At 49.2% G+C, this 64,628-nt stretch overlaps 1 protein-coding gene and 1 non-coding gene across 2 annotated transcripts; both read right to left on the reverse strand.

The window, feature by feature from the left end:
* Window positions 1-10,831: 10,831 nt before the first annotated feature.
* On the reverse strand, window positions 10,832-32,764 carry LOC102946884 (trypsin-3). The gene is made up of 5 exons (XM_037883212.2): window positions 32,717-32,764; window positions 29,667-29,826; window positions 12,603-12,856; window positions 11,286-11,422; window positions 10,832-11,049 (listed from the first exon to the last, which is right to left on the reverse strand). Exons 1-5 carry the CDS (start codon window positions 32,754-32,756, stop codon window positions 10,888-10,890), a joined length of 753 nt encoding a protein of 250 aa, XP_037739140.1. The 5' UTR covers window positions 32,757-32,764; the 3' UTR covers window positions 10,832-10,887.
* LOC114021417 lies at window positions 29,229-29,356 on the reverse strand. The gene has a single exon (XR_003565983.1). It is a non-coding gene; the product is annotated as a U6atac minor spliceosomal RNA (small nuclear RNA).
* Window positions 32,765-64,628: the final 31,864 nt, after the last annotated feature.

Consider the following 64,628-nt stretch of genomic DNA (forward strand, 5'->3'; position numbering starts at 1 on the left):
CAACAGCCCCAGGAATGGGGTGGATTCGCCGTCACTTGGAGCCTTCCCAGCTCTCTCTGAAAAGCTCTGCTCTAGCTCAGCCACAAGATATGGGCTTGAAATCTCTGAAGGGGTGGAGTGAAGGACACACATGCAAAGTGGCAGAGTTAAGGGCCCTCTAGTTCGGTGCTTTTCAACCTTTTTGATTTGCAGACCCCTAAAAACTTCCGAGTGGAGGTGCAGACCCCTTTGGAAATCATAGACGCAGTCTGTGGACCCCCAGGAGCCCATGGAGCACAGGCTGAACACCACTGCTCTAGCCCAACCCCCAAATCTGGGCTGGAGGCAGGAATCGCTGGGGGAGGTTCTCCGGCATGGGCTAGGCAGGAGGGCCAACTGGATAGGCAGAAGGGTCCCTTCTGGCCCTTGAAATCTGCAAATGCCAAATCCCAGCTCTGCAGTAGTGTTTGATCCCCTAGTGTTTACACCACCATGGAACAGCCAGAGTGGTGTTAATCAGGTTTTTTTCCCTATGCCGATCTCAAGCAAGGGGAGATGCTAGCTGCTGGGAGAAGGGGTTAAAGACATAGCAACAGAAAAAAGAGAAGTGGGGGTGTCAGACAGGCGATCCCTGCCTCCCCTGTATTCTACAGGTAGCTGTGCAGCACCGTGCCTCAGTTTCCCAGTTGAAACCCACAATGGCCCATGCTCTCCCCTGGTGTCAGGTGCACAGACCCCTACCGAGATCAGGTCCCCATTGTGCCGGGCGCTGCACAGACTCCAACTGAGATCAAGTCCCTGTTCTGCCAGACGCTGCACAGACACGTAGGGGAAGTGATGGTCCCTGCCCCGAAGCTCTTACAATCTAAGTAGACAAAAGAACCTTCCCATTTTACATACTGCACATTCATCTAATCATTGCCTCACCTCCTGACGGTTGGGAGGGGAAACTGAGGCAAAGAGCAGGGAAATGGCTTTGCTCAAGGTCACACAGCTAAGGCAGGAACACATCTAAGTCCCAGTCGTGGGCTCCTTCCATGGGGCACTGCTGCTGCTTGTTGAATCTGCAGGCCACAACATCCCTCAGTCAGTGCCTCAGTTTCCCCTTCTGAACAGCGGGGATAACAGCTCGGGCTCGTCTTGCAGCTACAAATAAACACCTTAAAGATTGTGAGGTGCTCAGATTGGATGCTAATGGGGGCCATGCAGGTACCTAAGGCAGAATCCATGTGGTTAGTTCCTCTAGACTGGGGCTCTCAAACTCAATTTACCTTAGGGCCAGTGCCAGTCCTCAAATCCTCCCAGTGGGCCAATTATGTCACTGAAAATGGTGTTCAGAAAAGAAAACGTTTATATTGTACTTTTTATTTCAAATTTCTTAGAAATAATAAAACTGTCATACAACTTTATACAATTCTTTGCCTGCCAGAGAGCTTTTAGTGTTTGCCAGACACCTGGCATCGCTGCAGTTTTGTCAGTTTGTTGACGTTTGGCCCCCGTGACTGAGCGGTTGAAACCTTCAGGATTGCAGCGAGGTGGGCGTCAGAGAGTTGTGTTCGGTATTTTGACTTGTTTATATTCATTATGGCAAAAAGTGACCCTGCCTCCATGGCTGACTCTGCCCGGCGACTAGTGACGGTATCGCTGTCCCTCTCCCCCAGCCAATGGGAGCTGGGGTGGCGGACATTGCCGGCAGCGTGTCTGCCTGCCTCTCTCCTCCGCGGGCCGCAGCGGGGAGGTTCTTGGTCCGCAAATGGCCCGTGGGCCGGGACTTTGAGACCCCTGCTCTAGAAACTGTGTCAGTTAAACAACAATGCCCTTTAGCCAGGGTAGTATTAAAATAATCATGATTCGGATCCTGGAAAATCAGGAGATTTTGCTTAAAAAGCATGAGCTTTTTTTAAAAAAAGAAATGTTTTGTTCCTTCATGATTCTGACCCTTTCTGGGCGGGGGGTCAGGTCTCATTTCCCCTGCTTTTCTCCTCAAACACCAGGTCAAAGAATGTTCTTGTGTCTTTTGTAGTAGCCGCCGAGTTAGTCTGTATTCACAAAAAGAAAAGGAGGACTTGTGGCATCTTAGAGACGAAAACATTTATTTGAGTTTAAGCTTTTGTGAGCTACAGCTCACTTCATCGGATGCATACAGTGGAAAATATATATTTTCCACTGTATATTTTCCACTGAATGCATCTGATGAAGTGAGCTGTAGCTCACAAAAGCTTATGCTCAAATAAATTGGTTAGTCTCTAAGGTGCCACAAGTCCTCCTTTTCTTTTTGTTTTACAATGAAAGCTGAGCATCCCTCCAAATCACCTGACTGCCCCCAACAGGGGCTCCTAGCAAGACACCTAAAATCAGGAGAGTGACAATAGAAGCATGAGAATTGGGCAGTGCTGGTCCCCCAGCAGGGCCCGTGTGTGATGAGCCACAGGGCCACTCTTGCACGGAGTTGCTTTCGTCTCGGGCAGAGTTTTGCTCCAGCTATCCCATGCCATTGAGGGGACACCTGCGTTTGCAAGGCTTTAAGGAGACAATCCAACCTGGTCTCCGAGCTGTCTGCTTGACTGAGAGACAAAGGAGGGCGGGGGAATATGTTTTATTGGCCCAACTTCTGTTGGTGAAAGAGGCAAGCTTTCGAGCCCCACAGAGCTCCTCTTCTCATTGCTCGATGCCATATGTGCCGGGCAGTGCTGTGAGTGGCACATGAAAAGCAGGAGCTGTGGAGCACCGTTGCCGGCTCACTGCCCCCACCCCCCCCAAATCATGAGATTGGCAGACTGTGACGAAACGGGACTGTTCTTAATGTTTCCTCTGAATAGTGTGGAGGTGCCTCAGTTTCCTCTATGCAGTTCTTAAGTCTCAAGGGGGTGGGATAAGGGTGTATGATCATTGCAGAGCCCTAGAGGGCAGGTGTGTGTAGGGGTCTGGACACAGAGAATGGCCGACACCCTGTTTCCTGGCAACTGATGGCCTGGCCCTTCCCCCCTGCAAGGTGAGAGCTAAAGGGTTGGAGAACAAAGGAATCCGGTGCCCTCCTGGCCCGGGAAAGGAACAAAGCCATCTGACTGCGGAGTTGTGGGGCAGGACCCTCTGGCTTCCCCAGGAGCCCCGCCTGAGCGGACTCGCTGTGGGAAGCACACGGAGGGGCAGAGGATGCTGAATGCTCCGAGGTCAGACCCAGGAAGGTGGAAGCTGTGTGAGCTTTGTGTCCTGAAGACAGTCTGCTCCCAGAGAGGAGACTTCCCCAGAGTCCTGCCTGGCTTCATGGGGAGCAGTTCCAGAGCATCGCCCATGGACTCCGTGACAACTGGTGGCAGCGGTGGGATGTACTGCACCCCATGGATGGCACTTCCTGCAGTAAGTGGTTGGGGAGCAGTAAAATGAAGGGGGATTGACGAGGACCAGGCGTGCTCAGAGAGGAGCGGTTTCGGGGGGCGGTTAATCCCTGGGAGTGTGTGACCACCGAGAAGGACTGTGCACTAATGGGGTCCCCCGGGGGACTGCGGTGAGCAGTCTCAGGGGCAGAGGAACCTGTGGCTTGGCCCTGGGAGAGAGAAGGACTTTTGCAGTAACAGGGTTCCCCTGGGGATTGCAGCGAGCAGTCCAAGGGGCGGAGGAGTCTGCCGCTCGACCCTGGCAAAGAGGTGGTGACCTCGAGAAGGGCTGGCACACTAGGGGTTCTCCCTGGAAACCGTGGGAAGCTGAGAGCACACAGGCCTGTGAGTCCACAACAACTTGGGAAGAGCAGAGTGATGGCCTGTCACCGTCTCCTGAAGAAGGACATTGTAACCCTGTGCAGAAAGAGAGGGTTGAGCATTGGAAAGTTCACCAAAGCACAGTTCATAGTGCAGCTGGAGGAGGATGACCACTCTAAGGACCCCAAATGGGGCTATAGCAGGATCTGGGAGCAGCTGGAGTGGTAGCCAGGCATCCCCAAGACTCCTGTCCCCGACCAGACGAGGGTCTTCACGACCGGGTTCCCCATCCGGGGATCGGAGACGGACGGGATTGGAGCTGAGTCCGAGAGAGCAAGAGGACTGTGAGAGACAGCGAGAGTCCGAGAAAGAGCTGCAGAAGCAGCGGCAGCATGAACTGGCGATGGTGGAGCAGAGAGGCCTAGGGGACCTCCCAGGGGTGAGTGGGGATAGACCCGGGGTGCCAGTTCCTCAGGGAACCTCGAGACTAAATTGCTGCCCCTGGTTAAAGGGAGGGGATGTGGATGCCACCTCACTGCCTTTGAGCAGGCTGGAGATTTGGACCAGGGGGACCCTGCGGAAAAGCCCCGGTGTCTAGCTCCCTTGCTGGGTCCCAAGGCCATAGACTCCGTCAGCCAGATGGGTGGGGAGGTGGACAGGCTCCCACTCCTGACCCCAACCTATATGTCTGTGTGGAGTTTCCTGGGGCCAGGCCCCTTGGACCCCCAGTGGGAGCGGAAGGTGATGGTCGATGGGGAGACATTCCTGGGGTGGCGAGATCCTGGGACAGAGAGAACTGTTGTCAGGCCCTGGGTGGTGCAGCCTCAGATGCTGAGGGGCTGTGTGAGCTGAGTGAGGGTCCCAGGGATGAAGCCCCTCGCCCTGCCTATGGCCCAGATCCCGGTACAGACCCAGGAGGGGTGGGGCTGGCTGGCCGTTGGGGTTCTCCAGGATACCAGCTGCGAGACCCTGTTGTGGGGTGACTGTGTCTCTTTGGGACAGGATCCAGGCCCTGCCCCTGTAACTGCCAAGGGTTTGAATTTGAATCCAGGGAACCAATCGGCGGAGAGGGAAATGGTCAGTGAAAATGCAGATGACCTGGCTGGCAACAGGGAGGAGCGGCTAGGCTCAGGCTACCTGCCTGCCTGTAACCAGACCCCTGGGGCTCCCCGCCCCCCTTGCACACCGGAGAGGGGGCTCACGCTGGCTCTGATGCTGTGAGGAAAGCAGCGAGCTCGCTGCCAACCCCACTGGGACAGCAAGGGCAGCGCTGAGCACAGTGGGAGCTGAGACCCCAGCTGAGTGCGGGGAGACACAGGCAGGGCAGGGGATCTGTTGGGAGTGGCAAGGTGCTTGGTAAGGAAAGTTTGGATGAGCCTAGACAGCCTTGTGTGCTGATGGCTGTGTCTAGTCAGCAGTTGGGGAGGGCCAGGAGAGTGGAAGACGAGTGTCCCTGGACCTTACCTGTTATCTGGGTGGAGAAGTGTGACAGTGAAGGAAATGTGCCTATGGAGGGAGCTACCCTGGTCTCCAAGCAGTTGTCTGTGACCAGCCTTGTGTGCTGGGACAAGGGGAAAGAGACCCCAAGCTGTGTGTCTGGTAAGGAGAAAGTGTGTCCGGCTCTTCTTTGTCTGTGGAGCAGACAGAAGGGGCCTTTCAGCCTGTGATGGTTGAGGGTCGTGCAGTTGTCTCAGAGTTTGTTCTGGATTCAGCTAAAGCCCAGGAAGGGAATGGTTCTAAGTTTGCATCTGCTCGGGAGAATGGCCCTGTAACTAGGTCGCATCCAGTTAGCGTCTATGTAAAATCCCAGAGACCAGACAATTCTGGTGCTTGTATTTTGCCTGTTGCTAGTGTGTTGCTGGGAAAGGGTGGAGCAACTCTGTCTAATCAGGGTGAGCTCCTAGCCAGGGCACAAGGAGAGCATGAAGGTGGTGTGATTGTGTTACCTACTGAGGGTGTGGAAACCTGTAGCAAGAAGGAAAAGATTCCTGAACTTGAGTGTGGCAAAGGGAAGGAGAAGGCTTCTAGCCTTTTATCTAGGAAGTCTGTAAGTTTGCCTGAAAGGGGATTGTGTAGGAATCTGCCGGATGGGCCAGAGGTAATTCTGGATGTAAGGGAGACCCAGAAAGAGTCTGTTGTTGCTCAGGAAAGTGTTCCTCTAGAGCAAGCCCTAGGTAAAGAGGGTAAGAGCAGAATTTCTGTGAGGGGTGAATTGTTGCATAGAAAAGCCCTAGGGAAAGGAATCCTCATGGAGTCTTTGCAAGCAGTTTACTGCAACTGAAGGGTGTGAGAGTGATTTAATCAAGAAAGTTTCAGTTCCTAACAGCCAGAAATGTTCTGTTATGAATGGATCCACTGACTTTCCTGTTGAAAGATCCAGTGTGGATAGCTTTGAGAAGGTCTCAGATGAAGTGAAAGCTGTTAAGAAAGTTAAACAGTCCTCTAACCAAGTGGCTGTGTTTGGCCAGCTTGTTGGGGAGAAGACCCAATCCCAGTTTGACCCCCTGGGGTTTTGGGGTGGCCAAAGGGCATGGGTCGCATAAATCTTCCCACATGCGGCCTGCGAGTGCTATCGACGACCCCCGACCTAAGGGAGGGCGTGAAACTGGAAGGGCCTGGTGTAACTCCTACCAAGGAATGGGAGAGATGCTGGGGCATCCATGGGAACGTTGGTGGCTTCAGTCTTCCCCAGAACTTCCCCAGGTCACCGGCTAAAGTGACCCCGCTCAGTTCGATCTCAGAGGGGGGAGAGATGTGATGAAGTGGGACTGTTCTTAATGTTTCCTCTGAATAGTGTGGGGGTGCCTCAGTTTCCTCTATGCAGTTCTTAAGTATCTACGTGGTGGGGTAAGGGTGTATGATCATTGCAGAGCCCTAGAGGGCAGGTGTGTGCAGGGGTCTGGACACAGAGAATGGCCGACACCCTGTTTCCTGGCAACTGATGGCCTGGGCCCTTCCCCCCTGCAAGTGAGAGCTAAAGGGTTGGAGAACAAAGGAATCCAGTGCCCTCCTGGCCCGGGAAAGGGACAAAGCCCAGAGGAGGAGGGGCTGGAGTGGGAGTCAGTTTGGGGCTGGCTGGGGACATGGAGTGAAGTGCAGATGGGGTTGTCTGGCTCACGGCCCCCCAAAATGGACCCAGCTGAGGGGTCCTGTTCTCTGCACCTACAAGCTCTGTGTTAGACCATGTTCCTGTCATCTAATAAACCTCTGTTTTACTGGCTGGCTGAGAGTCCCATCTGACTGCGAAGTTGGGGTGCAGGACCCTCTGGCTTCCCCAGGACCCTGCCTGGGCGGACTCGCTGTGGGAAGCGCACGGAGGGGCAGAGGAGGCTGAATGCTCCAAGGTCAGACCCAGGAAGGTGGAAGCCGGGTGAGCTGTGTGTCCTGAAGACAGTCTGCTCCCAGAGAGGAGACTTCCCCAGAGTCCTGCCTGGCTTCATGGGGAGCAGTTCCCGAGCATCGCCCAGGGACTCTGTGACACATACAAAGTCATGAGATTTTTTTCTTTTAAATGTTGGGCTCTTTTTATTTGCCTCTGGCTCCTGAACTGTCAGGGCAGTGGTCCCCAAACTTTTACATCTCACCCTCCCTTACCCCTCTCTGTGCCCCCCCTCAAACTGTGGTTGGAGGGGGTGTGTGGACAGAGGTAAGGGGGTTGAGGCTGGGGCCAGAGCTGTGGCTAGGCTGGAAGCCAGGAGCTGAGGCAGGGGCCACAGCTGATGGTGGGTCTGGAGCTGGGGGCAGAGCTGTGGCTGGGGGCGGGGCCACGGCTAGGTTGGGAGCCAGGGCCTGAGGGGCTGAGGCCAGGGCCGCAGCTGGGAGTCGGAGTTGCAGATGGGGGCAGAGTAGGACTGGGTGGCTCGACTTCCCCAACCCCTGTGTGGGCTGGCGTGGACCCCACTGTGCCCCCCCCGAACATCCCTTCCCCCGCCCAGGGGGCACACCCCACAGTTTGGGGTCCACTGCATCAGGGCCATCATTGGGTTCGCATTTCCATGACTCTGGTAGCTTGTGATTGAAGAAAAATATATTTTCAGGCTTTTATTTGCAGTTGTGAGGGCTAGAGTTGTATGGTTTTATTTATTTTTTCCTACAGAAAAGCTAAGAGCCTCATGCATTGTTATAATTAGCGCTAGCTGACATTTTTCAGATGAATAGATTATTTGCTGAAAAATGCATTCTCCGGGTCGACTATTTTGTGAATTACAGTCGAATTGGGCAAATAGTTTCAGCTGACCAAAATATAAGGTTTTTTTTCCTAAAAAGACAAAACATTTTGTTTAGATGTTTTCCAAATGAAACGCTTCAAACGTCTGTTTCAAAACAATGTTTCCTTTTGCAGTTTAGCTACATTTATTCAAAAACCACCCAAAAAAGAAACAAAACCCCACCTGAAAATGAAACAAAATGAAACAACACAATACCCCACCCCGCAATCATTCCGCATAATTTTTTTTGTTTTTTTTTTGTTTGTTTTTAATTTCAGTTGGAAAAAACAACTAAAATCCATTTTGGGTTGACCTGAAATGATATTTTTTTTTCCGATTTTTTTTTCATTTTGGCCACCGAGCTGAATAATTCATTATTAGCGCCGCTGTAATCATGACACCATCATGATTCAATCTTGCGCGTTGGCAACCCTGTGTGTGTTTGTAGTTTTTAGGTATAAAGTGCGCCATCTACTAGCATGGAGGTATAACAGCATCCTTATACTGCACATAAAAGGGGTTGGAAAACTTGAGTTTTTTCTCCCCATTCGAAATTAAAACGCCTGTCTTGCTTTGACTTAGAACGTTGTTTTGGTTATAAAAGCAAAAAACAAGATTTTAAGTTGAAACTTTTCATGTGTTTTTTCCCTTTGGATGGTTCACACGGGAAAATCAGATTTTCCCCCCACCTCAGAACTCCCATTTTGTCCCCTCGCAAAAAAATCTTGGCTACAACCATATTTTTCGCTGGCAAAACTTTCTCCAGGAAAAAATTTCCACTGGCATGACCTGTTGGTACATAAGAATGGCCACATGGGTCAGACCAATGGTCCATGTAGCCCAGTAATCTGTCTTCTGCTAGTGGCCGGTGCCAGGTGCTTGAGAGGGAACGAACAGCACAGGCAATCAATGAGTTATGCATCCTCTGTCATCTAGTCCGAGGCTTAGGGACACCCAGAGCATGGGGTTGCATCCCCAACCATCCTGGCTATTAGCCACTGGTGGACCTCTCCACCAGGAAAGTATCTAGTTCTTTTCTGAACCCTGTTATAATTTTGACCTCACAACATCCCCTGGCAAAGAGTTCCACAGGTTGACTGGGCAGTGAGTGAAGAAGTACTTCTTCTTGTTTGTTTTATACGTGCTGCCTATTAATGTCATTGGAGGACCTCTAATTCTTGTGCTCTGAGAAGGGGTAAATAACACTTCCTTATTTACTTTCTCTATCCCCGTCATAATTTATAGAGCTCTGCCATATCCCCCCGTAGGTGTCTCTTTTCCAAGTTGAACAATCCCAGTCTTTTAAATCTCTCCTCAGATGGAAGCTGTTCCATCCTCCTCATCATTTTTATTGCTCTTCTCTTCACCTTGTCCCATTCTAATATATCTGTTCTCAGATAGGGCAACCAGAACTACACGTAGTATTCAAGGTGTGGGCATACCATGGATTTATATAGAGGCATTATGATATTTTCTGTCTTATTATCTATTCCTTTCCTAATGGTTCATAGAATCATAGAATATCAGGGTTGGAAGGGACCCCAGGAGGTCATCTAGTCCAACCCCCTGCTCAAAGCAGGACCAATCCCCAATTAAATCATCCCAGCCATGGCTTTGTCAAGCCTGACCTTAAAAACTTCTAAGGAAGGAATCATAGAATCATAGAATCATAGAATATCAGGGTTGGAAGGGACCCCAGAAGGTCATCTAGTCCAACCCCCTGCTCAAAGCAGGACCAAGTCCCAGTTATATCATCCCAGCCAGGGCTTTGTCAAGCCTGACCTTAAAAACCTGTAAGGAAGGAGATTCTACCACCTCCCTAGGTAACGCATTCCAGTGTTTCACCACCCTCTTAGTGAAAAAGTTTTTCCTAATATCCAACCTAAACCTCCCCCACTGCAACTTGAGACCATTACTCCTTGTCCTGTCATCTGCTACCATTGAGAACAGTCTAGAGCCATCCTCTTTGGAACCACCTCTCAGGTAGTTGAAAGCAGCTATCAAATCCCCCCTCATTCTTCTCTTCTGCAGACTAAACAATCCCAGTGCCCTCAGCCTCTCCTCATAAGTCACGTGTTCCAGTCCCCTAATCATTTTTGTTGCCCTTCGCTGGACTCTCTCCAATTTTTCCACATCCTTCTTGTAGTGTGGGGCCCAAAACTGGACACAGTACTCCAGATGAGGCCTCACCAATGTCGAATAGAGGGGAACGATCACGTCCCTCGCATTCTATTAGATTTTTTTAACTGCTGCTGGACATTGAGTGGACGTTTTCAGAGAACTATCCACCATGACTCCAAGCTCCCTTTCTTGCATGGTAATGGCTAATTTAGACCCAATCATTTTATATGGATAGTTGGGATTATGTTTTCCAACACACACTACTTTGCCCTTATGAGTGTCGAATTTCATCTGCCATTTTGTTGCCCAGTCACCCCCAGTTTTGTGAGATCCCTTTGCCACTCTTCGCAGTCTGCTTTGGACTAGCTTGAGTCATTTTGGATCGTCTGCAAACTTTGCCACCTCGCTGTTTACCCGTTTTTCCAGATCATTTAGCTAAAGCCGTTGCCGCGGTTATGTATGGCACGCCCACTCGGTGTTTAAGCCACACCCACTCAGTGTGGTGCTCTGTCCCCCTCTTCTGGGGGCTGGGGATGCATCTAGAAGTTGATAAGCCTTCGAACAGAGCTGGTTCTTTTAGCTCAGGCGGCAGCGGCCCAGGATTTTAGATGCAGAGGTCATGGGTTCGAGCCCCACTGTCAACCTCCCACATGGGTGCATCGACAGCAAGGCTTCCTATGGGGAGGGGAAAGAGGGGCTATGTCTCAGATGGAGGAAGAGAGCAGATGCAGACAAGAAAGTGACAGAGGCTGGTAGATCCGGTCCTAGGTGCAAAGGAGACAATGAGCCACGGGTGTTTTTTCACACTGTTTATTACAGGAATCTCAGTTCCCTGGGGAAGAGGCAGTGGCAGCTGTGGCTTGCTTCTAGCAGGTGATGGAGGCTTAGTTGCTGGAGTTCTCCCTTATAGTGCCCCGGATCCAGCTGGTGAATCTGCAGACTTTGGTGTAGACGCCCGGCTTGCCTTTTGGTGCGCAAACCTGTGATCCCCACGAGACAATGCCCTGGAGTTTCCCATTGCAGACCAGCGGGCCACCAGAGTCACCCTGCATGGGGGAAGGGGGATGGGGAGGTGGGGAGAGACAGAGAAACCATCTCCATGGTAATGATAAGACCACTGAGCTCACCGCATCAGTAGAACTCACAGAACTTTACAAAGGAGATCGGGATCCATTAGTGATCCGGTTGAGATGCATTTCCAATTCCGATGGAAAGTTCCCCAAAGGTGACCTCGGGGGTTTGCTCTCATCTTCCCCTTCCCCACACTGCCCCCCACCCTTACCTGGCAGGAATCCACACCTCCTTCCTTCACACCAGCACATAGCATGTTTTCGGTGATGGCCCCGGGGTAAGATTTATCGCAGTCCGTGTTGTGCTGGATGTAGACTGTCCCACACTGCAGAATGTTGGGGTACTGCACTGGAACAAAAAGTCCCCAGAAGTTCACTGATGAGTTAAAGGGTGAGAGAAAATGCTTTCGCCCGTCTAGACGTAAAGCAGCATCTGTGTCTCAGTGACCACTCAGCACTTTCGTTCCAAGGGGAGCTCCATCTGAGAAAGAACTGGGGCTGTGTGATAAATTCTAACTTATGGGAGTGGAATCTTTCCCTGGGAATTTCAGAGTGGCCTAGGTGAGTTAGGTGCACAAAATCCCAGCCTTCATGGTTAGGGGTTGGTGGCAAAAGGGGAAGAAGGAGAGTGGGGATTGCAAATGTTGTTGTTTCCAAATGTTTTTTTTTCACAGTTGTGTCATTGAAAATAAAAAATGCATCAAACGTTTGAAATTTGGAAATCATGTCAAAATTTCAAAGTTTGGAAATCTCGCCAACTTTTTGAAGTCTGGGGAGCGCATCAACATTTGGAAATTTGGACTCTCGTTGCAATTTCAAAATTTGGAATCTTGTTGAGATTTTGAAACGTGAAATCTTGGTGAAATTTGGCAAGCATGTCAAAAGATCAAAACTGCCTTGCAAATCTCATTGAAATATTGAAATCTGCTAGTCACATTGAAAAACTGAAATTTGGAAATCTTGTCAAAATTTTGAAATTTGAAAATCTCATCAGAATTTCTAAACGTTCAAAATTTGACCAGTCAGTTGAAAAGTAGATGGGAAATGGTCACAAAAATTGTAGATACATGGCAGTGAATATTAGGTAGGGAGGACCCCAGACTGTGGTAAAATGTTGGCTTTGAAATAAAGGGACAAATACAGAAACATCTGATTTGTTACTGTCACAGAATTCAAAGTGCCCTCAGAAAGTATCTATATATCCATCCATCCTTATACACATTCACCTGTCTTTACGCATACCTATCATCCATCCATCTCTCTTCAGACACTTCCATCCATCCATCATGACACACATCTATCTATCTATCTATCTGTCTTGGCCAGGAACACCTATTTAATGGTGTGTCTACCCAGTGCACAGCTGCCATAGTATGTCGGAGGAGCTCCAGAGAGGTCTGAAAGGCCATCGCAAGGGTGTTCAAAGAACTCTCACTGCAGAACATCTGTGGTGCTCGCCCCTGCAGGACCCCATATTCCCTCCACCTCCCTTCCGCCCCCCAGCGCCCCATTGCAGATTGCTCCTGTACCTTTAAGGGTCCGGACCGTGCCCCATCCGGACACCAGGCATTCCGTGTTGGGTTCAGGGCATCTGTCAGGCAGGCGGATGGTTTTGACGTAGTTGTTGAGGTTGGCCGTGCTCTGCAGCTTCAGCAGCATGATGTCGGAGTCGTGCGTGGTGATGTTGTAGCTGGGGTGAGGGAAGGATTGGGTTGATTTGATGCACTGCTCTGTCCCCTCGCTGGTGCTCAGGCTGTACTCCCCCAGGCGAATGGAGATGGGTCTGTAGCAGGGACATGGCACAGGGAGCAAGATAAAAATAGCTGAGACCTCACCTGGGACCTCCCCTCTTCCCACCTTTCCTCCTTCTACAGCTGGGGACTCTCTCCTGGGTAGCAGTGACTCTGAAAAAGATTTGGGGGTCATGGTGGGTAATTGGCGGCACACGAGCCGCAACCCAAACAGCTAATGTGATCCTGGGAGACATAAACAGGGGAATCTTGAGTAGGAGCAGAGGGGTTATTTTACCTTTATATTTGACTCTGGTGTGACTATAGCTGGAATCCTGTGTCCTCAATTCAAGAAGGATTTTGATCAATTGGAGAAGGTTCAGAGAAGAGCCAGGAAAATGATTAAAGGATTAGAAAACCTGATTTATAGTGAGAGCTCAATCTAGTTAGTTTAACAAAGAGAAGGTTAAGGGGTGACTTGATCCCAGTGTATAAATACCTAGATATGGAATAAATATTTAATTACCGGCTCCCCAGTCTAGCAGAGGAAGGTCTAACATAATCCAGTGGCTGGAAGTTGAAGCTAAATAAATTCAGATGGGAAATAAAGCACAAAGTTTGAATGGTGCGAATGATTAACCAGTGGAACAATTTACCAAGGGGTCTGGTGGTTGATTCGTCATCATTGGGAATTTTAAAATCAAGACTGGATATTTTTCTAAAAACTTTGCTCTAGGAATTATTTTGGGGCAGTTCTCTGGTGTGTGGTACCGGGGTGGGGGGTGGGGGGGGGGTGGAAGGGGCGCAGGGAATCACTTTTCCCAAAAATGTTTTTGGTAAACATTTTAAAACCCATTTTTGGTGAAAAACAGTTGCAAAAACAATTAACAGGGTTTTTTAGTTTGTTCTGTTTTCAAATACCCTTTCGGTTAAAAAAAAATCATTTTTTTGAAAACTGTTTTTGATTAAAAAGCCTGTCTTTGAAAACCATTTTCTGTGCAAAAAAATCATTTTGTGAAAATCATTTTTGGTCCAAGTGTATGGTTTTCATTCAAAACCTGAGAAATTTAGCTGCAAATGAGAGTGCTTAAAAATTACATCTGATGAAAATTACCACCTAAAATTACCTTTCAACTGAAAAATGTTGGTTATAGCTACAACCTTCAAGCCACAAGAGCAAGCAATCCCATAACTCTTCACAATGGGAGACTAGTGAATAGCACATATTGAAGAACGCATTTCTGTGATGCTGTGTGTGAAATGCACAACAAAGGACTAACACAAACACCTCCATTTTAGTAATGAAGATGGCTAGCCTTGAGGTTATGGTGAGAGTATGCTGTCTGAGAGACCTAGGTTCTAGTCCCTCCTTGAGCAAGTCACTTAACTTCTTTGTGTCTCAGTTTCCCCATCTCTACACTGCCCTAGTTCAGAGGGCTGTTGTAAAGATAAATACGACTGTGATGCCACAGTGCTGGGGGCCAAGTAAGTACTTTAGAATGATCAACAAAGAGCTGTTTTTAATGCTTCAGTTCTTCCCAGCTCAGCGATTTTTTGCTATTCACCCAACTCTATTCATGATAATTACGCTTAATGGAGTACGGGAATATAATAATTATTATTATTATTATATAATTATAATATAGAGGGCATGTTCCAAACATCGCACATGCATGAACATAGCTCCCTGTGAGAAAGTGAAGCAAATGACATTAACCCCAGATGGGGAAACTGAAGCAGAGACTGATTACAGTCTGAAGTCATTTGCACATAGACTATCAAGGACTATAAGCTATGAAATTCATCTCAGCCCCATAAACCACGAGATTCTTCCAGGCTCCCAACAATATCTTTTCATCCTAGAAGAGCCAATCTAGTATACTGCTTTTGTGAATTTGTTCTGGAGTCCTTGGCTGGGTTTATACTACTGTTAGGGTGAGTTAAAATGTATGTTTTTTTGAGGGAATTTTGGCTCAGTGAAATATTTCACACAAATTTCCCACTGAAAATGCCAATTTTTGTCAAAAAACAAAATGCCCAAAAACTGTCAAAAATTTGGCCATATATAGATAGGTAGGTAGATAGATAGTCTTATTCTGAAATGGCACCGCTGCACCTTGTGAGAGTTATAGCATGGGAACCTTGTGTCCTCCCTGCCACCCTCCATTCTCCTCCACTTTCCAGGGTCTCCAGCTGGACTACATCTCCCATGATGCTCTGCAGATGTCCAACATTTAACCCTAAAAGCACATTGCATCATGGGAGATGCAGACCAATCAGGGAACCCAGCCTATAGAAGAGAATGGGAGCACACTGCAGCCCAACTACACCTCCTGTGATACACTGTGGCTGTGCGATATTAACACTTGTCAGTTGACCCAATGCTAGAGGAGACACTGTGGTGCATCATGGGAGATGTAGTCCGACCAGGAAATCCAGCCTATAGAGAAGAATACAAGCGGAGAGTGTGAGACACCCAGACTATATCTCCCATAAGGCACTGCGGTGACTTTCCATATGGAAATATTTCAGATCTTGGATATTTTGCCAAAAAGCCCTCAAAATTTCCTGTGGAAAATTTGCAAAAAGATGATTTTTTTCCCCCTCCGCTTTCAGTGGAGGAAAAAAACCAACCCATTTTCTCACCAGCCCCAGCTGTACACACCCTTCCAGAGGGAGGGGAAGGGCGGATGAGCGCGGCTCCCTTTGCAAGGTCTCCTAATCCTCTGCCTTTCTACGTCGGATGCTTTTAAGCAGAGACGCCAGCAGCTGGTTATGGCTGGGTGGTGATTCCAACCAGAGACAGACCGCAAAGCCGCCACGTGAGATTTATCATCCCAAGCAATCTGGTGACTAAGGTCTACTCTGCCTAAGAAAAGCTGCCCGATGTAAATAATTACTGAGCTGATTTGACTGAGGGTTAAACCAGTTTCCGTGTGTCCACATTGTGGGGAGCAGGGTGTCCCGCCATTTCATCTAGACCAGTGGTGCCCAAACTTTTCCTCTCACATCCCCCTTACCAGTAATTGGTGTCCATGCCCCCCAGGCTGGGAGCAGAGTCATGACCAGGCCAGGGGCTGTGGGCGGGAGCAGAGCCGGTGTGATAAATGAAGGGGGGAGACACCCAGCCAGCCAGTAGCTATACAATCCTTCTCAGTAGCTGTTCTCTAATTGCTCTACCTGTAAAGGGTTAAAAAGTCTCACTGCGATGCACAGGTAAAAGGAAGTGAGTGGGCACCTGGCCAAAAGAGCCAATGGGAAGGCTAGAACATTTTAAAATTGAAAAAAGACTCCCCTTTTGTCCATCTGTTGTTGTTCTCCCTGGGAGATGCAGACAGGGAAAGAGCGATGCTGTAAGAAGCTTGGGGCCAGGTATGAAAAATCCTCGGTATCATACCTAGAAATGAGTCATTTGAAACCCCAGATATGTAAGCAGACCAGGGGATCGGTGGCCAAGCAAAGGCTGAGAGTGGGGGCCAAGCTGCAGCCAGGAGCAGGGGCCAAGGGCTGAGCTGCAGCTGGAAGCAGGGCCACAGGGCTCAGAATGGAGCCAGGGCCACAGCTGCAGATGAGGGAGGGGCCGTGGGGGCTGGCATGGGCCTCGCTCTGCCCCCCTGGACGTTCCTCCACGCCCCATCCCACCGTTTGGGGACCACTGCTCTAGACGGACCTAAGAACAGTTGAGTTAAAACCAGGGCAGCGTTTCCAGAAGAGGCAAGATTCTAAAATTGAACCTCCCTGGCAAATCTGCTTGGGCCTGTCCTGTATCTTGCTGCACTGCATCTTTTCTATAATCCAATAAATTAGAGCCAGCTGAGATCTGCTTCAGGACATCTGGCAAAGGGGAAACATGGTGGAGTTCCTCAAATGCAATATGCCTAGACTTGGAAGGATATGATTTTTATTAATCAGTGTTGATTGCACTGCACACACACAGACCATGGGGAAAATGTTTCCATGGATGATGATCAAAATGTAGCAAAAGGCAAAGCAAGGAAAATGTGGCTCAAGCCCTTTGGATTTCAGGCTCTTTGTTTTGTCCGATTTGCCACGCGATGCTGGCAATTTGTGTTTCACCGGCTACAAAGCGTTAACTTTTTGACTCCCCACATCTACTGCCGTTAAATAATCGTGTGATCCCTCCCTGTTGTTTGCCCCCTGCGATGACGAAAATTTAAATAACTAAGAACAGGGGGGAAAAGATGCTGGAAATATATCATTTTGCACTACTGTGAAAATTTAAAATAATAAAAAAAAGTACAAAGAAGCGTCAATATTGCCCTTCAAAATGATCAAAAAATAAAAGCCAAATTCTGCCAAGCCCAAAGATGCAGGGGGGCAGGCTGGCTGGACCATGGATCTGATATGGGTTGAAGGCTGGGAGATACCTGGCTGGGTGGTCCCCTGTGTCTGAAATGGGGTGAGGAGATGGGGGACGCTGGGCTAACAAACAAACAACAAAACGCCGCCCACAATATATGTATTTTGATGTTATCATTTTCCTTACCTTATCCTCATGTGGCACCACAAGCTGGAATACAGGGGTGTGAACTGGCAAGCGCTCCAACGTGTCCCAGGTTGCGCCACTGGCATATTAAATCTTTGAACTGGCTGAACAAAAACCGGCCAGGACGGTTGAAAACCGGCCAGGTGGCAACCCTAGAAGTGGGGGGAGGGAATACACCGGGCTAGACGGGCCATGCATCTAAGCTAGATTCATAGAGACATAGATTCCAAGGCTGGAATGGTCCACTGTGATCATCTAGTTTCAGCCCCTGCAGAGCTCAGGCCAGAAACCTGCCCCAAAACTAATTCCCAAAGCAGTTCTTTTAGAGAAACAGCCAGTGTTGATTTAAAATCTTTCAGTGATTGAGAACCCACCATGACCCTTGGTAAATTGTTCTCATGTTAATTACGCCATATTTCCCATCTGAATTTGTCTAGCTTCAGCTTCCAGCCGCTGGGTGGTGTTAGACTTACCTCTGTGAGACTGACGAGCCCATTAGCAAATACTTGTTCCTCATGTAGGTGCTTATAGACGGGGGTCACATCACCCATGACCCTTGTCTTTGTTAAGCTTTGTTAAGGCAGATGAAATTCAATGTTGATAAATGCAAAGTAATGCACACTGGAAAACATAATCCCAACCATACATGTAAAATGATGGGATCTAAATTAGCTGTTACCACTCAAGAAAGAGATCTTGGAGTCATTGTGGATAGTTCTCTGAAATCATCCACTCAAAAGCAAACAGAATGTTGGGAATCATTAAGAAAGGGAGAGATAATAAGACAGAAAATCTCATATTGCCTCTATATAAATCCATGGTACGCCCACACATTGCATATCACATGCAGATGTGGTCACCTCATCTAAAAAAAGACCTATTGGAATTAGAAAAGGTCCAGAAAAAGGGCAACAAAAATGATTAGGGGTATGGAATGGCTTCCGTATGAGGAAAGATGAATAAGACTGGGACTTTTCAACTTGGAAAAGAGACGACTAAGGGGGGATATGATCGAGATCTATAAAATCATGACTGGTGTGGAGAAAGTAAATAAGGAAGTGTTATTTACTCCTTCTCAGAACACAAGAACTAGGGGTCACCAAATGAAATTAATAGGCAGCAGGTTTAAAACAAATAAAAGGAAATATTTCTTCACACAACGCATAGTCAACTTGTGGAACTTCTTGCTAGAGGATGTTGTGAAGGCCAAGACCATTAGAGAGTTCGAAAAAGAAATCAATAAGTTCCTGGAGGACAGGTCCATCAATGGCTACTAGTCTGGATGGGAAGGGATGGTTTCCCTAGCCTCTGAAGCTGGGAATGGATGACGGGATGGATCACTTGATGGCTCACCTGTTCTGTTCATTCCCTCTGTGGCACCTGGCATTGGCCACTGTCGGAAGATAGGATACTGGGCTAGATGGACCTTTGGTCTGACCCTGTGTGGCCGTTCTTCTGTTCTGATAGACGGAGCTCCTGGATTCTCTCACTCTAAGGCAGGTTTTCTAACCTTTAATCATTCTCATGGCTCTTCTCTCAACCATCTCTGTTTTATGAGCTCATGGATCTGTTCTGGGGTGGGGGACACCCAGTTCGATGAGCCTCTGTAGCTGATCTGGGATGGGGGACACTGAGCTAGACAGACCTGACATGGGAGGGGAGCCTGGGCCAGATGGGTGCATGGGTCTGATTCGGGGGGGGGGGGGTAGGGAAGGGTGGTGGATACCAGTCTGCATCCAGGGCAGCAAGGAGTGGGTGAGGATCCCGGCCTGGACTGGCCCATTGTTCCATCTCTAACGATTCCTGTGTTGCTCTTATATATTCCTCACGTACACCGTGTTGCCCTGATACCGTTGGCTGGCATTCACTGTCCTCAGGCGCTTCTGTCAGTAATGCTCATGCCAGTTGGCATAGACGTGCAGGTGTGAAAATCCAGCTGCGTACACAAGGTCTTTAATTGTTTCCCAGATGCCACCGGGAGCAGACTATGGAGATGGCATTCATTCAGAAGAAAAGGCCTAATTCCATGTTTAATGATGGCTGAGGTATAAAATCAGACTTTCAGATTTTGGGTTTCCTACGATTTTCTGCCACTTAAGGCGACAGGGTGAATGGGATCTAAGAGTTTTGTGGACCATTCCCTCTCCCCCTCACATACACATTTTTTTCCTTTTTCTTTGTTTCCTTTTTCCCTTTTCTCCATCAGGGCTGGTCCAAATTTTTCTGGGGAAACTGTTTTTCGATGGAGAATTGTTTTTTGGACAGTGCAAAATTTACTGTGAAAAATGTCTGCTCTCTGGAAGAATTTTAACATTACATCAAAAAGAGAACACCCCCAAACCAGCAAGTTGTATCTAAAAACAGCAAAACGTCAGTTTGGAAATACTGCCTCATGACTCATGGGAACTGCAGTTTAGTTGCCTCATGCCACTGTTTTCTTTTATGGGCTGGACTCCCCATCTGGACTACATCTCCCATGCTGCACTACAGCAACTCACAAGTCACGGTGCATCATGAGAGCTGTAGTATTTTTCAAGCACTGAAAACAAAAGGCACTTAACTCCCAGTCCCCTCGCCCCCACACATTCCGTCCAGCATAAGGATTGGTTATTAAATAGATCACATTGACACTGAAAGGTTTCAGAGTAGCAGCCGTGTTAGTCTGTATTCTCAAAAAGAAAAGGAGTACTTGTGGCACCTTAGAGACCAACCAATTTATTTGAGCATAAGCTTTTGCTCAAATAAATTGGTTAGTCTCTAAGGTGCCACAAGTACTCCTTTTCTTTTTATTGACACTGAAGTGACGCAATTAGATGGATAAAGGGCAAGGGGCGTTTGCTGACCTGATTGTGCTGGGCACTGCACAGACCCCAACCGAGATGAGGACATCACCACACGAGTTATACCCACAGTTATACTCTGCAGCCACGAGGGCTAGAAATTTACCTTTGTTTTTAATGAAAGTTATGAACCTGCAGAATCTGTAGATGTCGTGTTGGCTGCCGGCCAAACATAGTCCAGTGGCCACGTCTGACCTTCCTGCACCACATCAGGCTTTCCTTCCCCAGGGGCTCATGCTTCAAGATCTAAATTCCCCGTTACAAACAGGTTCCCCACTGCCAGTGATAATCTCGTGATTTTTCCTACCAATCGCAGAATTTTTGAATCAATCTTGTGGGTTTTTTTGATGCCTGTCTCAGGACCTGTTTTCTGCCAGTCTCATGGTGTGTTTTTTTTTTTTAAATCACAGTTTCATAATTGTAACCCCAGCTCATTGTAATCTCATGATTTTTAAATCAGTCTTGTGGTTTTCTGATGCCAATCTCATTTCTTGGCATAAAAAGCCAGTCTCAGGGCTTTTCATGCCAACCTGTTGCTTTTTCTCAGGGCTTTGAGGTGAGGACACTGCTGGCTTTGCAGTGAGGCAGACATCTGAAAGCAAGGGACAATCTTTTCCCTGCCTGCATTTGTGCCATTCCAACCCTCTTGATTTCCAGCCCTTCCCGCCCAAGGCTACAGAGATACACCTACACAGGGCGGTTCTGTCTGCATCTCACGCCCCCGCTCAGCATCACCTTTGTGCAATTCAGGGGAGTGAAGGCAGTTCTCAAATCGACAGCTGTGTGGGTAATGGCAGATCCAGGCCTTGAGCCACGGAGCAGAGATTTGTTGGGGAAGGAAGAGAGGTGCTGGGGGCCTGGCCCCATTCACTCCAATGGAGTTACGGTTGATTGTCACCAGCTCGGGATCTGGCCCCATTGACTCCAATGGAGCTACGGCCCATTGACACCAGCTGGGGATCTTGCCCCGTTGTGTTAATGGCCTAGAGGTTGGGGGAAATGTCAGGTGGACGTTGTCCTTGGAGGCTACTGTGCTAAACTCAATGGTGTTTAAAAGAGCCCTGAATCCAGGGAGCTGAGATCAAGGGAATTAGACAGCAGGGCAGAAGCAATCTGGGGGCAGGGCGGACAGCAAATTAGACACAGATTTGCAACTGATCGGACTGCAGCCAAAAATACACGCAAAGGCCATTGCTACTCTGGGCCGCATACTTATTGCAGATTATTCATGTTATTACTGCCTACAGGTGCTGCACAAAGACACACCGAGACGCTGCATGGCTGCGTTCTGCTCTGGGCAGCACATTCGGGGCTAGGTGCTGAGCCCCAGCTCCCTCAAGGTATTTCAGTGCTTAACTGCTGCCCAGCGAGGTACTGAGGCCGAGAGACGCAGGGTGTTCTAGCCAAGAGGCCGGGAAATGATCTAGAAGGCAGAGGGACTGATTTCGGAGGGAAAGGCAAAGGCTGGGCTGGGCTAAGGTAGTTATGGTGCGTCTACGCTGTGACCCGGGGTCATGGGGCTACAAAATTGCAGTGTAGAGGTGTGGGCTCGGGCTGGAGCCCAGGCTCCGAGACCCCAAGAAAGGGAGGGTCTCAGAACCCGGATCCAAACACCCACACTGCAGTTCTTAGCCCCACAGACCAAGTCACCTGAGCCGGCGACTCGGTGCTGTGGGTTTTGTATCACCTGTTTCGATGGGTATAAATTCCTGGGCACCCTTTGGAAAACCTGCCTCTTTAGCTGTGAGGACTATCCTCCCTGTCGCACAGATGGGGAAACCGAAGCATACGGAGGCTAAAGGACTTGCCCAAAGTCACCCAGGAAGTCTGTAGCAGAGCAAGGCCTTGAACACAGCTCTCCCCAAGATTGATCCTTGGAACAACTGCCCCAGGAGCGGGAGCGGGGCCAATTCTTTGTCATTCAGAAGCTTTCCGTCAAGATTGGGCGTCTTTCTCTCAAAGCTCTGCTCTAGCTCAGCCACCAGATATGGGCTTGAAATCTGGAAAGGGATGGTGTTAAGGACACACAAGCAAGAGGGAGCTTGGGCTGCGTGCAGGAATCCTTGGGGGAGGTTCTCTGGCCTGGGCTAGGCAGGAGATCAGGTTGGATGGGCAGAACGGTGACTGCTGGCTTTGGAAACTATGAATTATGATGTGAAACTTTGCAACAGGGCATTTCTCAGTTGGAAAATGCTGATTCCTCAAAAGCAGACGTATCAATTTTGATGAAATTTGGTTCTTTGGGAAGGAGCATTCTGATAGGTTCAAAACTGACGTTTTATAGCCGTTTACCCAGCCTCCCTTACACACCTTAGCCCAGTGGTTTGCGCACTCTTCTGCAGTGTGGGAAACCCATACTCAGATCCCTTCTTCCCATCCAGCAAAGGGGAATTGAACACAGGTGGTCCACATCCAAGTTGAGTGCCCTAACCCATGGGCTAAAGGTTATATCACGTCCACTGGCCATTTTGGGGATGGCACCTAAGACCCCCTAAAAAAAGTTTGGGCCAAATCTATTCACTGAATTTGTGTTCAATTCACAAGTAATTTAAGGGCAACCAAGACTCCATTTTCCCCCAAATCAATTATTCACTGTCCAAAAAATATTTCTCCAGAAAATTTTGTCTTTGTGATTCTTCTCCTGCTTTAGGCAAAGTTAGCATTGTGCTTCTGGTGAATTAGGCCTGTCCTGTGTGTGTATCCCACAACCGGGAGCTCTTTTGCGTTGGTAAATCACTAAATTAAAGTGAACTTTTGGAGGAATTAATTTGTAGATTCCAAGACCAGAAGGCATCATCTGGTCTCCCTCCTGTGTCACACAGACCAGAGAACTGCCCCAAAATAATTCCTGGAAACACATCCACTCTTGATTTAAAAGTTAGCAGTGATGGAGAATCCACCACGACCCATGGTAAATTGTCCCAGTGGTTAATTACCTTCACCGGTAAAAATGAATGCCTTATTAAGCTAGTCTCAGCAGAGCTGCATTAGAAATTTGGACCAGTTAAACTCTTTTTGGGGTGATTTACTTCAACCAGTGCAATTTCAGGCTGGGGTTTGGACTATGAGTAGACTTGGGATAATTCAGTTTGTCCCTGGGATTTGTCGGGTTTCATCTCCCAGCCATCAGATCTTGATCTGCCTGCCTTTGTCTGCTGGGTTACAGAAACCTCGACCCTCTGAAATCTCGTCCCATTGGAGGTGCTGATAGACCAGGATCAAGTCTTTGCCTTCTCTGGGAGAAACTCAATAGATCGAGCTTCAGTGCCTGGCTGTAAGGCAATTTTTTCATCCCTTAGATTGTTTCTGTAGCTCTTCTCTGACCCCACCCTGATCTCCTGACATCCCATAGGCACCATCTTTATGAGTTGCCGGGGGTTGCTCGACCCCTGCTCTGCCCCAAGCCCTGCCCCCACTCCACCCTTTCCCCCAAACCCCCACCCCGCCGCTTTCCACCCCAGCCCTGCCCTGTTCTGCCCCCTCCCCTGAGTGCACCCTGCCCTCGCTCCTCCCCCTCCACCCCAGTGCCTCCTGCATAGCGCTGAACAGCTGATTGCTGATGGGAGGCACTGGGAGGGAGGAGGAGGAGCTGATTGGTGGGGCTGCCAGCAGGCAGGAAGTGCTGCAGGGAGGGGGAAGGGGAGGAGCTGATTGTGGGGGGCCGCTGAGCACCCACTATTTTTTCCCGTGGATGCTCCAGCGCTGGAGCACTCACAGGGTCAGCACCTGTGTGACATCCTGTTTCATGAATTCCCCATCCCCACCCCCGAGCCAGGTGTAGTCTCCAGCCACGGTCTCCCTAATGTCTTGTCCAGAGAGGGCCCCACCTCCCGGCTCCTACTTGCCATTCCTCTGGTTCTCCCACCCAGGGTCACGCTCACTGTCAGCCACAGCATTGCCACAGCTCATGGGTGGTTGGTTCCACCAGGACGCCTGGGTCCTTCCCAGGGTCACTGTTTTCCAGGGTACAGCCCCCTGGCTTGGAATTGTGACCCAGATTCTTTGTTCATAGATGTGGGAGCTGGCATAGGCTGGATTAACATGTGTGTTCTAAGAAGGAAACTTTTCCAAGGGAAATCTCTGTGGTCAAAAAATCTCGCAAGAAAACTCTGATGCCAACATTTTTGATGTGATTTTCTTGTTTCATTTTGACAATCCTATGAAATGTTTGATTTTGAATTTACCATTTCAATGCATTTTGATTATATTATATTATATTATAAAAATCAAAATGAAATGAGTGGACATTATTGAAATCAAACATTTATTACCTTATTTCAACAAGGCAATTTGGCATTCTCAAAATGAAACAGTCTGACAGTTCCAAACCTAAATTCTTCAGAATTTTTGTTCTATGGAAGATTTAGAAATGTCACTTTTTTGATCCGGTTCAGGAAAAATAACTCTCAATTTCTGAATTTGCTGCAGAATCAAACTCTCTGTTTCTAACCAGCTCTACACAGGAGTTTGTATCCATTTAACTAAATTGATTTAAAAACACAACTGTAGTTAAACCAGTGCCTCTTGTAAAATGAACTGTGGAGCAAAGGGAGATACACACACGTGAGGGATTTGAAAATGAACTGAGAATGGAGAGAAAGGCATAAAAGGGACATTGCCTATGTAATATTTTTGTTTGACGTGACTCCTTTCTAGAGCTGAGCAAATCATTTGCAACACATAATTTTTCTGACATACATGGGTGGTGCGTATCATAGCCTGGGCAAAGCTGGGCCTCCCCAAACAGCCCTGCATGGCCCCGCCCATGCTCTGCCCAGAGGACACCCGCCCCTGCTTGCTGCTTCCCCCTTGGCCCCAGCCCAGGCAGGCTGCTCCTCTTCCGGGAAGAGCCCTGGGGCTGGGGCTAGGGCAGCCGGCCTGGAGCTGGGACTTGGAGTGGCTGGGGCTTTGCAGCGCTGGGGGGGCCCTGTGCGCTAGGGCCACGGCGCCGGGTGCTGCAGGGCTGGGGGTGCTGTGGCTGCTGGTGTTGTGGCTACCTGCCCTGTGCTGGGGAGGGTTGGGGGCATTGGGGCTGGGGCCCTGGCCCCCGGCTCTCCAGGGCTGGGGGTCCTGGGGGCCACGCTGCCCACCTGGCACTCCAGGGTGGGGGCTGCGTGCTGCCCACCTGCCTGGCGCTTGGGGGCTGGGGGCCACATGCTGCCCACCCGCCTGGTGCTTGGGGGCTGGGGGCCGCATGCTGCCCGCCTGCCTGGCACTCTGGGGCTGGAGGCATTCGAGCAGCCCGGAGCTGGGGGAGGGGGAAGGAGGGGCTCTGGACTTCAGCGGGGGCAGAGGGGTGGGCCTCGGGCAGAAGGGGTGGACTGAGCTGGGGGCTAGCCTCCCCAAGTCTGTGGTTCACCCACCACCCATGCTCACATATTGCATTTGTCTTTCTCCCTTGAGCGGAGTACAAACACTGCAAGTATACACAAGCTTCTCCACGAGGAGAAATTTCCCAGTCATCAGCCCGAAGTGTTCAAAAATCGCGAGTCAGGCCCCAAAATCATTAGATGAGCTGGGCAAAGAAAGGATCTGTCGTTCACTGGCAATTCTGAATAAGCGGAAAAAAAATTATTGAACCGAAAATGATTTTTTTCTAAATTTCCAGAGAATCCAAAAGCTAAAAAATTAATCACAGGCTAAACACAATGTTTCATTTGCCCTGAAACAAAATATTTCATTTCAATCCTTTCGTGACATTTTTAATTAAAAAAAAAATCCTGCAGGAAATTGCTGAACAAAGACGTCCTTTCGAATTGAAAAATTAAAACGTGTCATTTCAAAAATGTCAGAATGCAATATTTAGATTTTTTTTCCTGAATTTTTATCTTTTAGGATTTTTCCCCGTGAAGCAATTGGGTGAAATCAACATGAATTAATGAAATCTGCATTTTTAGCTGAAAAATATCTGCATTGTTCACCAAAATTAAAAAAAGGGTTTAGTCAAAAGAATTGCCCGAGTCTAGTCAAAATAGGACTAAAATAGGACGTGGGATTCAACTCTCATCCCCGATTTGTTATAGACAATAAATCATTCCACCAGAAGAGGATGCCACGTGGCCTACTGCAGGGGCGGGCAAACGTTTTGGCCTGAGAGCCACATCGGGTTTCCAAAATTGTATGGAGGACCGGTTAGGGGAGGCTGTGCCTCTCCAAACAGCCAGGCGTGGCCCAGGCCCTGACCCCTATCCGACCCCCCTGATTCTCACCCCCTGACAGCCCCCCCCGGGACTCCTACCCCATCCAACTCCCTCTGTTCCCTGTCCCCTGGTGGGCCCCTGGGACCCTTGCCCCATCCACCCCCCCCCCGCTCCCTGTCCCCTGACCGCCCCTGGACCCCCCCCCCCCGACTGCCCCCCGCCGCCCCATCCAACCCCTCCTCTCATTCCTGACTGCCCCCCCACAGGACCCCTGCCCCATCCAACCACCCCTTCTCCCTGTCCCCTGACTGCCCCCGGAACCCCTGCCCCTGACTGCCTCCCCCATCGCTCCATCCACCCCCCCTTCCTGACTGCCCCCCCAGGACCCCTGCCCCATCTAACCACCCCTTCTCCCTGTCCCCTGACTGCCCCCGGAACCCCAGCCCCTGACTGCCTCCCCCATCGCTCCATCCACCCCCCCTTCCTGACTGCCCCCCCAGGACCCCTGCCCCATCCAACCACCCCTTCTCCTTGTCCCCTGACTGCCCCCCCCGGAACCCCTGCCCCTGACTGGCCCCTGCCGCCCCATCCAACCCCTGCTCTCCTTCCTGACTGCCCCCCTGAGACCCCTGCCCCCATTCAACGCCCCTGTTCCCTGCCCTCTGACCGCCCTGCTCCCTATCCACACCCCTGCTCCCTGACCACCACCCCGAACTCCCCAGCCCTCTCTCCAACCCCCCCGCTCCCTGTCCCCTTACCGCGCTGCCTGGAGGACCGATGGCTGGCGGTGCTACAGCCATGCCGCCCGGCTGGAGCCAGCCACCCACCGCGCAGCACAGAGCCGGGTCAGGCTGCGGCTCTGCAGCCCCCGTGCCCAGAGCATTGCGCTGGCGGGGCAGTCAGCTGAGGCTGCCGGGGAGGGAGAACAGCAGGGAAGGGGCCGGAGGTGAGCCTCCCGGGCCAGGAGCTCAGGGGCCAGGCAGGAGGGTCACGCTGGCCGGATGTGGCCTGCGGGCCATAGTTTGCCCACCTCTGGCCTATTGTTTCTAGCCATAATGATGCAAACTACGAATGCTGGCTGATAACTTCAAAGCCATTTAAAGCATTGGGATGTCCAATTCCCAGACAAATAAATGGGAACTGGGCATCAAAATCCAGTGGCTGGCTTTCAAATCCCAGCCTAACTCCAGATCTTCATTATAGTGTTTTGCTGGTACAGTAAAGGGCTTAAATGTTGCGGAAATCAGGGTTGGTAATACGCTAGAAATGACATTTATCATGACTGGAGCTAGGCAATATTTTTCAGCCAGACCTTTTTTTCTGGTGAAAAATCCAAATTCGGCAACACTGACTATTTTACGAATTCGTATTGGTTTCCAAATTGTTCATTTAAAACCAAAATATGAGAAAATCCAAAATGTTTCTTGTCGACAGTTGGAAATTTTGATTCAAAATTTCCTTTCATTTGATTTTGAAAAAACATTAAAAAACGCTCCGTGTCAAAATGAAATCTTTCATTTCAGGTCAAACAAAACGTTCCATCCCGCCTGAAACAAAAAAGTGTTGTTATACTTTTCAATTTGCTGTACATTGTGAAAAATGTCAACCCCACATAATTTCCACCCGATTTTTCAGCATTGCCAGTGGACCGAAAAATCGATTCTTTGCTCAGCCGTATTTCAAGGCATCAAAACCGATATCGAGGGAGAAATTTCCCTTCTGCTTCCAGAACTGCCAACCCCACACATTCCAAAGTCGTGAGTCCAGCCCCCCAAAATCACGAGATTGGCTTAAAAATCAGGAAATTACTCGTAATTTTTTAAAACTACAGATCAAATACAGCAAGGAGCGCAGATTGTTATTATTTGTTTAAATTTACCATCTGGTTTCAGACTCTTTAGATTTCTCAAATTTTCCAGCTTTTCTCCCCAACTAGGAAGGTGGAAACTTACTTTTCTTATTATAATGGAAGCCGAGATACTCTCATAGTCCCTGGACTCCAGGGGCTGGGGCTTGGAGAAAAGCGCCACTAACTACTGGGGGACTAGTGATAAAATAGCAACACTGGGCCTGAACCCCAGCTGGTGTCAATTGGTTGTAACCCCACTAGAGCCAATTTATGCCATCTGAGGATCTAGTTCACATTTCCAAGTACCTTATACAGATCAGGGCCCCATTGTGCTGGGCATTGCACAGACACACAGTCAGGGACAGTCCCTGCCCCAGGTGGGATCAGGGCCCCGTTGTGCTGGGCGCTGCCCAGACACAGCCAGAGACAGGTCCTGCCTGGAAGCTCTTATACTCTACAAAACCAAGGCCCCAACAGAGAGCAGGAGAAGGATCATAGAATCATAGAATCTCAGGGCTGGAAGGGACCTCAGGAGGTCATCTAGTCCAACCCCCTGCTCAAAGCAGGACCAACACCAACTAAATCATCCCAGCCAGGGCTTTGTCAAGCCTGACCTTAAAAACCTCAAAGGAAGGAGATTCCACCACCTCCCTAGGGAATCGATTCCAGTGCTTCACCACCCTCCGAGTGAAAAAGTTTTTCCTAATATCCAACCTAAACCTCCCCCACTGCAACTTGAGACCATTACTCCTCGTTCTGTCATCTGCCACCACTGAGAACAGTCTAGATCCATCCTCTTTGGAACCCCCTTTCAGGTAGTTGAAAGCAGCTATCAAATCCCCCCTCATTCTTCTCTTCCGCAGACTAAACAATCCCAGTTCCCTCAGCCTCTCCTCATAAGTCATGTGCTCGCTGAACTCTTTCCAATTTTTCCACATCCTTCTTGTAGTGTGGGGCCCAAAACTGGACACAGGACTCCAGATGTGGCCACACCAATGTCGAATAGAGGGGAATGATCACGTCCCTCAATCTGCTGGCAATGCCCCTACTTATACAGTCCAATGAGCCTTCTTCACAACAAGGGCACACTGAAAAACTTGGTTAGATGCCACAAAGTACGTGGCAATGCCTTAACCATATGCATGTTGTAAAGGTCACTAGGACCTCTCCCATCCTTATCAAGGGGAGTGCGAACCTTCTCACCTTTCTTACTACACGTATGGCAAAACGTGTTCTGAATCTCCCACCTCACACATCCAGGACAACTAGCTAGGGTCCTTATACAGCTCCCATTTCCATAGCTTCTAGGCCTCTTTCCCCTCATCAGCCCCCCTGTGAAGCAGGGCAGGGCTGTTATCCCCATTGTCCAGATGGGGGAAACTGAGGCACAGGCCGGCTCAGTGATCTGCCCAAGGGAAGTCGGCGTCAAGCAGGGAATGGAAGCTGGGTGTCCTGAGCACCCGGCTCAAGCTCTAGCTGACGGGCCCCCACTCTCTGCGTCCCCCCTCCTGGTCCTGGGCTACTTACCGCGCAGTGTCGCAGTGGGCGGCCGTCAGCACCCAGCCGGGGTCGATCAACACCCCCCCACAGCGCACGATGTTGGCGGAGCCCATCAGGGCCACCTGGTAGCCTTGCTGTTGCCGGTCACAGGAATCTCCCCCAATGATCCGCTCGTCCTCAGCAGCCACTAAAGTGTGTGTGTGGGGGGGGAAATTTCCGTGTCCGAGCTAGGGTTGCCAACTGTCTAATTGCACCAACCCAAACACCCTTGCCCTGCCCCTGTCCCGCCCCTTCCCCAGGCCATGCACCTGCCCCGTCCTTTCTCCAAGGCCCTGCCCCCACTCATTCCAGCCCTGCCCCCACTCATTCCAGCCCCCCTCCTTCCGTCACTCGCTCTCCCCCATCCTCACTCACTTTCACCAGGCTGGGGCAGGGGATTGGGGTGCGGTAGGGGGTGCGGGCTCTGGGTTGGGGAGTGGGTCTGAGGGGTTCGGAGCACGGGAGGGGGCTCCGGGGTGATCCTGGGGCAAGGGGTTGGGGTGCAAAAGGGGGCTCCCGGCTGAGCCTGGGGCAGGGGATTGGGGTGTGGGAGGGGGCTCAGGGCGAAGACTCTGGCTGGAGGGCGCTTAACCATGGGTGGCTCCTGGAAGCGGTAGCATGTCTGGCAACGTCTCCTAGCTCAGGGGCGGCCAGGCGGCTTTGCACGCTGGTTCTGCCTGCAGGCACTGCCCCTGCAACTCCCATTGACTGCAGTTCCCCGTTCCAGGCCAATGGGAGCTGCAGAGTTGGCGCTCAGGGCGGGGGCAGAGTGTGGAGACCCCCCTGTCCGCGCCTTCTCCTAGGAGCCGCTGCTGAGCCAGGCAGGGGTCCCTGGGGCTGGGCCAGGACCTGGAATGCTGCAGGGGGAGAGGGCAGAGGGATGGGGGGAGCTGGGATCATGGGGGATGTATGGGGGAGTGTAGGGGTTCAGGGATTGGGGGACATTGTTTGAAGATGTACGGACATGTGCGGACCATTTTAAACGGTTGGTGGAGACTCCTGCTCATGGCAGCGTAGGCTCGAGGGCAGGGGATGTGGGGAGCACAGGGGGAGGCGCAGGGGAGTACATGGGGTGGGGAGCTCAGGGGGGTGGGGTGAGGGAATACGTGGGATGGGGGAGTACATGGGGTGAGGATCACAGTGATTGGGGTGGGGGAGTATGTGGGGTGGGGATCACAGGGGGTGGGGCAGGGGAATACATGGGGTGGGATCACAGGGGATGGGGTGGGGGAGTATGTGGGGTGGTGTGGTGTGGGGAATTACGTGGGGTGGGGAGCTCAGGGGGTGGGTGGGGCAGGGGAGTATGTGGGGTGGAGAGCTCAGGGGGTGGGTGGGGCAGGGGAGTACGCAGGGTGGGGAGCACAGGGGGTGAGGTGGGGCGGGGGAGTACGTTGGGGGTGCACAAACATTCTTCCTGAGCCATTAACCGTCCTTGCCCAGCCATCCCCTCGTGTCTGACCCCCCATGCTTCCCCCAGAGCCAGCCCCCGAGCTGTCCCTCCTAGCTCCGCTCTGCTACCACCCTGGGTCACCCACTGGGTGCTCGGCAATGGCGGGGCCTCCTGCCGCGTCTCACAGACAGACAGACACGCTGGCATACACAGACGCATGCACGCACACGCAGTAACACACGCACGGTAACACACACGCACATACAGTAACGCACACAGATAGACGCAGTAACGCACACACATACACAGGGACACACACATGCACACACACAGCAACACACACATGGTAACACACACATGCATATACCGTAACACACACACACAGTAACACACATACGCAGTAATGCACAAACACTTGCATGCACATACACAGTAACACACACACAGAGTTACACACACACACTGTAACACACGCGCACACAGTAGCCAACGCACACACATATACAGTAAAACATACGCACAGACCCAGTAACACACACATGCATGTGCACATGCCCCCCGCACTCATGTGTACACTTTTAACATGTACACACAGCCCTGTGGCTACACACACAGACACAGAAACACTCACAGAATCATAGAATCATAGAATATCAGGGTTGGAAGGGACCTCAGGAGGTCATCTAGTCCAACCCCCTGCTCAAAGCAGGACCGAACCCCGACTAAATCATCCCAGCCAGGGCTTTGTCAAGCCTGACCTTAAAAACTTCTAAGGAAGGAGATTCCACCACCTCCCTAGGTAACCCATTCCAGTGCTTCACCACCCTCCGAGTGAAAAAGTTTTTCCTAATATCCAACCTAAACCTCCCCCACTGCAACTTGAGACCATTACTCCTTGTCCTGTCATCTGCTATCACTGAGAATAGTCTAGATCCATCCTCTTTGGATCCCCCTTTCAGGTATTTAAAAGCAGCTATCAAATCCCCCCTCATTCTTCTTTTCCGCAGACTAAACAATCCCAGTTCCCTCAGCCTCTCCTCATAAGTCATGTGTTCCAGTCCCCTAATCATTTTTGTTGCCCTTCGCTGGACTCTCTCCAATTTTTCCACATCCTTCTTGTAGTGTGAGGCCCAAAACTGGACACAGTACTCCAGATGAGGCCTCACCAATGTCGAATAGAGGGGAACGATCACATCCCTCGATCTGCTGGCAATGCCCCTACTTATACAGCCCAAAATGCCATTGGCCTTCTTGGCAACAAGGGCACACTGTTGACTCCTATCCAGCTTCTCGTCCACCGTCACCCCTAGGTCCTTCTCTGCAGAACTGCTGCCGAGCCATTCGGTCCCTAGTCTGTAGCGGTGCATGGGATTCTTCCGTCCTCATGCACAAACATACACAATTACTTTACTCATGTATACGCACATGTGCACACACAGAGACACACACACATCCCTGCACACGCTGACACACGCACTCAGACACAGACACTTACACACTTGCCTGTGCCATCTACAGACGCTCACGCACACCCCCTCATGCACACGGACGCTCGCCCAGTCACCCACACTCACGCCCACACCCACAAAGGCACAGCCACTCCCCCGCACACACACAGACAAAGACTCGCCCTCCAGCCCCCTTTCACCTGAAGCCAGCAGCAGCATCGCCGTGGCCAGCAGCATCATGTCTCGGGTGGGCAGGCGGCTCGGTGCCCTGGCCTCCTGGCTGCTCGAGGCTGGGTGGCACAGCTTGGCGGGGAGCCGATGGTTTATTAGCAGAGAAATTCATCACCCTTAAATCCCTGCCGGCCCCGCCTTCCCTTGTCACCGGTCCAGGAAAAGCTGAAGCTTGTTTGGCGGGGAATACGCCCTACCGATGGGTGCCTTGCCCCAGAGGCAGCGCGGAAACTGACCTCGCTTGCCACGGCCTTCCTGGGACCCCCCGATCCGTGACTCAGAGGCCACTGGAGTGGGCACCACGAGGCTTGGACACAGGGCTGGCCTTACGGGTGGGAGATGTGGGCCACCGCCCAGGGTGCCATGGTTGGCGGGGTGGGCGCCGTCAGAGTGCCACAAGCTGGAGGGCCTGGGTGGAGTGCGGGCGAGCCGGGGGGGGCTGGATCCCCTGGCCAGCCAGACTGGGGGAGCCACCAGTCTGGCAGGGAGGCGCAGACAGAGGGGCCCTCCCCTTGCTAGGTGGTTGTGTGGGGGGGTATGGCTGGGAGAGCCCCCAGGCTCAGAAACTCCTCCCTGGGCAGCTTAGCTGGGCTTTGGGTCCAGGAGCTGCTCCTCACGCCCTGTGCCCCATGCTGTTGGTCTCAAACACAAAGAAAGGGAGCCAAAAAACAAGTTTGCCCAGGGCGCCATGTTCCCTCAGGCCGGCCCAGCTCGCACAGCAGTGGCTGTGTGGAACCAGCAGCCGGCAGGCCGGGCATTAGGGCCCTCATGCAGGGCTGCGTTTAATGCCCTCCTCTGCCCCTGAATCCTCGAGAAGGTCACTGAGTTGCTCCATGCCTCAGTTTCCCCAGCTGCCTCCCGGAATAATAGCCCTGCCTCCCACAAGTGGTGAGGGCTGATAAATGCATTAGAGATTGCAAGGGGCCCAGGTGATGGGGGGGAGGGCAGGGAAATATCTGAAGACGGGTAGGATCTAGGAAAAAAAAAAAGGGGGGTTGAAGCATGTCTGTACATATGCTATTTTGGTCATGGGTGTCACACATTGGTCTACAGATGTCTGTCCCCCGCCCTCCCCTCCCATCCTCACGCCTCAAAGAATCCCAGCACCTCACAAACATTAGTGGACTTTATCATTACAATGCCCCCCCACCCCACATGCTTGTTTTAGACATAGGGAAACTGAGGCACAATGACTTGCCCTCAGTAACTTGCCCCCACAGTCTGAGGTGGGAGTCAGGATTTGAACCAGGGTCCTAGATTGGTGTCTTAATGGCAAAAAAATGGCCTTTCCTTGTGCCAAAACCAAAGCTGCCCACCTGCAAACCACCCACAAAACTTTGCGGCCCACTCAAAATTACCCATGATCCTTCGCTGCCCACAGGCAAATCACTCACAATCCTTTACTGCTCGCCTGCAGCTCTGGCATGACGGGGCCCTGATCTCAGCTGGGGCAGGGCCTGTCACTGTGTGTCTGGGCAGCGTCTAGTTACTTAAAGCAGCCTGGATTTCTGACGATGGACATTCAACTGCTCTGAAACCTGGGCCCCTTTATGGTGTCCCAGAATCAGATCTTAGTTGTGGAAACCTTGGGTGTGTGGATTTTCTCCTTGACGATGGTCTAGCCTGGTTTCAATTAAACCTGGTTCTAATCAACTTAAGCTAGGTAAGTGCTTAGTGTAATCATTTTTATTATTAGCAATAATAAGGCAAACAAATACGGGCATTCACCCTGGCACTGGCGTTATTTTTAAGTAAAGCAGTGCTATTATCCCCATTGTACAGAGGGGAAACTGAGGCACAGAGCAGGGCAGGGATGGGGCCAAGGTCACAGAGAAAATCTGTGGCAGTGTGAAGTATCAAACATAGATCTGTGGAGGGCTAGTTTAGTACCTTTCCCACAAACCAATCCATGCTCTTACATACAACTTGCAAAATAGTAGGATTTGCAATTTCCCCTTCCCTTTAGGGTCCAGAGAAGTGGGCTGGAAGCCTTCATAACTGAACAATTAACCAAGACCACTCTCTTCCCAAGAGTTTAGATGGCATTTGAGTTAAATAGCTATCCCAAACGTTTGGAATCATCCAGCTTGAAAAAAAAAAAAGTTACTCCAGTCATGCTGGATTGGGTATAAAACCTTGCGTCTAGCTTTCCGGCCAGGGGAAAGGAAGACAAGCCCAGAGCTGACTGTGAAATGCATGAAGGCTGAAGGTTCAAATCCCACTGGCAGTGTGTGCAATAGGTTCCGAAAATAGCTCTGTATGTGTCATCCCAGGAGCTGCTTGGCTTTGTCCTACCCCCTGTTAGCTACTCACCCACAGTGGGAGTGTTGCTTTTCTGGCTGCCAGGTTCCCAGACAAGGCGACAGCCCATGCCAGAGATTAAACCAGCAGCATTTAGGGGGAGTTGATGCAAAGAGGAGGCAGTGAGGTCTAAAGGAGAGAGCACTGGCTTGGGAGCCAGTCTGCTGCTGGGCAAAACACGTCCCCTCCCTGTGCCTCTGTTTCCCCATCTTTAAAATGGGGCTAATGTAAAGTGCGTTGAGACCCTGGCTGAAAAGGGCGATGGAAGAACTAGGGATTAATATTTACTCAGTGTTTGGGAGAACGGCTGAGCTAGCAGGGGCGTGGATGTGGGCGGGGTGACCGACTCTCTCTATATCAGCGCCACATTTGGAGTTCCCCTCAAAGTGCCAGCTCCTGGAGTCCTGGGATAATAGGGAAAATCTCCCTTTTCAATTTCTAGCCCCGGTGGTTGGGTAGAAAAGCAGGACAATGCAATCCCCCAAGGCACAGAAAGCCAGAGGCAAATAATGCACTATTCCTCACTGTGTTCTTACTTTGCCTCCTTCCTGACTTCCCCATTCCCATATTAATTTGAGGTCAGTGACTGGTACCCAGCCGTGCCCCTGAACCGAGGGCTGACGTGGCCTCAGAGGCAGATCTAGTCATATCTTTCACCACCAACCGGTACGAAATTAGTTACTCCTGATTTATGCCACGGTGAGTGAACAGGGAATCGGGTTACGAGCAGCGTCTAGAAATAGCCTGGAGAGCTGTTGTACAGCAGGGAGCCAGGCGCGCTGGACTCCCACCTCCCAGAGACAGATCGGAACGGGCCGGAGCTGAATTATGCTTGGGCTGGGTGGGTCGAATGTGTCACGCTCAGCAGCTTGCAAGAGGGGTGCGGCAATCCGTCAGCACCCAGGCCTGGCCCTGGGCTGCTCTGAGAGCCGGTAATGACAGGGCAAGGCCCCTAATCACAGATCCCTGGATGCGGAGGGACTGATGCTAACGCCAGTCACACCCAGCAGTGTCAGGACGATTGCATGGATGTGCAGAAAGGCGCTCGGCTTGCACAGATTCCCAAGGCCTAGGGGAAGGGGAGTGGGTCACGCTTATAGCCAGCCTGGGGAGCAAAATAAAGCACATAAGAGCTTACTGTTTGCAGCCAGCCGGAGCCCATCGCTCTGAGAGGCGGGAGCCACTGGAAGTGTAACTGACTCTGCTTGGGTCTGCAGAGAGCCTGAGCCTGTTGCTGGAGAGGGAGCGGGGAGGGATAGCTCAGTGGTTTGAGCATTGGCCTGCTAAACCCAGGGTTGTGAGTTCAATCCTTGAGGGAGCCATTTAGGGATCGGGGCAAAAATTGTGGATTGGTCCTGCTTTGAGCAGGGGGTTGGACTAGATGACCTCCTGAGGTCCCTTCCAACCCTGATATTCTATGATTCTAAGGGAGCTGCTCTGAGCGTGACTGACCCAGCCATCCTGCCGGGGTCTGCTGAGAGCCTGAGCCTGTTGCTGGAGAGGAAGGGAGTTGCTCTGAGCGTGACTGACCCAGCGATCCTGCCGGGGTCTGCTGAGAGCCTGAGCTATCTTCTTTCCAAGGGGAAAATGGAGCAGATTCTATTCAGGGGAACAATTTAATCTGAATAGAAATTAGGTAGTGTGACGGGGGTCAGGCCAGACGGCTACAGGAGCGTTTTGGAAAGCAGCCCCAGGATAAGCAGGTCCCTTTTCCCTTGGTCATTGAACAGGGGCTACTCCAAGTTAATTAGGACACCTGGGGCCAATCAAGGGCCTGCCAGAACCTATTAAGAGCCTCCCCTCGAGCTAGATAGGGGCTCTGGGAGGAAGGCGAGCTACTGGAGAGCTGGGCGGTGCAGACGCTGACAAGCTCCAGGAGGGAAACACCGCAGGCCCAGGGGTGAAGGGTAGGGGAAATCCTGCCCAACAGGGTGAACAGCGCTTTTGGGCCCCGGAAGTCTGAGGGAAGAGACCCCACCAGAGGGGAGAAACTGAACTGGGTGTCTGGCCTGTCGCCACTACGCCCGGAGGGGCTACCAGAGACTAAGAGGCTCTCCTTCCCCTCCCCCCCGTCAAGGAGGCTGGGAGGAAGCCCTCTCAGGAAAGGTGCGGACAGCAAGCAAGAGGAATACCCCGGCCTGCCGCTGAATGGAAGTGAGGAACCCACGGAGGCAGAGAAGGAACTCTGTCACACAGTTATTTAAAAAACCTCTGGGCTAGATTGATCTAATATAAGAGGGGATATTTCTGGTTTCTAAGGCAGTTATCACTTATTTATTAATTATTTATCCTTGTATTATGGTGGAAGTGCCTCTGAGCCCCAGTCATGGAGCAGGACCCCCACTGCGCCAGGCGCTGTACAAAAAGATGGTCCTTGCCTCCAAAGAGGTTCCATTCTTAGTAAGTTACTTAGAAGGTGGTGGACTATAGCCTGGAGATTGGTGATGCTGGGAAGGACCCAGGAGACCTGATTGGGCCAAAGGCCCATGAGCTCCCTGGGAGATGCTCTGGCTAAGAGGCTGAGCACAACCCTGGGCTGCAGAAGCAGGGGAATAGCGAGTAGTAGCTGGGATCCCTCTCTGGATACAGAATTGAGGAGATCATGACTGGAGATTTCCCCCAATGCTGGGGGCCTGCACATCAAACAAGATGTCAGGAAATTGGGGAGGGTTCAGAGAAGAGTGACGGGAGAGATCCAAGGGCTGGAAAACCTGCCTGAGCGCCAGAGACTGAAGAAGCTCGATCTGTGGAGTTTTGCGCAGAGAAGGCAGAGTTTAAGCTAACGAGAGTGAGAAAAAGAAGAAAGTAAGGTCAGAATCAAAACATAACATTTTGAAATGATCGAAACGGAATGTTTCCATTGACCCAAAATGGAGACAAAACAATCCTATTTTCAGTTCATGAATATTTTCAGGATTTTGACTTTGTGTCCCAATTCGACACAGGAAAACATTTTGAACTTCCCCAAAATATTCATGGGAGAGGAACTGCCCCCTAATTCATAGATTCATAGACATTGTGATCATCTGGTCTGGCTGCCTGTATAACACAGGCCAGAGAACTGTCCCCAAATAATTCCTAGAGCCTAGCTTTTAGAAAACCATCCAGTCTGGATTTAAAAATGGTCAGTGATGGAGAATCCACCACAACCCTTGGTAACTGTTCCAATGGTTAAATTACTTTCACCATTAAAAATGTCTGCCTTATTTCCTGTCAGAATTTGTCTAGCTTCAACTTCCCTAGCCATTGTTAGACCTATCTCTGCTAGATGGAAGAGCCCATTATTAAATATTTGTTCCCCATCTAGACTGGGATCAAGTCCCTCCTGAACCTTCTCTTTGCTACACTATATAGATTGAGCTCTTTGGTTTATCACTATAAGGCAGGTTTTCAAATCCTTTAATCGTTCTCCTGGCTCTTCTCTGAACCTTCTTCAATTGATCAGCATCCTTCTTGAATTGTTAGCACTAGCACTGGACATGGGATTCCATCAGTGTTTGAACCAGGGCCAAATCCAGAGGGAAAATAACCTCTCTGGTCCTGCCTGAGATTCCCCTGTTCACGCATCCCAGGATCGCATTAGCTCTTTTGGACCCGGTGTCACATTAAGACTTCCTGATCAGCTGATTATTCATCACGCCTTCCAAATCTTTTTCAGAGTCGCTGCTTTCCAGGCTAGAGTCCCCTAGCCTGTAAGTCTGGCTGATGTTCTTCCTTCCTAGATGGATACTTTTACATTTAGCTGCATTAAAATGCATCTTGTTTGCTTGCGCCCACTTTACCAAGCGATCCAGATCACTCTGAATCAGTGACTTGGCCTCTTCGTTATTTACTTCATTAATTTCATTAGTTCAATGGCTCATAGTCTTAAGGCTTCTCTAAGCTGGAGGTGTGCTACACAGTGAGTTGTCACTCACTAGCTGGTGCACTGTAGAGAAGCCACAGTGATCGTGTACCCATGGCCAGCGGTGTCCCATTTCAATCCCTTTCCAGTCTGTATCGTTGTGTTTATATGACAAGGACTTTCTGCACAGTAAGCACAGGGCATTCTGGGCAGATATCCCCTGATCCTATGCCTTGCCTTTGCTGTTGGCCTTCATGCATTCTGGGATTTTTCTCACGGTGCATGATGGGAAGCCAGTGGACTTCTGGGAGTTGGGGGTCCAAAACTCCCATGGTTCCTCTCATTCCTGGCAGATGAGCGCCATCTGGAGAGAAAGAGCAATTTTCAAACTGCTGATCCGCCATCACAGAGGGTGAAACTGATGACCACTAAAGAGAAGGGCTCCTAAGATGATCCAAGGAATGGAAAACCTACCTTATGAGAGGAGATTCAAAGAGCTTGGCTTGTTTAGCCTAACCAAATGAAGGCCGGGGGAGATATGACTACTGTCTATAAATACATCAGAGGGATAAACACCAGGCAGGGAGAGGAATTATTTAAGTGCCAATGTGGCCACAAGAACAAATGGCTATAAACTGGCCATCAGCAAGTTTAGGCTTGAAATTAGCTGAAGGTTTCTAACCCTCAGAGGAGTGAAATTTTGGAACAGCCTACCAAGGGGAGCAGTGAGGGCAAAAAACTGAACTTGTTTCAAGACTGAACTGGATAAGTTTATGGAGGGGGTGGTATGATGGGGCTGCTGACAATGGCATGTAGCCGATCTGTGACTGGTAGCAGCAAAAAGAAAAGGAGTACTTTTGGCACCTTAGAGACTAACCAATTTATTTGAGCATGAGCTTTCGTGACACACACACACAAACTCACTCTCCTGCTGGTAATAGCTTATCCAAAGTGACCACTCTCCCTACAATGTGCATGATAATCAAGGTGGGCCATTTCCAGCACAAATCCAGGTTTTCTCATCCCCCCACCCCCATACACACACAAACTCACTCTCCTGCTGGTAATAGCTTATCCAAAGTGACCACTCTCCCTACAATGTGCATGATAATCAAGGTGGGCCATTTCCAGCACAAATCCAGGTTTTCTCATCCCCCCACCCCCATACACACACAAACTCACTCTCCTGCTGGTAATAGCTTATCCAAAGTGACCACTCTTCCTACAATGTGCATGATAATCAAGGTGGGCCATTTCCAGCACAAATCCAGGTTTTCTCATCCCCCCACCCCCATACACACACAAACTCACTCTCCTGCTGGTTATAGCTCATCCAAAGTAACCACTCTCCCTATAATGTGCATGATAATCAAGGTGGGCCATTTCCAGCACAAATCCAGGTTTTCTCACCCCCCGCCCCCAAAACCACACAGAAACTCACTCTCCTGCTGGCAATAGCTCATCCAAACTGACCACTCTCCTTACAATGTGTATGACAATCAAGGTGGGCCATTTCCAGCATAAATCCAAGTTTAACCAGAACGTCTGGGGGGGGGGGGGGGGGGGGGTAGGAAAAAACAAGGGGAAATAGGCTACCTTGCATAATGACTTAGCCACTCCCAGTCTCTATTTAAGCCTAAATTAATAGTATCCAATTTGCAAATGAATTCGAATTCAGCAGTTTCTCGCTGGAGTCTGGATTTGAAGTTTTTTTGTTGTAAGATAGCGACCTTCATGTCTGTGATTGCATGAGCAGAGAGATTGAAGTGTTCTCCGACTGGTTTATGAATGTTATGATGCTTGACATCTGATTTGTGTCCATTTATTCTTTTACGTAGAGACTGTCCAGTTTGACCAATGTACATGGCAGAGGGGCATTGCTGGCACATGATGGCATATATCACATTGGTGGATGTGCAGGTGAACAAGCCTCTGATAGTGTGGCTGATGTTATTAGGCCCTGTGATGGTGTCCCCTGAATAGATATGTGGGCACAGTTGGCAACGGGCTTTGTTGCAAGGATAGGTTCCTGGGTTAGTGGTTCTGTTGTGTGGTATGTGGTTGTTGGTGAGTATTTGCTTCAGGTTGGGGGGCTGTCTGTAGGCAAGGACTGGCCTGTCTCCCAAGATTTGTGAGAGTGTTGGGTCATCCTTCAGGATAGGTTGTAGATCCTTAATAATGCGTTGGAGGGGTTTTAGTTGGGGGCTGAAGGTGACGGCTAGTGGCGTTCTGTTATTTTCTTTGTTAGGCCTGTCCTGTAGTAGGTGACTTCTGGGAACTCTTCTGGCTCTATCAATCTGTTTCTTCACTTCCGCAGGTGGGTATTGTAGTTGTAAGAATGCTTGATAGAGATCTTGTAGGTGTTTGTCTCTGTCTGAGGGGTTGGAGCAAATGCGGTTGTATCGCAGAGCTTGGCTGTAGACGATGGATCGTGTGGTGTGGTCAGGGTGAAAGCTGGAGGCATGTAGGTAGGAATAGCGGTCAGTAGGTTTCCGGTATAGGGTGGTGTTTATGTGACCATCGTTATCTCTAACAGCCAGTGATGGGACACTAGGTGGGGAGGGCTCTGAGTTATGACAGCAAATTCTTTCCCAAGTATCTGCCTGATGGTTCTTGCCCATATGCTCAGGGTCTAACTAATCACCATGTCTGGAGTTGGGAAGGAATTTCCCCCCAAGTCAGTTTGGCAGAGACCTTGGGGTTTTTTTTCGCCTTCCTCTGCAGCATGGGGCGTAGGTCACTAGTGTAATGGTGGATTCTCTGTAACTTGAAGTCTTTACATCATGATTTGAGGACATCAATAACTCAGACAGAGGTTAGGAGTCGGTTAGACGAGTGGGTGGGCAAGATTCTGTGGTCTGCAATGTGTGGGAGGTCAGACTAGATGATCATGATGGTCCCTTCTGGCTGAAAAGTCTATAAGTCTATGAGGACTGCCAGGGGGGATGCAACAAGAGGGTCTGGATTTGGGATTTTGGAACTAGCTCAGCTCAACATAGACCATCGCTAAGCAGCTCCGATCTCTGCTCCTTATTACCGTCAGCCATTGTGACACGATTACCCCCTTCTCCAAACGATTTAGATGTGAACTTTGCCTCAGCATCCCTTTTCTCTGCCTCGGTGCCGCCCTGCATGTGGGAAGGGGAAAATCTACACTGCAGACTCACTCTGTGGGCAAAGGGGTTGGGAAAAAGAGTCAGTTTAGGGGACCGCAGGGGCTGACGAGGGGCGGGGAATGAGAACAGTACCAGGGCCCCAAGTTCAAGGGGGTCCCCAAAATGCTTCGAATGGCGGGAGGAGAAAGGTGGCTGAAATGGGAGGGTGTGGGGCCAGCGAACATGATGTAGCAGGGGTCCAAATGTCTCCAGGGGGGCCTAGGGGACAGGCATGGTAAGGCCTGTCTGGAAAACAAAGGAATTCCACTTTAGGAACAATTCTGATGCATCCACATTTGTTTTCAGTCCAGAATGAAACTGAAGACTGTTGACATTTTCAGGAAAAGCAGAGCAAGCCACCCAGGCCTACCCCGCAGCCCAGTGGTGATGGCCCTGCCCTGCCCCAGCGACGATCTGATTCCTTAGACAAAGGGGATGAGCACCAACAGCTCGCTGACCAGACGCGGCTTCGGGTCGATGTGTTTTAAGCTTGGTTGGGTTTTTTAACCCAGTGGCGGCCTGGGGGGTTTGTTTGCTGAACTCTGCTGGGCACTTCCGCTTCTTCAGGGGGTGTTTTCTTTTCTTTGGCCCTGCCCTCTCCCCAGCACGCCTGTGATGAATGACACCCCCCGCTGCTCTCTGACCCCACCACCACACTGCTCTCTGCCCCTGCCCCCACACGGCTCTCTGACCCCGCCCCCATACTCCTGTCTGACCCCTCCCCTGCATGGCTCTCTGCCCCTGCCCCTGCACTGCTGTCTGACTCCACCCCTGCACTGCTCTCTGACCCCGCCCCCTCACCGCCGCTGCTCTCTGACCCCGCCCCCATGCAGTCCTCTAACCCCGGCTCCTCACCTCGACTGCTCTCTGATCCCGCTTCCTCACCCCTCTGACATTGCACCCCCATAATGCTTTATAGAATTATGCTTATGAGTGTAAATATGACATAACTGGAGTATGTTCTATGCTAGATATGCCATGTAACATATCTCTGCAAAAGTTATGATCTACTGAATATATTCATCCTATTTGTATGCATGTATCATTTTTTTTATTCAAAGTTACAAATATTGGCTATGTACTTGTTTGATTTTAAGTAGTCTCAGTAAAGCATTTGGTCAGCTTCTTGAGAAAAGACTATTCTCAGTAAGTGTCCAATCAAGAAACACTTAAGCTGACAATGGACTTTGAGAGACGCCACTCCACATCTGAGCTTTCCTGGGAACATTCAAACTAGCGTCAGCCTGTAAAGAACTGTGTCATGCATGGACATGTGACTTGCCCATGTGACTCCAAAACTCCATCTTGTAGCTGTGATTCTGCATAGGAAAGCATAAGGGGTTTCCACCCACAAGAGAGATTATATAAGGCCCTGAGAAACCCCTCCATTTTGTCTTCAGCTGGCTCAAGAGATAGTCTCTCCACCCCAAAGAGATGCCTGAAAGAAACTGGAACAAAGGACAGTAACTACAGGGGTGTGAGTGACTGCTGGACCCAGACTAGGAGGAAATCTAGTCTGTAAAAGAAGCTTATTGGAACATCGCTGAGGGTGAGATTTACTGCATTTAGTTTCTTACTGTATTAGGCTTAGACTTGCCTGTTTTTGTTTTATTTTGCTTGGTAATTCATTTTGTTCTGTCTGTTATTACTTGAAACCACTTAAATCCTACTTTTTGTATTTAATAGAATCACTGTTTACTTATTAATTAACCCAGAACAAGTATTAATACCTGGGGGAGCAAACAGCTGTGTTATAGAGGGCGAACAATTTATGAGTTTACCCTATATGAGCTTTATACAGAGTAAAATGGATTTATTTGGGATTTGGATCCCATTGGGAACTGGGTATCTGGATGTTGGAGACAGGAGCACTTCTTAGGCTGTATTCAGTTAAGCCTGCAGATTTTGGGGATGTGGTTCAGACCTGGGTCTGTGTTTGTAACAGGCTAGTGTGTCTGGCACCGCCAGGAAAGGTGCTGAAGTCCCAAGCTGCCAGGGAAAATGGGCTCAGAAGTAGTCCCAGCACATCAGGTGGCAGTTCCCAAGGGAGTTTCTGTGACCTAACCCATCACAACCCCGACTTAGGGTTGCCAGGTGTCTGGTTTTCGACTGGAATGCCTGGTCGAAAAGGGACCCTAGCAGCTCCGGCCAGCACAGCTGACCAGGTTGTTAAAAGTCCTGTTGGCAAAGCAGTGGGACTAAGGCAGGCTCCCTGCCTGCCATGGCTCCGTGTGGCTCCCAGAAGCAGTGGCATGTCCTCCCTCTGGCTTCTATGTGTAGGGGCAATCAGGGGGCTTTGCACGCTGCCCGTGCCCCAAGTGCTGGCTACTCAGCTCCCAAGGGCCGGGAACTGGGCCAATGGGAGATGTGGGGGCGGTGTCTGCAGATGGAGCAGTGCAGAGAGCCATCTGACCTAGCCTAGGTGCCGACTACATGGGTGCTCCTGGGCTGGAGCACCCACAGGGAAAAATTGGCAGCTCCCCCCCTGCCCTCCCACCCCCGCTCACCTCTGCTTCTGCTCCGCTTCCACCTCCTCCCCTGAGCGTGCCACGGCTCCACTTCTCCCCCTAGCTCCCAGCACTTGCTGCCATGAAAGAGATGTTTCCTGGCGGCAAGTACTGGGAGGGAGTGGAGGGGAGGGGGAATGCAGCGAGACTGGGAATGAGGGATTTGGGGTGCAGAAGTTTCGGTTTTGTGGAATCAGCATTTTCCCAGTGGAAAAAAAAAATAAAACAACACTCCACTAGCTCTACAGGCCAATGTCTCCCATGAGCCCTGTTCAAACATACATGATACATGCAGCATTTGAGGTGTCCCCCATGCACATCAGCAGCTAAGGCAGGGCGTGCCTGAACTTTGGTTCCTCAAAGTGTCATGGTTCCACCCTGATTTACAGCCCAGCTGCTCCCTGAAAATTAGTGGGTGGGTTGTTTTGCCCGTCATTATCTGCGGGGGTGCAATTTCTGGTCACTTAACAATTTAACGAGCTGATAAGCGGATGCATTCAGGTATGTGAGTGGCTTTTATGTGCAGCCACAATTAATGGCATCTGAAAAAAAATCTCGCCCTGTATGTTTTGTTTCAAACAGCTCCACCCAGGAAAGAGCTCTGGTTTTGACCCTTGAACCCCGGTGTTTCTCTCTGCTCCAGGAAGGAGATGTACTCTGAGCTCGTCACATGCATCCGTCTCCCAGAACCAAGGAAGGCTCCCAACACATCTGCCTGGGACACTGTCAGAACCTGAATGTCTGGAGTCGACCTGCAATCACGTAAGGGTGTGTCTGAAACCCACTGGGACAGAGGACAAGCCCGAGCATGTGGCGTGGGGTGTTTGTAAATGTACTGACACCACACGCACAGGGGTTTCAAAGAAGGCTCATGGCGGAATGCAAGCGAGCGAGAGCTCCTGGAGCGATGCTGTGTCTTACGTCTTGTCTACACAATGATATGGAGCGGGGCAAGCTGGGGCCAGGGGTGTGAGATCCTGAGCTCCAGCCTGACCTTGCAATATCCCTGCTGCCTAGGGTGACCAGACAGCAAGTGTATATAGGCTCCCATTACCCCGGGGGTGGGGGGTAATAGGAGCCTATATAAGAAAAAGCCCCGAATATTGGGATTGTCCCTATAAAATTGGGACATCTGGTCACCCTACCACTGCCAGAGATGCCCAGCTGCAGTGTAGACATACCCAAAGACAAGCCAGTAGGGTCATCATTGGTGGTTTTAAGAACAGGTTGGACAAGTGCCTGTCAGGGATGATCTAGGTTTCCTTGGTCCTGGGTCATTGGAGGGGGCTGGACTTGATGCCCTCTCAAGGTCCCTTCCAGCCCGACATTTTGAAGATTCTACATGGGGAAATTGTCCAGATCTGCTGTCCATGTGGATACACTTATTCCAGGATAAAAGTGCCTTTTCCAGATTTAGCTTCATCATCTTGGAAATAGAGCTGGGCAAAAAACTCCATATCTGATCTCTCCATCCTTGTCGTCAAAGGAAACCTGCACACCACCTTCAAAAGATGAGCCGGGGAGCTTCAATTCATAACTTTGCTAGAACCTACAGCTCATGGGCTCAGCCCTGGTCTACACTACAGAGTTAGGTCAGCTCACGTCGACCTAACTCTGCAAGTGTATTCGCTCAAATTTCGCTCCGGCCGATGTAACTGCCCTGCTACGCTGACTTAATAACTCCGCCTCCATGAGTGGCATAGAGTCATAGTCCACATAGTTAGGTCGACACAGTGCCACTGTAGGCATTGCATCACTTATGTCGACAGTTACTGGCTTTCAGAATCCATCCCACAATGCCCCACTCTCACAGTTCAGTCAGTTTTCTTCTTCGGACAGCTGATATAAATATAGAGCAACCACTAGATGTTTACATGTACCTATTGGGTTCCGGGAAGTGGGCGGGCAGAAGCTCCTGCCTAAGGGGAGGATCTACAGGACCTGGAAACTAAATGATTCTGCGGGACAACTAATGAAATAACAGGGACAGGAGTGCAGTCAAAGGGTCAAAAGAAGGGAGCCTGATGGGGATACTGAGCAGAGAACCCCGGACAGCGCCCACTGCTCCTCGAAGGTGTCAAGGGAGCCAGTGGACGCCACCCAGAAGAACTCTGCCCAGATACATGAACGGACAGAGGATTGGAAACAGGCCCCACAGTCACAGGAGTCTCCATCGGCCAACCTCCTCTCCCTGGTTTTATAGATGGCTGGTTTAGCCAGGGCCAGGAGGAGGCTGACCAGGAGGTCCCGTGACTTTCTGGGGCCATGGATAGGGAGTGCGTAGAGAAGGAGGTGAGGGGAAAAGTGCAGCCAGGAACGTAACAGAATATTCGTGAGGAGCCGGTATAGGGGCTGCAACCTGGCGCACTCCAAGTAAACATGCGCCAGAGTCTCTCTCACGCCGCAGAAGGGACAGGTGTCCAGGACAGGGGTAAACCACACCAAATACACACCGGTGCTCATGGCCCCATGAAGGAGCAGCCAGCTGATGTCCCAAGCAGGCCTCGGGACCAGGGTGGAATATAGGCTGGCCCACCGGGGCTTCTCACCCTCTAGAGATGGTTAAGCCAAATGGAACATGTAGATGGTTAAGCCAAATAATCACATCTGGAGTAGCAGACTGAGGAGGCGTACCACCAACACAAGGAGGAAAGTGTGGATCCACATAAGCGATGTAATTACTGTTGCGGCTGTCTGCCAATGTAAGTTAGGTTGACTCAATTGTGTTTCGACATGGCCTCAGTAAAGACACTGGATGTCTGGCTCATTACAACAATCTGTAACCCACTGACCCGCCTTTCTCCTATGACTGCAAAGGGCTTAGCTGTCTACTTCACCTTAAATGGTCTCTTGCAATGTGTGTTAACTGCTTAGGCTAAACAATCTGGTCCATCTCGTATTTAGCAGTGACTTTCTGAGGGGCCTTTCCCAGCTCTCAAGAAGGAAGGCTCTGTGTAAGCTCGAACACTTGTCTCTTTCATCAACAGAGGTTGGTCAAATAAAAGATATAACCTCAGCCACCTCGTCTCTGTAGTTGTTATCACTATAATCAGCAGAAATGGTAAAACTTCCCATGTTTCCTTTGAACACAGCTATCCAGTTGGGGGAGGCAGAGAGGACTGTGTTTAGGTTAGGGCACCTTTTCCAGCCTGATGTTAGCAGCTTGAGCCCAGGTCCTCAGGGGTCTCTGGTGCTAGCAGATTCCAACTTGCCACCAAGGGACCTGCTAAGAACGCTCAGATTAGGAGCTGAAGTTACAGGGTTCCAATCCTGGGAGCTGATTGGCAAAACATTGGGGAGCCCTGATTGGTTCACGGCCCCTATTTAAACCCAGCACAGGAACAGGAAGATGTCCATGCAGCTGGGATCCATCCTGCTCTGGAGTGTGTGCCTTCCTCTAGCTCATCCTCTTCCTCTTCCTTGTCCTCACCCTCTTCCTGTTCTTGGTATCCTGACCCAGCCTGACTCTGCATGTTGATCCCTGGTTCTGCTCTCAAGTTTGGCTCCTACCTCTGATCTCCTGGTAACTAGACCCTGCCTCCCAACACTCCACTCTGGGTTTGCCCTCGGGCCTGCATCAGACTCTGACCTCCTGGTACATGGGCTTGCCTGATTTCCCAACTCCTGCTTTGAGCACTAGGTCAGATTGCTCATGTCCTGCTCGTGACCCGCCCTCCCCATGCAGGGGAGCGAGTGGGCCCTAAAAGGGATGCTCAGTCACAGTTCCAGCTGCCAAGTTGCATGCTGCCTCTGTCCAAATGCAAAAATGGCCCTCTGACAGCCGCCACCTGCATTCTGGTCAGTGACTAGGAGTTTCCAGTCATCGCTGTCCCGCTCCCTTCACCAATCACCTCAGGACTTGGATGTGAATATGGAAGACACTTGTGAGTGATTTCTTTTAACATGGAGATTCCGTTGCACATCAATGTCCACACGGTGCTTGGCAGGATGAGGGTCTTCATCCAAGCACCCGGAAACCGAGGTGATTGGAGATCGCCAACCTGCTGCAGCCTTCATCCGTCTCTACAGACATCGAGAGAAATTGTCTCTTTGTCCACCTGCTCTGCCATTGAGGAGTTAGGGAAACCCAAGCCCTCCACACACTGAAATGGAGAAGGACCTTTTGGGAAGGATCCCAGCGTTACGATACCCAATGAAGAAAACAGGAAATGGAGAAATGGGAAAGGAGGAAAGAACACCATGCAGCCCGACTCAATAATCCAGATCCGACCCTTCCACTGGGAGCCATCTGCCCCACCGTGATAAGATCTGTGGATCCGATATTGGTATTGTTATGGGATAAGAGGGAAGGTTCTCTCATGGATTGGTAACTGGTTAAAAGATAGGAAACAAAGGGTAGGAATAAGCGGTCAGTTTTCAGGGGTCTGTACTGGGACCAGTCCTGTTCAACATATTGATAAACAATCTGGAAAAAGGGGTAAACAGTGAGTTGGCAAAATTTGCAGATGATACAAAACTACTCAAGATAGTTAAGATCCAAGCAGACTGCGAAGAGCGACAAAAGGATCTCACAAAACCGGGTGACTGGGCAACAAAATGGCAGATGAAATTCAGTGTTGATATATGCAAAGTAATGCACACTGGAAAACATAATCCCAACTACACATATAAAACGATGGGATATAAATTAGCTGTTACCAATCAAGAAAGAGATCTTGGAGTCATGGTGGATAGTTCTCTGAAAACATCTACTCAATGTGCAGCGGCAGTCAAGAAAGCAAACAGAATGTTGGGAATCATTAAGAAAGGGATAAATAATAAGACAGAAAATATCATGTTGCCTCTATATAAATCCATGGTACGCCCACATCTTGAATACTGCATGCAGATGTGGTCACCTCATCTCAAAAAAGATATATTGGAATTAGAAAAGGTCCAGAAAAGAGCAACACAAATTATTAGGGGGTATGGAACGGCTGCCGTATGAGGAGAGATTAATAAGACTGGGACTTTTCAACTTGGAAAAGAGACGACTAAGGGGGGATATGATCGAGATCTATAAAATCCTGATGGGTGTGGAGAGAATAAATCAGGAAATGTTATGTACTCCTTCTCATAACACAACAGCAAATGAAATTAATAGGCAGCAGGTTTAAAACAAACACAATGCACAGTCAACATATGGAACTTCTTGCTAGAGGATGTTGTGAAGGCCAAGACTATGAACTAGATAAGTTCCTGGAGGACAGGTCCATCAATGGCTATTAGATAGGATGGGTAAGGATGGTGTCCTTAGCCTTTGATTGTCAGAAGCTGGGAATGGGTGACAGGGGATGAATCGCTTGATGATCACCTGTTCTGTTCATTCCCTCTGCGGCACGTGGTACTGGCCACTGTCAGAAGACAGGATACTGGGCTCGATGAACCTTTGGGTCTGACCCAGTATGGCCATTCTTGTATTCTTATTAGCCACCTGCGGATCCACCAGCAGTAACTGGCCATCATTTCATGCAGGACTATAGAAATGACATGCTTTTATGATAGAAACGTAATATTTCAACATGAGCAAAACATTTTGGGGGCATTTTTTCCACATTGGGCATTAAGAAATTTCAGCTTTGCCATCCCTGCACAACGGATTCTTCCCATGACCTTGAAATGTCTGAATTCCCCTTGGAATGGGAGTCCCAGCCATGGTTTATGAATCATAGAATAGAATCATAGAATATCAGGGTTGGAAGGGACCTCAGGAGGTCATCTAGTCCAACCCCCTGCTCAAAGCAGGGCCGATCCCCAATTAAATCATCCCAGCCAGGGCTTTGTCAAGCCTGACCTTAAAAACTTCTAAGGAAGGAGATTCCACCACCTCTCTAGGTAATGCATTCCAGTGTTTCACCACCCTCCTAGTGAAAAAGTTTTTCCTAATATCCAACCTAAACCTCCCCCACTGCAACTTGAGACCATTAGTCCTTGTTCTGTCATCTGCTACCACTGAGAACAGTCTAGATCCATCCTCTTTGGAACACCCTTTCAGGTAGTTGAAAGCAGCTATCAAATCCCCCCTCATTCTTCTCTTCCGTAGAATAAACATCCCCAGTTCCCTCAGCCTCTCCTCATAACTCATGTGTTCCAGTCCCCTAATCATTTTTCTTGCCCTCCGCTGGACTCTTTCCAATTTTTCCACATCCTTCTTGTAATGTGGGGCCCAAAACTGGACACAGTACTCCAGAGGAGGCCTCACCAGTGTCGAATAGAGCGGAACGATCACGTCCCTCGATCTGCTGGCAATGCCCCTACTTATACATCCCAAAATACCATTGGCCTTCTTGGCAACAAGGGCACACTGTTGACTCATATTCAGCTTCTCGTCCACTGTAACCACTAGGTCCTTTTCTGCAGAACTGCTGCAGAGCCATTCGGTCCCTAGTCTGTAGCGGTGCGTGGGATTCTTCCGTCCCAAGTGCAGGACTCTGCACTTGTCCTTGTTGAACCTCATCAGATTTCTTTTGGCCCAATCCTCCAACTTGTCTAGGTCCCTCTGTATCCTATCCCTACCCTCCAGGGTATCCACCTCTCCTCCCAGTTTAGTGTCATCTGCAAACTTGCTGAGGGTGCAGTCCACACCATCCTCCAGATCATTTATGAAGATATTGAACAAAACCGGCCCCAGGACCGACGCCTGGGACACTCCACTTGATACCAGCTGCCAACTAGACGTGGAGCCATTGATCACTACCCATTGAGCCCGACAATCTAGCCAGCTTTCTATCCACCTTATAGTCCATTCATCCAGCCCATACTTCTTTAACTTGCTGGCAAGAATACTGTGGGAGACCATGTCAAAAGCTTTGCTAAAGTCAAGGAACAACACGTCCACTGCTTTCCCTTCATCCACAGAACCAGTTATCTCGTCATAGAAGGCAATTAGATTACTCAGGCATGACTTGCCCTTGGTGAATCCATGCTAACTGTTTCTGATCACTTTCCTCTCCTCTAAGTGCTTCAGAATTGATTCCTTGAGGACCTGCTCCATGATTTTTCCAGGGACTGAGGGGAAGCTGACTGGCCTGTAGTTCCCCGGATCCTCCGTGTTCCCTTTTTGAAAGATGGGCACTACATTAGCCTTTTTCCAGTCATCTGGGACTTCCCCCGATCGCCATGAGTTTTCAAAGATAATGGCCAATGGCTCTGCAATCACATCCGCCAACTCCTTTAGCACTCTTGGATGCAACGCATCCGGCCCCATAGACTTGTGGTCGTCCAGCTTTTCTAAATAGTCCCGAACCACTTCTTTCTCCACAGAGGGCTGGTCACCTCCTCCCCATGCTGTGCTGCCCAGTGCAGTAGTCTGGGAGCTGACCTTGTTTGTGAAGACAGAGGCAAAAAAAGCATTGAGTACATTAGCTTTTTCCACATCCTCTGTCACTAGGTTGCCTCCCTCATTCATTAAGGGGCCCACACTTTCCTTCACTTTCTTCTTGTTGCTAACATACCTGAAGAAACCCTTCTTGTTACTCTTAACATCTCTTGCTAGCTGCAACTCCAGGTGTGATTTGGCCTTCCTGATTTCACTCCTGCATGCCCGAGCAATATTTTTATACTCATCCCTGGTCATTTGTCCAATTTCCACTTCTTGTAAGCTTCTTTTATGCAAGGATTTCACTGTTAAGCCAAGCTGGTCGCCTGCCATATTTACTATTCTTTCTACACATCGGGATGGTTTGTCCCTATAACCTCAATAAGGATTCTTTAAAATACAGCCAGCTCTCCTGGACTCCTTTCCCCCTCATGTTATTCTCCCAGGGGATCTTGCCCATCAGTTCCCTGAGGGAGTCAAAGTCTGCTTTTCTGAAGTTCAGGGTCCGTATTCTGCTGCTTTCCTTTCCTCCTTGTCCCAGGATCCTGAACTCGACCATCTCCTGGTCACTGCCTCCCAGGTTCCCATCCACTTTAGCTTCCCCTACTAATTCTTCCCGGTTTGTGAGCAGCAGGTCAAGAAAAGCTCTGCCCCTAGGTGGTTCCTCCAGCACTTGCAACAGGAAATTGTCCCCTACACTTTCCAAAAACTTCCTGGATTGTCTGTGCACCGCTGTATTGCTCTCCCAGCAGATATCAGGGTGATTGACGTCTCCCATGAGAACCAAGGCCTGCGATCTAGTAACTTCTGCGAGTTGCCGGAAGAAAGCCTCGTCCACCTCATCCCCCTGGTCTGGTGGTCTATAGTAGACTCCCACCACGACATCACCCTTGTTGCTCACACTTCTAAACTTAATCCAGAGACTCTCAGAGACTCTCAGGTTTTCCTGCAGGTTTTTCTGCATACCGGAGCTCTGAGCAGTCATACTGCTCTCTTACATACAGTGCAACTCCCCCACCTTTTCTGCCCTGCCTGTCCTTCCTGAACAGCTTATATCCATCCATGACAGTACTCCAGTCATGTGAGTTATCCCACCAAGTCTCTTATTCCAAACACATCATAATTCCTTGACTTTGCCAGGACTTCCAGTTCTCCCTGCTTGTTTCCCGGGCTTTGTGCATTTGTGTATAGGCACTTGAGATAACCCGCTGATTGCCCCTCTTTCTCAGTATGAGGCAGGAGCCCTCCCCTCTCACGCGCTCCTGCTCGTGCTTCCTCCCGGTATCCCAGTTCCCCACTTACCTCAGGGCTTTGGTCTTCTTCTCCCGTTGAACCTAGTTTAAAGCCCTCCTCACTAGGTTAGCCAGCCTGCTTCTGAAGATGCTCTTCCCTCTCTTTGTTAGGTGGAGCCTGTCTCTGCCTAGCACTCCTCCTTCTTGGAACACCATCCCATGGTCAAAGAATCCAGAGCCTTCTCTCCTACACCACCTGCGTAGCCATTCGTTGACTTCCACGATTCGACGGTTTCTACCCAGGCCTTTTCCTTCCACGGGGAGGATGGACGAGAAGACCACTTGCGCCTCAAACTCCTTTATCCTTCTTCCCAGAGCCACGTAGTCTGCAGTGATCTGCTCAAGGTCATTCTTGGCAGTATCATTGGTGCCCACGTGGAGAAGCAGGAAGGGGTAGCAATCCGAGGGCTTGATGAGTCTCGGCAGTCTCTCCGTTACATCACGAATCTTAGCTCCTGGAAAGCAGCAGACTTCTCAGTTTTTCCGGTCGGGGCGGCAAATAGATGACTCAGTCCCCCTGAGGAGAGAGTCCCCGACCACCACCACCTGCCTCCTTCTCTTGGGAGCGGTGGTCGTGGAACCCCCATCCCTAGGACAGTGCATCTCATGCCTTCAATCGGCGGAGTCTCCTGCTCCCTTCCCTCAGACGTATCATCTGGTCCACTCTCCGCATTAGTACCTGTGGAGAGAACATGAAAACGGTTACTTACCTGTATCTGAGTTGCTGGTACATGGATGTTCCCCTTTTTTCTTCTGGAGGTCACATGATGCCAAATTTTGTCACCATCCTCCTGTCCCTGCAGTGCAGCCTGCTCTGAATCTTCAGAACATTGTGCCCGTAGAAGCATATCCTGACGTCTGTCCAGGAAATCTTCAGTTTCTCTTATGCAATGCAGGGTCGATACCTGTTGCTCCAGACCTTGAACCTTCTCTTCCAATATGGCGACCAGCTTGCACTTTGTACAGACAAAGTCGCTTCTGTCCTGTGGAAGAAAGACAAACATGGCACATCCAGTGCAGGTCACAACAGCTGAACACCCCCCATCCATACTACCTTCCTTCTACGACCTTCCTCAGGAGTTGTAGTAATTACTCAGAGACTTCGGCAAGATGTAAGCCTCAGTGGGCTCTCCCCAGGCGAACTCTTTCTGTTAGCTGCTGTGCTGTTTGCTGCTCAGCTGGTTCACAGCTGACTGGCTTTTTATAGTCAGGCCCACTTAAGGCTCACCCGGAACAAAGCACTCCCAGTTCCTGCCCTTTTCAAACAACCAATCAAGCACACGGTCAAATTGCTTCAGCTAGTTGTGATTGCTTCAGCTAGTTTGTGATTGCTTCAGCTAGTTCCTTAAGGACCCCAGGACAAATTACATCAGGCCCTGCTGACTTGAATACATCTAACTTAGCTAAATATTCTTTAACCCGTTCTTTTCTTGTTTTGGTTTGAGTTCCTTCCCCCTGGTTGTTAATATTAATTGTTTTGACTATCTGGACACCATTAACCTTTTTAGTGAAGACTGAAGGAAAATAGGCATTAAACAGCTCATCCTTCTTGATGTCATTGGTTATTAGCTCTCTTTCCCTCCCAAATAAAGGGCCTCCACTTTCCTTGGTCTTTCTCCTGCTCCTAATGTATTTAAAGAACATCTTCTTATTGCTTTTTATATCCCTTGCTAACTCATTTTGTGCCTTAGATCCCTTCATGCTTGTGGCTATTTTTTTGTTTTCCTTCTTAGCAATTTGTCCAGATTTCCACTTTTTGTAGAACTCCTTTCTGATTTTCAGGTCCTTAAATTGCTCCTGATGGAGTCCTATTGGCCTCTTGTTATTCTTCCTATCATTCCTTCTCATCCAGATAATTTGCTGCTGTGTTTTCAATATTGTCCCCTTGGGAAACTCCCAGCACTCCTGAACTCCTTCTTCCCTTAGATTTTCTTCCCATGGGATTTTCCCATGCCTATGTGTCCTTCATGAATAAACTTTAAGATCCTGTTTTTCCCCCTTGAGGATAAATGGAAGCTTAACACACTTCCCTTTGAAGAGAACATTATCCATCACTGCAGGATTCTACAGCATAGTGTTTAGGCATGAAATGCATTTCCCATCCAGGATGTAGAGCATGTATTATTGACTCCAGTGTCTCTTCCTCTGCGGTTGCATCTGCCCATATGTCCTGCATGCAAGACAACACACCATCTGAGTAGGTTGATATGGAGGTCAACCTTGTAACTGGTTTCTGAAGCCTGGCTTTGATGGATCTCGTTTCAGATCTCGGAGAAAGCATCATTATCCCACAATTATTTGACTTCCTGAAGCGAATTCAATGGTGGCATCATAATTCTGAAGTGTGAGTGCTGGGATCTGAGATGGCACACAGCTTTGAAATAGGTTATTTTGATCACAAATGGTCCATAGACACAGTGGGAGAAGCTTGGAGACCAAGAAAAACTTCCCAGCCTTTCCTTCTCAAGCGGTGTGCGTTTGTAGTCTGCATTTGTGAAGACTCTGGGTGCTAATGCTACAGCTCCCCTGCTGCAGTCTTTGCCCCCTAGCCCATCTTGCAAATTTTTTCACAGAAAAGCAGAATATTTACTCGTGGGGGAATCCTCGCCACTGGGAACAAGCAGAATTCATGTGTGCACACATAATTTTTTTCTGCAGAAAATATCTTCTGCCAGAAAGTTGCTGCAGTTCTGCCTTTTGCCCACCAAGGACTGCTGTGGCACTAGAGCAAAGCAGCTGCTCCTGAGCAAGCCCCAGCTGGGACAAGGAAGGAAAGAGGTTGCTTTCTTCACAGCACTGGTGGGACCAGGTCAGGAGAGAGGAGATATGGGGGGAAAGACTGGGTGGACACATGGGGCTGCTGGGGGAGGGGAGTCAGAGACTGGAGTTCATAAGGGGTATTGGGGGAGGACAGACTGGGGCAGGAGCTGAATGGGATTGGAGGTGCAGAGCCACATGGGGATTGGGGGAGGGGGTGCAGGACCACATGGGGGAGGGGGTGGCTGAGTGGGGGCACAGGGACACATGGGGAAGGGGGAAGGGGCTGTCTGAGGGGGTTCTGGGACAGATGGGGACAGGGGGCACAGGGAAACATGGGCATGGGAGAGGGAGTGCAGGGACATATGGGGGTGGCTGAGTGGGATGCAGGGCCACCTGGGGATGGGGGATAGGATGTCTGAGGGGGGATGGAGGGACACATGAGGACAGGGTCAGATGTGCCTGACTGAATGGGAGAGGCTAGGGGTCAGTCAGGGTCTGTATGGGGGTGGCTCCCTAACAATCCCTCCTTGTCGCCCCAAAAAACTTGTTCCATATTTCTCCCACCCACACCCAGAAACCCTACAGCAGTGTTTCCCAAACTTTTTAGGCCACGGAACACCTGGTATATATTTACGGAACACTTCTAATATTATTTTGTAGTCATTTGGTTTTCAAATAAACAATTGCGTTATTTATGCTCAAATATATTTTATTTTACAAAACAAAGCAAAAACAGAAATTTAAAATAACTTGAACTAGCAATTTCTAACTGGAAAGTGCATATAAAGTAGTACAAAAATCAAGTGTAAGACCCTTTTTTTTAATTACGATTCTTTCACGGAACCCCTATTCACATCATGCGGAACACAATTTGGGAAACACTGCCTTATAGGTTCACTTGCAGGCTTCTTCCCTCTCCTTCAGTACCTCCATTATCCCTGACTCCCCCAAGCCTTTGCACTGCTTCTGAGTGGGTAGGGGGGGCAGGAAATATGGTTCTATATTGTAGTTTAAATGAATTACTCAAAGATCTGTATTTATATGGCTTGGAAGGAATCTATTTGACAAAAAAACATTTCCTGAATCTTTTTTTGTTGTCTGTTTTGTTACAGACATACTTGCTGACAGGTATTTTGAAATAAATTACCAAAATAATTGAAACTGATGTGATTATATTGTGTTATTTTGACAAATAAAATATACAGAATTTTAAAATATTGTGTGCAGAATTTTTAATTTTTGGTGCAGAATTTTTATATTTTTTTTGGTGTAGAATTCCCCCAGGAGTAAATATTGTAGCTGATAAACACAGGCCGTACTCTTTTCAGTTCAGATTCATCCTCCATGGCCCGTTTCCCTTCAACATCCAGCAGCAGCAATATTATCCCAAGGGTTGTGTTATCAGAGATGTTGTCAATCAATTTCCCCCAAGACAGTTGGCATATCTAGAGCATGTCACACTAGCACAGGGTCTCTGTCTAATAGCTACACCACAGGTATAAGCTCAGGGGTACAGCTGTTTGGAAAATGTCCAGTGGAAGAGTTTTCCTTCAGAAAACGACATTTTGTTGAAATGGAAACGTTTCACAGGGAATGTGTTGATTTTGTTTGGAAAGAAATTGAGATGATCAGATTTCAGAGTAGCAGGCGTGTTAGTCTGTGTCCGCAAAAAAGAACAGGAGGACTTGTGGCACCTTAGAGACTAACAAATTTATTAGAGCATAAGCTTTCGTGGGCTACAGCCCACTTTGTCGGATGCATAGAATGGAACATATAGTAAGAAGATATATATATATATACACACATCAGAGAAGGTGGAAGTTGCCATACAAACTGTAAGAGGCTAATTAATTAAGATGAGCTATTATCAGCAGGAGAAAAAAACTTGAATTAATATGCAAACTAGATACCATTAACCTGGGTTTGAATAGAGACTGGGAGTGGCTGGGTCATTACACATATTGAATATATTTCCCTAAATCAAGTATCCTCATGCCTTCTTATCAACTGATTAAATGGGCCATCTTGATTATCACTACAAAAGTTTTTTTTCCCTGCTGATAATAGCTCATCTTAACTAATTAGCCTCTTACAGTTTGTATGGCAACTTCCACCTTCTCTGTATGTATATATATATCTTCTTACTATATGTTCCATTCTATGCATCCGATGAAGTGGGCTGTAGCCCATGAAAGCTTATGCGCTAATAAATTTGTTAGTCTCTAAGGTGCCACAAGTCCTCCTGTTCTTTTTGAGATTATCAGAGTGGAACGTTTCAATTTTCATTTTGAAATGACTTTCTGTTTCAATATTTTACAATCTTATTGAATGTATTTTAATTCTTTACAAATTGAAAATGGGAATGAAGCGCCCTGATGGTATCAAAATGAAACATTTCCACTGATGAGAAACAAAGATTTCTTTTTGGGAATATTTCAACTTGCTGGGAATTTCAGAACTCACCAGGGTGGTTCCATTTTGGAATGAAAATAAATTTCACGATCACAGAATGTATTACAAAAGATTCCAGTTCCTGCCCAACTGCCCTCATGAATCTGCAGGTGCATGGAGTTTGATCCTTTCATTCAGAGAGGAAAGGCTCATGGTTTTTCACATGGAGGTCTTGTGTCCTATCCCTGCAGACGAGCTGGCTGGGGCATCATTAACAGGGATGGATAGAAACACCCCAAACCCCAGATTATTTTATTTGGAAATACTGCTGGCATGCGTCTGTGGTATTGCAGTTTGGGTGCCCCATTTTCCTCTATAGGCCGTGCTCCACAGAGGGACTATATTTCCCATGATGCATCACAACCAGGGACTCCCATAACGCCATCAGCTCCCCTCACCATAAGTGATGTATCATGGGAGTTGTAGTCTCACCACAGAATTTGGCCATTGGAGGAGGATGGGGGCCTCAAGCCCACATACTACAACTCCCATGAAGCATTGTGCCAGCTTTTCCAGATCAAAATGTTTCAAATTTCTTTTTTTTTTCCTGAAAAGTCAATATTTTTTTGTGGGGAGAAGTGGAAATAATTTGTTTTTTGGATTGGACAGTCGCAGGGTAGATGGTATTCTCCACTAATGATGTTCTCAATTTCTTTGAGCTGAATATTTGGGCAGGCAGAATTTACATGTAAAACCAACTTCCTTTGGCAGGGATTATAAACTATTGTAGGCCGTGTTGGTAATAACACCTAGAGTCAAGGTTACCGAACACTTTCCATGATCAAACCCTGTTTTCAGTGGCTGAAAGCTTCGCCAAACTTTAACTCTTCAGGCTGAGATTTTCCACACTTGCTCTCTGAATGTGCTTTGGAAAGATCCAGTTCAGCCATTTCCAAGAATGGGGTTCAGGAATGATAGGTCATTTTTGCAATGTTCAAACAATTCTCCAACCACTTTTTGAAGTGCTCTAGTGCCTTGGTAGTAGGGACTTGACATTTTGCAAAGGAATATCCCCGGGGTCAGGGAGGTGCCTTTTGCTGTTCTCATGAAAATTCCCCCAGACTTGGTTAAATTATAAACCTCTGGAAATCACAATGTACACATGCTCACGAGAGCAGGACCTTGCTCAGTGACAGGCATATCTAGGCTTTACCACAATACAAATAATTAAAACTATCAAACTTTTTCAGATGGAACGTTTTCTCATCGGAAAATGGCATTTTGTCAAAGTTTAAAATTTCCACAGGAATGTGTTGATTGTGATGCAAATTCATTTAAAAAAAAGATTGAAATGAAGCGGTCTCCTCTGAGGCCTGGGTTCCACAATCAAACTACATTTCCCATGATGCTTACAGCCAGGGACTCCCATGATGCACTAACTTCTCCTCACCAAAAGGTGCATGGTGCTTCAGGGCATAAGCAGTCTGACCAGAGCGTTGGACATTATCGGAAAGGGCCATTTTGATTTGATTTTCTTTAAATAATTTTTTGTTTTCTCATTTTTCTTAAAAGAATTAACATTATATTAGAAATGATGCTCTCTAAAAGTTATATATTTTATATATGCTTTAAACTCAAAGACATTGAAATCTCAGTGAAGCAGATTTATTTTTTTCCCCCAAAACATTTCATTTTGTGGGAAATTTCAAAATTCTTTCATAGAATCATAGAATCTCTGGGTTGGAAGGGACCTCAGGAGGTCATCTAGTCCAACCCCCTGCTCAAAGCAGGACGAATCCCCAACTAAATCATCCCAGACAGGGCTTTGTCAAGCCTGACCTTAGAAACCTCTAAGGATGGTGTCATAAATGTAAAGGGAAGGGTAATCACTTTTCTGTATACAGTGCTATAAAATCCCTCCTGGCCAGAGGCAAAATCCTTTCACCTGTAAAGGGTTAAGAAGCTAAGGTAACCCTGCTGGCACCTGATCCAAAATGGCCAATAAGGAGACAAGATTCTTTCAAATCTGGAGGGGGGGAACAAAGGGTTTGGTCTGTCTGTGTGATGCTTTTGCCGGGAACAGATCAGGAATGCAGCCTTATAACTCCTGTAAAGTTAGTAAGTAATCTAGCTAGAAAATGCTTTAGATTTTCTTTTGTTTAATGGCTTGCAAACCGAGGTTTGTGAGTTCAATCCTTGAGGGGGCCATTTAGGGATCTGGAGCAAAAAAAATTGGGGATTGGTCCTGCTTTGAGCAGGGGTTTGGACTAGATGATCTCCTGAGGTCCCTTCCAACTCTGATATTCTATGATTCTATGATAATCACACCCAATAAAGAGCAATGCCCTGTCACACCCCATAATCATCCCAATAATAGAGCAATGCCCCCTCGTACCTCATAATCACCTCCAATAACAGAACAGAGCCCCCATTTCATCCCGTCAATACCCCCAAAACAGAGTGATCCCACTGGCAGCCCATAATCACCCCAATAACTGCAAGATGCCCCAAGCCACCACCTTATGTTGCTCCCCAAACCACAGCTATCTCCTTTCCACCCCAGCGCCCTGATGCCCCAGCCAGGCATCCTGAGCACAGGGACTGGACTGGCCCTGCTTCACCTGTAGCTCCTGGCGGGGGGCCCTCGGGAGCAGGAGAGGCTCCAGCGGTTGTGTCTTGGACAAAACTAAGGATCCTCCAGGATGGGCCACTTTATATGCTGGAGAAATAGTCTGTCCTTGTGAGTCAACGTGATTGCCGTATTTGGGGAGCTGCCCCACATATCGGCATCTAGGCGACTCTCTCTGCCCTCAAACACCTGGCTTCAGTAGGTTGGATCCCAGGGAATTGTGGAAGCAAGCCAGCCTTTGTTCCCGCCTCTGTCCTCTGCAGGGGAACCCGGCAGGATTTAGCCCTTGGAACGGCACCTTCTCCATTGCCGAAAGTGACTCCCTGAACCTTCCACCCTGCTGTGGAGTGTGTGCCTTCCTCTTCCTCACCCTCATCCTCTTCCTCTTTCTGGTATCCTGACCTGGCGTAACTCTGGGTATTGATCCCTGGTTTTGCTCTCAAGTTTGGCTCCTACCTCTGATCTCCTGGTAACCAGAACCTGCCTCCCAACACTCCACTCTGGGTTTGCTCTTGGGCCTGCCTCGGACTCTGACCTCCCGATACGTAGCCTGGCCTGATTTCCCAACTCCTGCTTTGAGCTCTAGGTCAGACTGCCCACGTCCTGCTCATGCAGGGGAGCGGAGTGGGCCGTAAAAACAGCTGCTCAGTTGCTTTCCGGCTGCTGAGTTGCAGGCCTGCCTCCATTCAAATGCAAAAATGGCCCTCTGACAGCTGCCGCCTGTGTGCCGGTTGCTGACTAGGAGCTTCTGTTCATCGCTGTCCCGCTCCCTTCACCGATCACCACAGGACTTGGACATGGATGTGAATGTGGAATACTACAGCTGTGCGCTGTAGTAAGAGGAGGGCCTGAAACATAAGCCCATGTATCAGAGGCCTGGTATGAGGCCTGAGACCTGGGCTAAAGTAATCAGAACTTTACTGATATAAAACAATGTTAAGTTGTGAGCAAGAGGCAGGCCCCGCTCACAGAGTCTGGCAAGACCAGGGCTGATATTGCAAAAAGACACATTCCTAAGTAATGTTAGGCATAAGAAAATATCCGCAAACACATGCGAGAAAGGTGATCCCAGAACACCTTTATACCAAACACATTCTCCAAAGATAACAAGAACACCCTGATCCATCTGAAGGATAAGGTCAGGATGACAGCATGATGGATCGAGATGTTTTGATCAAACCAACATGTACAAGGTAATGGTTGGCGCCCTAATACACCAGAGGGTGGCACCCTGATACGTCAGGGGCAATAAGTTTTTTGTTTGTATCTGTGTATAAAGATGTATCTCAGAGGCAGTGTCTTTGGCCAGCCAAGGGGGCAGTGGAAGGTCCTACCACTGACTGAGCTGCATCCATTGTCAAGGGCATACACGTCTTAGTATCCTCATAGAGTCTGCCAGGTGCTGTTACCATGCTTTGTCGACAATAAACCTGGCTGGGCGCGTTCGCTGAAAACCGAGTCTTGTGGTCTCACTGGGAAGTTTGATCGGAGCCTGCTGTATGGGCTATCTGGCCAGAGCCAGTGCAGCACGCAGAGAGAACACACCCACACAGCCGAACATCTGATGACGTACGCGATTTCTTTTAATGTGGAGACAGGGGCAACGGAAGCTCCCTAAAAGTGGGGGCCACCCATGTCTCAACAGTGGCCCCGCCCTTGCGCCTCCCCTTCCACCTGAGGCCCCTCCCCTGTGCCGCCCCTTCCCCTGATCTCCCTCCCGCTTACCACCCCTTCCCCCAATCTCCCGGCCTAGTCCTGCTCCTTCCCCCTGAGGCCTCGCCTTCGCACCACCTCTTCTCCCCATAAATCCCAACACTCTCTCATTCCTCTCTGTTGCTCACCATTGTTGCTCGCCCTTACGGCCAGTAAAAAGTGGGAGGGCATAGCCTCATGGCCCCCCGCCCCCCCCACCCCGGGGACCCTGTGTGGAAATGCCGTTCCACACCAGTGTCCACACAGTGCTTGGCAGGATGAGGGTCTTCATCCAAACACCAGGAAACCAAGAGATCGCCATCCTTCTGTAGCCTTCATCTGTCTTCTCAGCCATTGAGAGAAACTGTCTCTCTGTTTGCCTGCTCTGTTGTTGAGGACATATGGGAAACCCAAACCCTCCACCCACTAAAATGGAGAAGGACCTTGTGGGAAGGATCCCAGCGTTTCAAGACCCAAGTAAGACATCAGGAAACAGAGAAACGGGAAAGGAGGAAAGAATGTGTGGCAGCCTGACTCAATAATCTGGGCTGCTCTTATTGGCCACTGGTGGACCCACCAGTAATAGCTGACTATCATTTCATAGAAGATGAACGTGTCAATTTTGTTGAATTGTTTCCATCAAAAAATAACACACACACCACCCAAAAATCCAAAAAAATCAAAACATTTTGTTTCTAAAATTTCCGAACAAAACAGTTCCCAATTTTCACTTCCAAATGACTGTTTATACATTTCCTTTAACTTTTAATTTGAAAAAAAAATGTTTAAAAATGCTGAATGTCCAAATGAAACGTTTAGTTTCAGATCAAACAAAATGTTTTGGTTGATCCCAAATGATTTTTTTCCCAAAATTGCCAGCGAAGAGAAAAATCCATTTTCTGCCCAATTCTCTGTGTCAATTTTGATATTTTGGATGGGAAAAATCTGTTTTGATGATGTGAAAACGATTCATTTGAATAAGGTTCCAATATTTTGTTTCAACTTGATTATTTTGATTGATTTCTTCTAGACCTTTATGTGACATTGAATACTAATTTTAATAATATATTTAATATTCTATATAGTCAATAGAATCATAGACATGTAGGGATGGAAAAGACCTCCAGTGTCACCTAGCCATTTCCACATGTCCATGCAGGATCTATCTATCCATCCATAAATAAGGAAGCATTATTTATCCTTCTCATAACTCAAGAACTATGGGTCACCCAATGAAATGAATAGGCAGCAGGTTTAAAACAAACACAAGGAAGTATTTCTTCACACAATGCGCAGTCAGCCTGTGGAACTCCTTGCCAGAGGATGTTGTGAAGGCCAAGACTATAACAGGGTTCATAAAAGAGCTAGTTAAATTCACAGAGGATAGGTCCATCAATGGCTATTAACCAGGATAGGCAGGGATGGTGTCCCTAGCCTCTGTTTGCCAGAAGCTGGGAATGGGCAACCGGGGATGGACCCTTTGATGATTTCCTGTTCTGTTCATTCCCTCTGGGGCACCTGGCAGTGGCCACTGTCGGAAGACAGGATACTGGGCTAGATGGACCTTTGGTCTGACTCAGTCTGGCTGTTCTCATTTTCTCATGATTTCATGTTAACCTACCCACTCATCCATCCACTCACCTACCCATCTCTCTCTATTTTGTGCTATCCATAAAGTGATAGAAATGTAGGGATGGAAGGCACCTTGAAAGAGCATCTAGTGAAATCCATGCCCTGTGCTGAGGCAGCATTCGGTACATTTAGACCATCCCTGACAGGTGTATGCCTAACCTGTGCTTACACATCTCCAACGATGAAGATTTCCCCACCATCTCAGGTAACCTCTTCCAGTGCTAAACTCTGCTTACAGTTACAAAGTTTCCCCCAGGATCTTAGATTTCAGATTTTAATGGAATATCAAAGTCAAAGCTCAACAAGTCAAAATGTCTACGCTACGGGCACGGTAGCTCTGTTGCTGTAGCACCGTGTGAC

Source organism: Chelonia mydas, chromosome 24 (genome assembly GCF_015237465.2).
Source record: "Chelonia mydas isolate rCheMyd1 chromosome 24, rCheMyd1.pri.v2, whole genome shotgun sequence".
NCBI lineage: Eukaryota > Metazoa > Chordata > Testudines > Cheloniidae > Chelonia > Chelonia mydas.

Coding starts and splice junctions, on each gene's coding strand:
- LOC102946884 (XM_037883212.2), bottom strand. CDS start 32,756: ATGATGCTGCTGGCCACGGCGATGCTGCTGCTGGCTTCAG. Junction 11,423..12,602: donor CACGGTCCGGACCCTTAAAG/GTACAGGAGCAA, acceptor TTTTTGTTCCAG/TGCAGTACCCCAACATTCTG. Junction 11,050..11,285: donor GAGGTGTGGATTCCTGCCAG/GTAAGGGTGGGG, acceptor TCCCCCATGCAG/GGTGACTCTGGTGGCCCGCT.